This window comes from Amblyomma americanum, chromosome 9, assembly GCF_052857255.1.
Source record: "Amblyomma americanum isolate KBUSLIRL-KWMA chromosome 9, ASM5285725v1, whole genome shotgun sequence".
Taxonomy (NCBI): Eukaryota; Metazoa; Arthropoda; class Arachnida; order Ixodida; family Ixodidae; genus Amblyomma; species Amblyomma americanum.
The window spans coordinates 40,495,893-40,567,981 of record NC_135505.1 but is presented as its reverse complement, the minus strand read 5'-3'; the positions used below and the strand labels follow the sequence as shown (position 1 = coordinate 40,567,981).

The 72,089-nt window shown below is 46.7% G+C and overlaps 1 pseudogene; it reads left to right on the top strand.

Moving 5' to 3' along the window:
• Nucleotides 1–31,233: 31,233 nt before the first annotated feature.
• LOC144103304 (allatostatin-A receptor pseudogene) lies at nt 31,234–59,445 on the top strand (annotated as a pseudogene).
• Nucleotides 59,446–72,089: the final 12,644 nt, after the last annotated feature.

Genomic DNA, 72,089 nt, shown 5'->3' with positions numbered 1-72,089 from the left:
CAGGGTGGCACCTGTGTTAGCCGACATATTTTTAAGCACGGTTGATAGGAAAATTTAAAAGGCATTGGATGGGGTAGTTGTGACAATTTTTCGATATGTCGACGATTACTTGGTGCTCACCCGAACAGGCAGTTTGCCTAGTAGTCTGGTCGACGTTCTGAAGACTTTTAAGGAATGCGGACATGGGCTGGAGTTCACAACTGAGGAGGAAGAGGAAGACGCAGACGTTGTTCGATCGCCTGCCGCCTCAGCCCTGTTTATTTAGGTAATGTTTCCTAAATTACTTAGTTTTATTTGAATATTCGAGGACGGCAGCCTCTTCAAAGCGGTACTGTCCCTACGGGAAGAGTACGGCTGCTCCGGCGCCGGCAAGCCTAAAGGGACCACGCCATTCAAAGGAGGCTGGCCCGGAAGAGGCGGCCATGGCTTCCCAGGCTGTGGAGCGACCAGAACATGGACTCGACCACCCGTCCAGCGAGACCTCATCGCTTAGTGTGGCTGAGTCAACGATCGTGGACGGTGACGAGTCAGTGGCCGATATGGCTGATGTGGACAACGAGGGCTTCAAGTTGGTGAGTCATCGCAAGCAACGAACGGTAGGAATCCCGGTAGTGGTTGAGCCCACCGAAAAGGGGGTTGATTTAAGAGAGAAGAATCACATCTTACTTTTCGCGGCCATTAAATCACTGCTGGGATCAGCTCTGATTCGAAGTCGGTTCACCATGCACGGGGCTCTTCAGCTGGATGTCTCGACGGAAGAGCTGGTGGACAAGCTACTGCAGAGCTCTCAGATTTTTGGCATCAAAGTTAACGTGCGGTTACCTCATTCCTAAATGAAGAACATCTGTGTTATTAAGGGTGTACCAATGTGGTATCCAGAACGCGACCTACTTGATTATCTGAAACCACAAGGTGTGCTGCACGTGAAACGACTTGTGCGTCGTGTGGAGTCTCCAGGAAAAGGATGGGCTGCAAAACCTACCAACTCTATCGTGTTGACATTCGCTCCGAACTCAGAGCGCCACGAAATAATTGATCTGGGATTCACAAAACACGCAGTTGCAGATTTCATTGAAGCTCCTCCACGGTGTTTTAGATGCCAACGGTTTGAGCACGTGGCCAAATTTTGCGCAAAGAATCGACGCTGTAAGCGGTGCGGAGGCGACCACGACTTTAAAACCTGCAGGGCAGATTTTGCTTGCGCCAATTGCGGTGGCGATCATCCAGCGAGCTTCGGAGGCTGCCCCTTCCGTGTGAGCGCTCTGCACCGTCAGATGTCCTTTATTGCTGGTCCAAAAACCCCACCGACTGAGACGCCTGTCCCAGGATTAGACGTGTTCCCAGTATTGGAATCTGATGTTGCGTTGCCCAACAATGTCCCTAAGAGACCTGAGTCCAGCAACACGCCAAGGCCCAGTGCGCGCGAGTCGACTGTTCGACCTCCAGCAAAAAGTGTCCATGTTCCTGAGCGGCCGGATCACGGCCAGACTCCAAGGCAAGGGGGACCCTCATTAGCACAAGTGACAAAAAACCAGCTACTGCAGCCAAGAGTGTGTCGCCGTCGGCATCTTTTGTCGATGTAGTAAGTGAGTGCGTTGCCCAAAATAAAGAGCTCAAAAATCAAGGTATATCTGACCTTCTTCATGTTTTGTTTAGTGCCCTGCGTTCACATGTTCCAGCGATGGCGCCTGGTAACCTGAAGAACTTCCCACAGCTGGTGCTTTCTTTTGAGTCCCTAATTTCCTCCTTCGCAGCATACTTCGTTGCGAACTAAAATGGATGGGGCTAAACCTCGTGGATCTCATATGCACCGAAAAGTGCCGTTTATATTGCAGTGGAACTGCGCTGGGATTTTAAGTCGGTTAGCTGAACTAAAACTATTCTTGAAAGAGACTTGTGTTCCAGTATTGGCACTGTCAGAAGCTGGCCTGCCAAGCGGGAGATGTTTGACAGGATATGTCGCCCATAAAAACTGCAGCATAAAGTCATTTCTTGCAGGAAGTGTTGTGCTTTACATAAGAAGAGAAATTCCACATGTCTCTTTAAGCGTTGCCGATCTTTGCACGGATGACATTGAGGTAGCGGCTGTGAGAATAGAGCTCGGCTCTCGAACCCTTTCTATTGCATCCGTGTACGTGTCTCCGCGGAAGAAGGTAGCATTGGATTTGATTCTACAGCAGCTCTGCGACCGCTGCCCAGCAACTAGAATCATCTGCGGTGATTCAATGCCCATCATGCCGTTTGGCGTGAAAGGAACATCGATTCCCGTGGACGCAAACTTGTAGATGTTATTGACAGTTTGGACCGGTGTGTTGCCAATGACGGAAGCCCCACTTTTTTCCGGCCTCCAGCCTCAGCGACAGCTATAGACCTGACACTGAATTCACCTGACGTCCGCATGAGTTGGTCAACAGCGCCTGACCGCATGGGAAGTGATCACTATCCGATTTTTGTGTTTGCTGCGGACTTTCGTATGCATGGTCCTAAAATAAGCAACGTGGTCAACTGGGACAACTACAGAGAGCACCTAGAACGTGTTTCTGGGGATGTTGTTGACAAAATGATTTCTATTAGGCTAGCAGCAACTACGGCGGTCAAGTTACCTTATCATTTTCCGGCCCCGGATTTAAAACTCAGGAACCTTTGCGCAGTGAGAAGAAGGGCGGAGCGCCAACTCGTGCGGAAGAAGGACGACAGGCAACTGAAGACGACCTTCAATAGGCTGAATTCTGCTTTTAGACGGCACACGAACAAGCTGTACAGTTCGCAATGAGCCTCATTCTGTGCTAATTTGACTGTGTTCTCACCGATAACGAGAATATGGCGAGTTATTGGCAGCCTTGCTGGAGAATCTCGCCCTTCGAAGCCTTTTGAAGCTCTTGCAATACGCAAGGAAAAACCTATTGCGTGCTTGGCAGAGGCATTTGCAGACGCACTCGTACGCGCTGATTCTGGAATAGATATATATACACCACCTGCTTCCTCCAGGTCTATCTCTGTACCACGGTGGACCCTCGCCTTTCTCAATGCTCATACATAGGGCAAACAAATCTGGAGCTGGACGCCACCTTCAATCTCCATGATTTGAAGGAGGCCCTAGCCAAAATGAAACGTGGTACTGCACCAGGCCGGGACAGGGTTGCCGTCAAACTTCTGGCGAACCTTCCGGATGCAGCCTACCGTACCCTCCTCGAATTCATCAAACATATCTGGCTTTGAGAGATTCCTCTCCGCCCGGATTGGAAAACAGCCTTAGTGACGTTTATTCCCAAGGCAGGCAAGCCAATTGATGTGGAGCACCTGCGCCCTATCTCCCTCACATCTTGTGTCGGCAAACTGATGGAGACTATGGTGCGAGACAGGTTGTCCACTTACCTGGAAACACATCACACTTTTGCAGACACTATGTTTGGTATGCGATCACAGAAATCCGCACAAGACATCTTTCTACTACTCCATCATGACATATTAGAGCCCAAAGAACTCCCTCACAATGACAAAGTTGTCCTGGCCTTGGATTTGAAAGGAGCCTTTGATAATGTAAAACATGAAGTAATACTTAACCACCTCCAAGATACCAACTGTGGTCAGAATACATACCGATACATCTGGCAATTTCTCACGAATCGACAGGCCTACATTCGAATTCAAGACAAGGAGCACGGACCCTATACCATCGGATCTCGGGGTACACCACAGGGTGCGGTTTTATCTCCCCCCTCTTCAACCTCGCAATGAAAGGCCTTCCCGCAAAATTAAGCTCTATGCCTGGCATCCGATATGCCCTATATGCATATGATATCTCTATCTGGGCAGCAGAAGGCAATCTCGGGCACATGGCGACCTGCCTACAACAGGCAGCGGAGGCAGTGGACACTAACGCTGCATACTGTGGTCTCCAGTGTGCTCCCACCAAATCTGAATTTGTCCATATTCGATCCTCTCCTCGGGACGACACTTCAATTCACCTCACACTGCCCTGGGGGTCCGATTAGAGAGGCGAAGGAGATCCGCATCCTCGGTCTCTTTATTCACCAACAACGCAGGCCGGACACAACGCTCGCAAAACTGCGCATGTATGGTGATCAGGTGGGCCGTATGGTACGCCGAGTCCCCAACAAGCGTGAGGGGTTACGAAGCAAAGATGCCTTGCGGCTGGCACATGCCTTTCTAACGAGCACAATTCTTTACTAAACCCCCTACCTTCACATGCGCAAACACGACGAGGACCAACTCGAGGTCATGCACCGCAAAGTCATCAAACGGGTTCTTGACCTTCCCATTACCACATCCAACCAGCGTTTGTTGGACCTTGGGGTGGTCAACACTTATCGGGAATTTCGAGACGCCCATCTCGTCAACAAATATACGCGCCTATCACAAACGCCATCCGGTCGCCGCATTCTTGACCGACTCCCCATCTAATGCACCATCACCTTTGAGGAACGGGTACGAGCGCCAGACCCTGGAGACTCGCCCTCAGGGTCCGACCCATTCCCCGCAACATGTCACACTCTGACCACAATGGCCGTCGCCAGGCGCGTGCGGAAGCACTGGAGCGACATTATGGTCGACAACAACACGTGTACTACGTGGACATTGCCGGTCCCAACCGTGGGGGGTGGCTCACCGCAGCAGTGGTCCACGGCAACACCACAGTGGCAGGACTCACTTTCCGCACCTGCAGCGCAACACACGCAGAGGAAATCGCGAGTGCGCTTGCACTCTCTCTCCCACAAGTGAAACACATCATTACCGACTCAAAGGGGGCCTGTCGGAACAATGAGCTGGGTTGGATACCTCCTCTCGCCTGACGCCTCCTACAAAATTGCTGTCGGTCCAGCGACCCTCCAAACTGTAACCTCATCTGGGCTCCCAGCCACCAGGGACTCCAGGGCAATGAGCCGATCAGGCGGCCCGCGCGCTCTCTAACCGGGCACTCACACTTGCTCAGGAAGCCTACTACGAGCCTACCCAATATCTAATTACATTCAAAGACATCACTACATATTATAAGGACAGTCATCGTCGCTTTCTGGAACCCTGTAAGGGTCTACGAAGAGCAGAAAAACGGCTTCTTCTCAAAATTTTTACAAATACAATGCTGTCCCCGGCAGTATTGAAACACTTCAATTCAGAATTTGATGGTGGCTGCAGGCTGTGCGGAGCGACGTTTTCGGACGTTTTCCATATGGTCTGGGCCCGCCCTTCCAATCCCCATCCTTCCCAATCCTTCATCTCCCACCCTTCTAGGGAGGCCTGGGAGGCGGCGCTGCTCAACTGCCATGACCTGCAGTCCCAACGCACCTTGGTTGCCAGGGCGCGAGCGGCGCTAGACGCCATTGGGGCTCCGGAATAGGGGCTCCACCTAGATTTGTGAGGAGCTGAGCCATAGGGCCTGGGCCCAAACACCTCCTTGTAAATAATAAATGTTTACCACCACCACCACCATCAGGTCTATCATGGACATCCCGTTCACGCTTCGTGAGCTTCAGACTGCGCTCAGTGGCCTGCGGCGCCGGTGTTCACCAGGTCCCGACCGCATCACCAATCAAATGCTGAATAATCTGCCCTTGCAACTCAGAAAGGAGCTCCTCAACTTCATCAATCGAGTTTGGGAGACTGGCGATGTTCCTTCGTCATGGAAGGTGGCACATGTAGTTCCAGTACTGAAGCCTGGAAAAGACATGACAGACCTTGCTTCGTATCGCCCTGTGTTATTGACCTCGTGTGTAGCTAAGTTGATGGAGAAGCTGGTAAATGAACGCTTATCATGGTGGCTTGAGGACAGTAAGGCACTGCCATCATGCATGAGAGGATTCCGACGAGGTCTTAGTGCCCAAGATAGCATCTTAGACTTGATAAGTCACATTGAACACCAGAGAGCTTACGGCCTTTCCACCTTAGCCATTTTTCTTGATGTTGCGAAAGCTTACGACAGCGTGCTTCAGAGCTCAATTCTAAACAGTTTGCAAGGCATGGGCATACAGGGCCATATGTTAAGATTCATTTACAAGTTTATAAGTGATCGCGCGGTTCGTGTACGGTTAGGGAGTACGTTAAGCACCGAAAGGGTTCTATCACGAGGTGTGCCTCAAGGAAGTGTTCTTTCCCCCACGCTCTTTAACGCCGTAATGGCTGGCCTACCCGATTCGTTTAAAAGTTGCAGGCAAGTGCGTATTTCACTTTATGCTGACGACATCTGTATTTGGATTACTGGCTACCAAAACAAGCGATTAGCCCTGATAGCTCGACAGGCTATACTTTCGGCACAAGCTTACCTTCAAGGTGTGGGGTTGTCTCTGTCAGTGGACAAATCCGGCTTTATTCTGTTTCCAGGCGTAGGAAGACGTCAAGCGCGGTTGAAGATATACCTCGGTCACTCTTGCATCCGTCAATTCAACCATGCGCGTTTCCTGGGCGTCGATATTGACTCCCGTCTATAGTTGCGAAAAGCTGTAGACGCGACTGTTTCATCTTTATCTTCTCGTCTCAATGTTATCCGTAGAATTGCACGTGAGCAATGGGGAAACCATCCTTCTTCAATGGTCAAACTTCATGAAGCGCCGGTGGTCAGCCGGATAATGTATCAATTACCTTTAATTTCCCCCTCGGCATCACAACTTGAGCGTCTCGAAGTTGTCCACAGAAAGGGCCTAAGAAGAGCCATTGGAGTTCCCCAGGCGGCTGCTAATAAGGCAGCAGTACTTCATGAGTCCCTATCGAAACCTCTTAGCTTTATCGCTTCTCATAGACTATTAATGCATCTTGACCGCTTAGGAGAGACGGTAGCTGGGCGATCCCTTCTCCAGTGGCTCAGGAAGAGATATGAGTCGAAGGCTTACTTGGCACTCAATACTCTTAGTTCTTTAGGCATTAATGTCCGAAGGCAAAGAAAACGGTTGAAACTCCCTGGCATTTTTTGACCCTCGACTGTAAGGTCAATTCCCCATGAGAGCGCAAAGCGCAGCTCTCCTTCGGCAGCAACGCGTTCGCTTGTACTGGAATGCTTTGAAACAGAGTATGCCTGCCATCTTCACATTTTCACGGATGGTTCTGTGGACAAGGTCAAACAAGCTGGCGCAGCGGCTTTTTACATTCCTTCTTTTAACTGTAAGTGGTCCGTACGCTGTACTGCTGTCGTATCCTCCACAATGGCTGAAAGAGTTGCTATTGAGGCGGCTTTACGAAGTTAGGGTCTTGTCCGGCTCAACCTCTTGTCATCCTAACTGATTCAAAATCTGCCCATCAGAGGTTAGAGCGCGGATTCCCTACTGACGCCTTGTCTCTAAGCTCTCTGCGCTTGGTGCAGAATCTGCACAGCAGAGGCTTTACTCTACATTTCCAGTGGGTGCCCTCTCACATAGGAGTCAACGGTAATGAGGTGGCAGACAGTCTCGAAAATAAAGCTCTTTCAAGGATTCCACCAAAAAAAGTACATCAAGATGGGAAACGTCTCTGCAGGAAAACGGTGCTCGATCATTTCAGTACCCTGTGGAGTGCTTCGTACAAGCCATGTGTGACCAAGGACTGAGAATACCTCAGGCGACACTTCTACATCGAATTCGCACGGCCTGTGCTCGCACTCCTACATGGATGCATAAGACCGGCATAGCATCGTCTTCGCTCTGCTCTTTATGTGGTGTGTGCGGGGATATTGAACATCGTATTATGTACTGCCCAGAGTACGACGCGGAAAGGCATGTGATGTTCGCTTCCTCCAAGAAGATAGGAACTCATCACAGCACAGTGCAGAACATTGTCTACCCCAGTGGAAACCAGACATGCAGAAGGGAGGCTGCACGCCTTCTTTTAACATTTCTGCAGAACACGGATCTTGTTTTTAAATGATGACAGCAGGAAGGGACTATGGCCTACTGTGTTTGAATGTGTGCGTAGATGGTGTCTTCCGGAGTGGACTACTTTATACTGTGAGTGAATGTGTGTATGGAGTGTGGCGCTACAATGGCCTATGTTCTACTGTGACTGACTATGTGCATAGATAGCAACTTCTGGAGTGGACTGTGATGTGAACTGTGTGGATTGATTGTGTGCATAGATGGTGACTGCGGGAGAGAATGTGTGCTATTATAAGAAAGTGTGCGCTTAGCGCAGTAGATGCGGCATTGTTAATATCGAAGGGACGCTGCGGTGGAGCAATTGCCGGCAGATAAAGCAAGGCTAACCCCACCTGTAGCATTGAACACCTCAACCTCAACCTTAACTTCACAACTGAGGTTCCCAGCAAAAAAGTACTGCAGTTTTTGGATTTGGCACTGTGTGGGGGGAAAAACACTTGTGTTGGTGGTAGCGCCCGAGGACTGCCAATCCATTGCTAAACTTCCGGTCTGGACATTCTAAGCTCATAAAGGAGGGCTTTGCCGCATCTTGCCTGCAATCAGCTCTCAGGAAATCTTGCCATGAAAGGACGCGAGAGAGCATTTTTTCACAAACAGGCAGGTTACGTGTGAACGGGTACCCAGATCAACTCATTTCCAGGGCAGCGGAGAAACTTCTTAGGCAGCTCAAGAATGGGGCTCAGCCGAAAGAAGCCAAACAGAAGAAAAAGCCGGCTGTGGTCCCGTATGCACACTGCTTGTCATATGGGCTGAAAAAAGTTGCGGGCAGATACGACGTTGATGTCGCCTTTTCTGCACCTAGAAAACTTAGCGCAATGTGCAAACAGGTCAATCAGAGGCACTACGGCAAAAGCAAGCGGGATGCTTGTCAGGTGCGTCATGTGTCGCCATTTATACCTTGCGAGGTAGGGGTGGTACTCAAGGTGCCCTTCTCCTGCGGTGCCATGTACATTGGCCAGCCTGGCAGGTGCGTTAACAAACGCTTGATGGAGCATGAAAACACCAGAAAAAATGACCCCCTGTCTCCCACAGGCTCCCACAGCAGGCAATGCCAATGCAGGCATGAAAAGGATCATGCAGAAAGGAGAGCAAAAGGGGACCCCCTTGAGAGGCGACTTTTCAGTGCAAAAAGTGCCAATGTGTTCCCGATTACAGGAACACGCGCATCCTGTTCCGACATAACAAATTAACACGCGAGGTAATGGACGCTTTGTATATTTATCACAACGGCGCAAAATGTATCAGCAGACCTTCCATAACGTTATCCTAGAGGGAATTGAGCTATCTGACCCCCCCACGTGCCTTCCAGATAACTTCTGTTGATTTATAACTAGTTCACTGTTTGTATTTATACGCTTTTCGTTCTTCAATAAAAAAAACCAGTTGATTGTCAGCGCCTGTTTGTGCTAGTCATTCCTCTTGTGTCCCGTTCGTGTTGCGCTGAGAGCGAAAATGAACTGCTCAATATCCCCACTCCGACCCGCAACAGCTTTCCTTGTCCGTCACTAGGAAAGCTAGGCGATGCAGTTTCTCGAGGTGAAACCGCACTTTGTGAACTCACTAAATGTCCTCCAGACTTCCCGTTCAATATGATTTCTGTGCCACCATGTGCAGTTTGCCGTGCTCTCACCTTGTGCGCATCTGATTATTTTTGGAGCATCGGTTGCTTAGGAGCGGCCAGGATGGCGCTTCCGACCCCCGGAGTAGATTGTGTGAACCTTCCAGGGACCTTCTTTCACTTGTACATACCATCATTATCCAGCGGCTCCGCCTATGGCACGCGCCTCGGATCCACAATTAGAATAAGCGCCAGGAACGGCCTACCCTTCTTCCACAAACGCCCTGCCGTCTCGGCCTGACCTTCCTTCACAATATTGCCGCATGCAAGAAGACGCCAAAGATGAAGACTTGGTCTACGATGTAAACATTTATGGTATCCTTCCTGCGCTTCGGAATGGGCCCAATATCCACATTGTTTTCGACGACATATTTCCAAAAAATGCAAAACTTTTGCCACCGAGTATTCTAAACGGCCTTCTAGAAGATCATCTCAGGACCCTACCAACCGATATAGCAATAGCCACTGATGCATCGCAATGCAATGAAAAAGCAGGTGTGGGAATATTTTGCTCCCATTTACACTGGTCCTTTTCTCTGCGCCTTCCAGATTTCACCCCTATTTTTCAAGCAGAGTTTCTAGCAGTTGTACTTGCTCTACGCAAGCTAGACCCCTCTATTATAGCAGTTGCAGTAATTACTTATTCTTTATCTTTGTGTTCGTCCCTCGCTGCACAGGTTGACGGTCTCATTTTATCAACTTTCTTATCCCTACTTCCTCCGCATTTGAGCCTTGTTCATTTAGTATGGGTTCCCGGCCACAGCAGTGTGACAGTAAATGAGATTGCTGATAATCTCGCAAAGGCTTCCCTCAGCGGCCCCGTGTTGCCAATCATCCCGGCTACAGCCTACATTACAGCATCTAGATTTCGGCGACGTGCGTTTTTAAGCGCGCAAGACACATCACTTTTAACATCGGCGGATTATGAGCACCTTAAATATTATTGGAACAGGAATATTTTTTGCTCTCGGCAGCTTGAAGTATCACTGACGAGGCTACGCTGCCGCATCCCCCCTCTAAATTTCTATTTACCCAAGTCGGGTTTGGCGCTCTCTCCCCTTTGTGCATTTTGCCGTGAGCCACAATCCATTGAACATTTTTGGCTCTATTGTCGCCGATTCAATTCACTGAGAAAAAGGTTGCTGGAGGAGCCCTTGCAGCATCTTGGCCTTAGTTTGAGCAGCCCGCTCTTGCTATCATTTGGCGCCACCACATTTGGGTTCAGCCACAGATCTGTTTGCACCGCTGTTCAAAATTTCCTGATAGAATCTCACCGACTGCCTTGCTAAGTGTTTCAACCTTTTCTTTTTACTAATTATTGCATTTTGACTAAATCATTAATATTTAATCACTCTCTTTATCATTATTCTTAAAATTTTAAAATCAAAACACTCATCCCTTTTCTGTTCATGACGAAAAATTCGCCGGTGTTATGCTCCCACGTGCTTTTCCTTTTTGTTAACTGAGTTCAGTTGAATAGCCACCCGATTCTTGGCCGATCCCCCAGTGTGGGTATGTGCCATCTTTTGATAGGCTAACAACAACAAGCTTAAGTGCGCAGGGACTTTTTCTGGCTAACCAGTAAACCTTGTTACCTTCATCTCCGCGGGGTTCTACCGAGTGCTGACACTGGTGGATGTACTGGGTATGCACAGGACTCCTTCCGGCAGTCCACAGCGAGTCCCGGACATCGACACGTCTGTCCATCGCGCTAGCCTCCGACGTCTAGGCCTTTCCCCGGAGTACAACCATCTACCGGGCGACTCTTCAAACGTCAGTTCGCCGGCTCTTCCAAGCCATGGCATCTTCCACCCCTATGTCGGTGACTCTTCACAACACAAAGGTACCGGAGTGCTGCCGCGGGAACGTGTTTGAAGATGTGGAAGACTGGCTCGACCAGTTTGAATGAGTGGCCAAGTTCAACCAGTGGAGCGTGGACCAGAAACTTTGCAATGTTTATTTTGCACTTCAGGATACTGCTAGAACTTGGTATGAAAACCACGAGGCCTGCTTGTCCACATGGAATGACTTCCGCCGCCAGCTGGTGGACACTTTTGCCACTACTGATCGACAAGAGAATGCGCTGCGCCTGCTTGAAGTGCGCGTCCAGAAGCCAAATAAAAGCGTAGCTATGTCTGCGGTAGACATGGCTCGACTTTTTCGCCGTGCCGACCCCGATATGACTGACCAAAGGAAATTACGACATCTCATGAATGGCTTCAAGGAGCAGGTGTGTGCCGGCTTGGTGCGCAACCCACCTCAAACCGTCAGTGAGCTCGTCAAGGATGCTAGAGCTTTAGAGCGAGCCCTCCAAGAACGGTGCCGCCAGTACGACCGACCCTTCACCGGTGTTCCACCGACTGCGGCGGCACTCACTGCTATCGATGGGAACACTCTTCGAGACCTCATTCGAGACATTTTCCTTGAGGAGCTGCAGCGAATTACTGCTACGAGCGTTCAGTCAGCGGAGGCCGTCGCAGCAGCCGTTAGGAAAGAGCTCCGGCATGCTCTGTCACCGTCTGCACCATACCACGAGTCTCATCCAGTTGACAGCGCGGCAGCCGTTTGCGAACCATACCACGTGCCCCAACCCAACAGCAACATGGCCGTCAACACGGCGCCTTACTATGAGCCGGAGCCGCAACCCGCAAGCTATGCTGAAGTCCTTCGTCCTCCGCCGCCAGACCACGCCCCACCGAGCTTAGCTAGCCGTCAGCAGACGCGGTTCTTCCAGGCGCCTCAGCGGGCACGTTCCGGCCGCCCTCAGCCGCGCCGAACTGACCTGTGGCGCTCTTATGACAGCCGACCACTCTGCTTCTTCTGCGAACAACCTGGCCATGCGTATCAGTACTGCCGCTACCGCCACAAGGGCAGGCCTTTCCGCCTGGTTCTGCTCTACGCCATTTCAACGATGGCCGTGCCCAACTCGAGGACCCGCCGCTCAGCAGGGAAGCCGACTCACCGGGATTCCGCCGCCGCTCCCCATCTCCACGGCGTTATTTTTCACCGACGCTCGTAGCGATGCTGACGTTAGCGGACGGCGTTCCCCGAGCCCTCGCTGGGGAAACTAACCGCCGCAAAGACGCGAGAGGAGGTTGCAACCAGTCTAAAAGTTTCAAAGCCCTCACTACCGCCGCAACTGCCGACCGCAACCCATGACTGTGACGCCTCTGTTCACATTGACGCTGCCGCATTACCACAGAAAATGCCGCCTACATTAGCACCGAACATGCCGAACCAGATAAGTAGCCCCTACAACGAAAATAACAGCGCCGACTGTACCGCACTTCCGCCGCAAATGCCGAGAGACACGAGCAACCCAGGCCACGTTGTTAGCGCTGACCTCGCCGTTTGCATTGATGGGCTGGAGGTACACGCTCTGGTGGATACCGGGGCGGATTTTTCAATCATTAGTCAAAAACTGGCTGACAAGCTGCGCAAAGTAAAAACCGAATGGACTGGGCCAGTAATAAGAAGTGCTGGGGGTCAGCTACTGGCACCGACTAGGAAGTGCACTGCCCGCATAGGAATTGGAAACTCAGTGTTCGTTGGCAGCTTCGTTATCCTCTCAGACTGTTGCAAAGACCTCATCTTCGGCATGGACTTTCTGCGCCTTTATAGGGCTGTGATCAGCTTTCGGGACAACGTCATTGCCTTCACCAAAAATCATGGAGACCTTGGTTACGCGCAAGTACCACTGATGCCCTTACGAGTTGCCAATGAGGGGGTGACATTACCTCCGCGATCGTGCTCTCTTGTTGAAATGCAGTGCGACGTGGCGCATACCGGCGATGGCGTCGCCGAACGGGCCGTAACCCTGATTCTCAGCCGAGGTGTTTCTATAGCTCGAGGACTAGTCAGTTTGGCCAATGGGCACGCCAAAGTGCTGCTGAGAAACTTCAGCGACGAGCGTCGGCAAATTCCGAAAGGCGCAACTGTGGCCTTCTTCGATAGCTTCCCAAGTGACCAAGACTATTTCGTGCTGCAACTGGAAGGATCAGTGAGCAAGGCGCCCGCACCCATAGTCGATGTGAGCCCAAATCTGTCGTCTTCAGAAAGGGAACGTATCTTGGATCTCATAGATCACTTGCGAGATTGTTTTGCTGCAGAATCGCGGGTCGGCCAAACACCTTAGACCAAACATCGAAATAAAACGGATGATGCGATTCGCCCGATTCACAAAATCCTTACCGGGTGGCTCCGAAAGAACGCGAATCAATTCAGCGTCAGGTGGCTGAAATGTTTCGAGACGACGTTATCCAGCCGTCACAGAGTCCCTGGGCTTCCCTCGTGGTGCTTGTTAAAAAAAAGGACGGCAGCTTACGATTTTGCATTGACTACTGCAAGCTCAATCAAGTGACAAAAAAAGACGTGTACCCCCTCCCTCGCATCGATGATTCCCTTGATCGACTACGAAATGCACGTTACTTCTCTTCAATGGATTTGAAAAGTGGATATTGGCAAATTGAAGTAGATGAGAGGGATCGGGAGAAGACAGCGTTCATCACTCCTGACGGATTGTATGAGTTTGATTCTTCCATTCTGTTTATGCTCAGCACCAGCAACATTTCAGAAGCTGATGGACACTGTGCTCTCAGAACTCAAGTGGCAAACATGCCTGGCGTATCTTGACGACGTGATCGTGTTTTCGGCAACCATCGAGGAGCATCTGCGCCGTTTGGAAGCCGTTTTTCAGGCCATTCGATCTGCGGGCCTCACACTAAAACCCGAGTAGTGCCACTTTGGTTACGAGGAGCTGCAATTCTTAAGACAAGTTGTTAGCCAAGAAGGTGCCAGGCCTGACCCCGATAAGCTCTCCGCAGTCGCCAAGTTCCCAACACCTATGGACAAAAAGACGCTTAGGCGCTTACTGGGGCTTTGCGCCTATTACCGTCGATTTATGGCTGGCTTCACACGAGTTGCCTGGCCATTAACTTCACTGACACGCGACAACGCTGTCTTTCGCTGGGGTGAAGAAGAGCACCAAGCTTTTAATGAACTCCGGAGACGCCTACAGACGCCACCTGTTCTGGCGCACTTTGATGACGACGCCCCTACCCTGCTTTATACCGATGCAAGCAATGTGGGTTTAGGTGCTGTATTGGTGCAGCAACAGGATGGTGTGGAAAAAGTGATTGCTTATGCCAGCAGGACTCTGTCTAAAGCTGAAGCGAACTCGGAAACTCGGAAACAGAAAAGGAATGCCTTGCGGTTTTGAAATTCCGCCCTTACTTGTACGCTCGCCCCTTTCAAGTCGTTAGCGACCATCACTCTCTCTGTTGGCTGACGAACTTAAAGGACCCTTCAGGGAGACTCGCGCGTTGGAGCCTTCGGTTATAACAGTTCGACATGACGGTTATTTACAAATCCGGAAAGAAATATGCGGATACTGACTGCCTTTCGCGAGCACCAGTCGGACCCTAAACAATGACCGATGAAGACACTGCTTTTTTAGCAGTCATAGATGACGCAACTCTTGCCCAACAGCAGAGAGAGGACCAGGAATTGCTCCCTCTTATTGGTTTCTTAGAGAAGCGAACTACGGAAGTGCCTAAGATTTTCGCCCGCAGCCTCTCGTCATTCTTTCTTCGCAACGACGTAATTTACAAGAACTTCCGTCCTGGGGGGAACAGTCATCTACTCGTCGTCCCAACAGCTCTTCGCACGGAAATCTTGCAAGCGTGTCACGACGAGCCAACCGCCGGTTACCTAGGCTACACCCGCACGTTGGCTAGAGTACAGCGCGGATACTACTGGCCGAAACTACCGGCGACAGTGAAGCACAATGTACGGACGTGCGTAGACTGCCAACGACGTAAATCACCCCCTGAAAAACCAGCCGGTCTACTCCACCCTCTTCAAGTGCCAAAGACACCTTTCAAGCAAATTGGCATGGATTCCTGGGACCATTTTCGACGTCTACTGCCGGGAATAAATGAATAATTGTTGCCACCGATTATCTAAGTCGCTACGCGGAGACAAAGGCTCTGCCCAGGGGTACCGCCGCCGAAGCAGCTCGGTTCTTCGTCGAGAACATTTTCCTTAGGCATGGCGCTCCGGCACTCATTATACCTGACCGAGGAACTGCCTTTACGGCCGAGCTTTTGAAAACCGTTCTCCGCCTCAGCGGTACCAGTCATCGTAAAGCGACGGCCTATCACCCCCAAACCAATGGATTGACGGAACGCCTCAATAAGACAATCGCCGACATGCTCTGTATGTACGTGGACGTAGACCACAAGAATTGGGACAAAATTCTTCCCTACGTCACGTTCGCCTACAATACGGCGCAACAAGACACCACTCGCATGACGCCGTTCAGCCTTCTTCATGGCCGACCAGTGACAACTATGCTAGATGCCATGCTGCTCCCGAATGCCGACGGCGACGATGTCAATCAGGACGCTGAGGAATTCGCACAGCGCGCAGAGGAAGCTCGCCAACTAGCGCGTGTGCGCATCAGAACTCAGCAGGAGGCTGACACACGACGCTACAATCTTCGCAACATACATGTCATGTATGAACCTGGTGAAAAAGTGTGGGTCTGGAGGCCTATTCGCCGTCGTGGACTCCCCGAAAAATTATTACGGCGGTACTTCGGGCCCTATGTTGTGCTGCGACGTTTAACCGACGTCACGTATGAGGTGGTGCCGGACGGGTTATCGACATCCAAGCGACGCCAGCAACAAGTCGACGTCGTCCATGTTGTACATATGAAGCCGTACTCCTCGGGTCAATCTTGACCTCCTACTTCCTTTTGTTACCATCGAGACGATGCTTCCATAGGAGGGGGGCAAATGCCGCATGCAAGAAAACGCCAAAGATGAAGACTTAGTCTACGAGCGCGAGGCAAGAAGAAGAAGCTGAAGTGAGCAGGGACTTTTATCTGGTTAACCAGTAAACCGTTTTACCTTCAGCTCTACTCGGGGTCCCACCGAGTCCCGACAATATTATTATTTTATACTGAGCATTTGTGATGGCAATGGGAATAATCAATGGGGACAAGTTTTAACTTCCTTGTAGATATTAGCGTTTTCGCTTTAGACAAAAGCGTTGCGTCTGTATGTCTCTACTTCACGTATATTTGTCCGATCTTTATTATTAGATGAAGAAGATAATTTTTTCTCCTGCAAACTATTACTGTCTTTTGCCTTGTACCTTTGTGACTTCAAAACTCTGAAACTTGTGGTCTTGTATGCACTGTTTAAGTTGTGAAGTCTTTAAACTTTTCTGCAATCTTGTAACGTTACATATGCAAGCTGTTACTGTTGCCTTTGAGAGGATGGACCGCTGTCATGCTGTATTAAAGTGATTTTTTCTCCACACCAACTTTTCAGTTTTTGTGTGAAATAAAATATTCTCTTCAGATAGCTCGCCCGGTTTTCTGTCGTCAGTTGCGGGGATGGACACTATATTGCCCATTTTTTAGTTTTATCGCAGTCCTCGCTTTATTTCCCGGTAGTGAGCTTGTAACGGAGACGTAATGGCGACCATTTCAGAGGAGGAGGAAATAGTTTTGATTCTTCCCTTCAAATCTGAATTTTAAATGCTGAAAGAGTTGCGAAAGGCAGATGAAAGATCAGTACGGACCGGAGGTGGTAGTAGATGCGCCTATCTTTAAAGTAACGCGCCCATTTGGGCCAAGGCTGCAACCTCCTGCGGCTGCTTCGGGACCAGGACGTGGAGTATTGCAGAGAATAAGTTCAAGTGACTTCGTCGTGACTTTAATATGCTAAACGCTATCACCTCAAGGGCTTGTTTTTTTTTTTCTGCAGCTACCTGTGTATGTCACCCAAACCCTTGTCGAGGTTCTTGAGCCCCGAATCCAGAAAAAAAGACGCGAGATTCCGTAAGGCGATATCAGTAGATCATCGCCTGGCGCAGGTTATCAGGTGAGGTGAAAATTTTACATTACTCTGTGGACGAGATTATGTACGGATGGTTAATTCTTTATTTTGATTGCCATTTCTGAGACAGAAGTTCGTAAAATGCACAACACTTTTGGAGTGCTAGCATTAAAATTTGATTTTGGCCAGTTTAATTTTCCGTTCGTTCGTCAATTTTGCCGTCCGCCCGTGAGCTCCTTTATTCTGGGAGCTCAACTTTCTACGTTTGTGCCACTCCGCCCCGCGGTAGCATAATCGGTTAATAGGGCTAAAATGTTTTGTGCTTCAGAAATTCAGCAAAGAAATTTGCCTTCAGGCGTTGTTAGGGACTTCGGTAGTATCGGCAATAGTTTCCAAAACAACCTTCCGTCCTATCTGAAGCTGAATCCGCGAAACGTACTGTTCTGGCACTGGAAAACAAAAACAGCGGCACGAGTCAAAATTATCAGTGCGCTGGCTTCGCAGCCTGTAATACATGCGTCGTACACGACCGCGCGAGGTCCGCATGTGTGAGATAAAAGCCAGCAGTGGCGCCCGAACGACGCAAAACGTTATGTACTGGCATCCGGAAAAACGGTCTTCGCGAGCATCGCGTGAAGCAAGATACGAAAGCCATTGTACTTACCGGTCTATCCCAGTTGGTTGGCAATTTTTTCCCACAGCTCCTACTTGTGGGTAACGTAATTGAAATTTAAATGGCGTTTGTCGTATAGTATTGGGTGCTCCTTTATGGCATCAGGTAGCAGCTCCACAAAGAGAGCCGGTCCATTCTGATGCCATGCTTGCCACCATACTGAATTTTGGCCGTGTGTGATGTCAACGGTCTTTCGTGGCTTCCGCGGCGAAGGCGGGAAAATGGGCTCCACACCAATCGCCCTCGCGGAGCCCCTTTCCACCTTCGTCGGCGTCAAAAGCGACCGAATCTGGGCAAATCCGCTTCGCTGACCGCAAATCTGGTGTAGTGTGTATGCGCCTGAAGATCAACGTTTCACAGCCGACCGCTATTGTGATCGTTGGTCGCACATTCGCAGGCCACCATCACCTGCGCTGTGCTATGCAGCGCTGTGACTGCTGGCTCCTGCCGCTGTTCTCGTCTTCGATGTGGTTGTCTCCTCTGGACTCCCTCTCCAATCTTCTACGGCGACGCCGTTCCAAGTGTTGTGGCTTTGGACAAGTGTCGTGTTTTTTTTTCATTGCTGAAGCGATAGTTAGGTTTTTGTACCCTTAAGCTTAGAGCTATGTGTCTAGCTTCCCCGGGTAGGGGTCCGGCTTCCTGGTTAGCCAGCCTGCCGGCCCATAGTTTGCGCCTGGTTTCATTAGGACCTAATTGAGTCAGTGACATTCCAGTGGCGCTTGTACTCATTGAAGATGGAGCCCCAAAATTAAAAAAAAAATCTAAGATGATCAAGCAGCAGCTGAAGTGTGTTAACAGCTGGCACTTGCAAATCTCTGGGGTTCGCTCTTTCGGCCGTAGGGACATTCTGTGCCGATCCTCGTATGTGCAATGGGTTTTAGAGTTGCTGCATAGCACATCATTCGCGTCGTTTCCAGTTAAGCCCTTCATACCACAGCAACTCGAGTGCTCAAAAGGAATAGCCCGCGGCGTGTACACATTGCTCTTTTAGGAATTACTGTAGGACTTTCAAGACGATAGTATTGGTGTGTTATCAGTATACCGCTGTCCCAGAGATGCAAGTGGCTAATGTGTGCCGACAGAGTACGTGATTACTACGTCTGCAGGATCATCGTGCCCATCTGAGCTGATGGTTTGGCCCATAGCATACCGAGTCGACCAGCTACAACCTCGTCCTTGCTGCCACTTTGGTCACAGAAGTAAAGCTTGCCAAGTTGCGCCGCGTTGCCGACTTTGCGGGGCAACCATTCCGCAGACCATTGCACACTTTAGGGGCCCAGTTGCGGACTGCGGCGGCGCTCAGCCGGCTGATGATGCTGGCTGCCTTAAACATCACAATGAGCTGAATGTTCTCGAAATTATCTACCAGAGAAGGTGGTCTAGAGCTGAGGCCTATGCACAATTAGACAGCAAAAGGCATTGTTATGCGGGACATGCTAGGCCATCTGGTTGTGAGGTAGAAGCCGTTGCTGACTAAGTCTGTAGTCCCAGCTTTCGAAAAGGCGCTTGCAAGTGTTGCGGATCGTATGCTGTCTACCTTCGGTGAAGCCCTCTCCCAGATTATTTCCAGTAAGTGTGCTCCTTCAACTGTTGTTTTTTTCCGCTCCATCAACTAGTCCTTCACATAGCATCTCTGGTGGCTCTCCGCTTAATGCTATTCCTGCTGCGTCCTCGTTTGTGCATATATATGATGCCGGGGATAACAAGTTGTCTACCGTTTCCTCTGCGGACGCCTAGATGGCGAAGCCTTCCCCGAAGAGTTGAAGCCCTTCGTCTCCGTTGAAGCCTGCCCTTCCAAACAACAAAAGCGAGAATGGTTACCCCAGTAACCCACATAAAACCGATGTGTTACATGAGGCTGTCACAGCCTCTCTGATTTTACAGTCACCATGACAGGGTAAAAATTATTACTGTGGAATTGCCGTTGAGTTATATTTTCTTTACACGATTAAAAGAAGCGTGTCTCATAATTCGACCTACACATCATTTTACTTCAAGAAAGCTGGCTTACTCGTATCAGGTAATTGTATCTCAAACATTTTCGGGTATTTCGAGCCGACCGCAATAGCGGTAGGGGTGGTGTCTTGTTAACCTTATTTTATTCTAAAATATTTCATCTGGCGAAAGTGTAACACTACATTTTATGTCCTGACTGCAAATTTTTGGCTGCTGACAACGCAATTCCACAGTGTGCTCCCCTTACCGTTGCTACGTTCTATCAGGTGTCCACAGTACAGATCAATAAATAACATTTTCTTTTGGGTTATAACTACGGAGTGGTGATTGCGGGTGAATTCAATTCTCATTAAGTAATTTGGGGTTTTCTCACAGATGCATGGCGCCAGTTTAATTGGTCATGGATGCCGGCAAGAAACGCGCGTTGCTGCAACAGTTCAGGGGTAACTTACATGCGTGCCGATTCTCGGTCTGTCATTGACTGAACGTTGGCTGCAAACGGGGTGAAGGTTTCATTGTTGTCAACAGTGGATTGTGGTAAGTGCTGTGATAGGTTTCCGATTACATTCACTACAGCAGCTTGTCCCTTTAGGCGACTGTTGCTCCGCAAAAGTTCGTCAACTACACACTTTTCAAAAAAAATATGTGCATTCCTTTATCTCCTTTTCTCCTCCGTTGCATCATCTGATAAGGTGGATCAAGCTCAACAGGTTCTCTGTTCCATGTTAGGTGCCTCTGAGTGTTCCACGTTCACACTGCAATCTATGGTCGAAAAAACAAACAACCCTCCCTGTGGTGGAACGATGAGAGTGATAGAGCATATCGGTTCAAAAAAATCTTCCTGGAAGAGCCTCTCTCATAGTCACTGTCCGTGGATTTGGACAAATTACACATTTTCGAGGCTTTTTTCAAAAGAACCATTGATAAGGAGGAAGAGGAGTACGATGAAAATTTGAACAGTCATCTGTCAACCCAAATAGTCGCTAAGCTTTCTACCTGTTCATTGAACGCGACCATAATTCGCCATCTGCACATGTTACAGCGTCTGTAGTTCTCAAATGGAGATATTATAAGCATAGGCACTGATATAATTGTGAGGGGGAAGTCCACTCACCAGTACATTCAATGCCACATTAAATAAGGTTGGGCTGAAAACTCCTACCTGAGGAACTCCAGGGCAAACCTGATTACTGCTTGTCTGTCCATCAGGTGAAGACATATAAACGGACCGGCCGTTGGGGTTGCTTACAATCCACGAGTACATCCGGCCGCCAACGCCTATGTCGTCAAGGGCATCAAGGATGGCGTCATAAAGTACCTTAGCGTAGGCCCCTTTGATGTCTAAGAAGACAGCAGCGACGAGTCGACGACTACGTTTCCCATGTTCCACTGTCGATACCAGGTCGATTACGCTGTCAGTCGAGCAACGTCCTCGCCGGAACCCGGTCGTCATATCCGGATAAAGAGCATTCTGCTCTAAAACCATTCGAGCCGCGCCAGCACCATTCGCTCCATACCCTTACCTACGCAGCTTGCTAGTGCAGCTGGCCGGTATGAAATAAGCTGATAAAGAGGCTTTCAGCCTTTAAAAGAGCAACCAGGCGGCTGATCTTCCAGTGTTCTGGAACGAATCCGGAAGCCCATGTATCATTCTAGTCGCTGAGCAGCACAGTTCGGCCTTCCATGCCAAGGTGAGAGAGAGACGCGTACGAAATCTTGTCAGGCCAAGTGTAGATGCACGCCTACACGAGGAAAGAGCAGCTTCTAGTTCAAGCATCGTGAATACCATGTCGTAGTGGTCATGTGGTGAAAATGGCACAAAAGCCTCCAAACTGTTTAATGCTACCGGGCTGGTGCCCTCAACCATTTTGCAGAATTGTTCTGCTACCTCTACAATATTACGGTGTTTGTAAATGGACAGGGTATGGAACGGATACCTTTCTTGTGGGGGTGAACGCAAGCTCCTGGCTATGTGCCATATACGCGATAGCGGTTTGCGAGGGTCCATCGATGAACAGAACTGCCTCCAACGTTGTCTTCGTAAACTCGCGAGGTGGTGCTTTATTTTTCGTTGAGCTCAGCGACAAAGGGCGAGATCATACGTGGATTTAGTTCTGTATTTCCTTTCGGCGCGCCGACGGACTGCGCGTAGTCGTTCGAACTTCATGCCAATAATAGATCCTGGCGTAGGCGCGCATATATACCGCGTGTTCTCACCAAGAGTGGAGGTAATCAGGTTTGCTATATTAGACGGTGACGTGAGATCCACACAGTAAGTCTCCACGGACGTCTTAAAGGCAGGCCAGTCTGTATATCGCACGCGAGACGAAGTGCTAGGTGCGTACCACTTGACGCATACAGACTTTGGAATGTGATCACTCCCATGTGTTTCCACGTCACTGTACCAGCTGTCGTAAGAATGCAGACTTACGGAAAAAAACGACAGGTCCAAGCTGCTGTTGTACGACGTGCCACGCGGAAACGTAGGTGAACCATCGTTGATATTGACAAAATACTGTGATTCCATAAAGTCAAAAGGTTTCCTGCCTCGGTTGTACATAACAGCACCTCCCCACTGAGGATGATGAGCATCAAAATCGCCCACTATAATATGAAGAGCTGTGCAAGTCTGGATACCTGTATATAGGTACAAAGTATCAATGTCACCTCTATGTGGAATGTAAGCACCGATTATCGAGAAAACCTGTCCTTTTAGCGTCACTCTCAAGCAGATGTAAGAAAGAAGTCGTGGCTTTAGTCACTTTGTATATCGCCAAAGAATATTACAGCGCAGAACAGTCGACACTCATGAACGAGCTGGACAAAATTTGGCCGCCTTTTTACATTCTTGCATTGGTGCATAAATTCCAAAAAGTGAGACGTTTCGTCGGTTCCAAAGTTTCCTTTCCTTCCGAAAGTTGTTCTCAGACTAGAGGTGTGCCTCAGGTATCGCTCCTGTCACCTTCTCTTTTTATCATACTAATGCGGGACATATCTATTCAGGGTGAGATCAAAGTGTAAGTTTAGGCAGATTACATAGCCATTTTCGCTCCTTCTAGAGACTTTAATTCACTGTACCAACTATTGTAAGCCTACCTCAAGGCCTTCGAATTTTGCCTGTGTAAGTTACATTTAATTATCAAAGCGAAAAAATCTTCCGTTCTCGTTTTCCCTCCAGCATCTCCTCTGTATATCTGTATACTGTATCGTGGCGTCCAAATCTCGGCGCTTGAGTCCTTAAAATACCTCGGTGTAAGATACGACCCTCATCTAGACGGGTGACCTCATAACAAAAGTGTAGTGTTTAATGGTGAGCGAGCTCTTGGTCTCCTGACACGAGTCCGCAATAAGGAATTTGGCATGCGCAGCGAATCCCTCTTACTTCTCTATAAGACTTACGTAAGACCAATTTTGGAGTTCCGTTGTGTTGTTCTCCAGTTGTACTAGATAGAAAATTCAACCACTGGTATTTTAGAGACGTTCTCTCTACGGCTTTGCTTGGGATTGCCAAAATCAGTGGCAAATCGTGTCCTCTTGAGGGAATCCCACGTACAGGGCTTGAACTCTCGCTTCCAGCTTCTCACAGTGCGCACTTTCTTCCGGGGACATGATCGTTTGCCTAAAGTTACTCCTCCAATTTTTTTCACAAACCCAGCTTTGTTTCTAGACAAACATTGGCCGCGCTATAAACTGCCGCAATTTAGGTTTGTTAAATACCGCTTGTCTAGAATTGCTGTCTCGCTTTGGACAGTGCAATGCGGTAGCAATGGGCAGGCTGCGTCAACTGTTTTCTTCGACCATGCGCAGCCGTTATAAGCATAGAACTTATCGGCCAATGCGCTGACTTGTCTCCTGGAAGAATATCTGTTTCAGTATCGGAGCCACGTAGGGGTTTTCACAGACGCATCTCGACATGGCGAACAATCAGCAGTAGGTGTTTATTCCCACACACTAGGTTGGTGCTATTCTATTCGCGCCCTTGACTATACACCAATTTTTGTTCCTGATTTTCTTGTTATTAGTTTGGCCCCACAAAAAGTTCCTTGCAACAGTTCACATGCAATAATTCTCTCTGACGGTCTCTCAGGCTTGACAGTGCTTGAAACTTCGAGGGCTGGTCTCTTGTACCGCTCTCTATTGTACGTTTTACCATTGCATGTCCAAGAGGTGTGTTTTCAGTGAGTTCCAGGGCACTTTGGCGCTACTTCAAATCCGATGGCTAATTTCTTAAATAAATCAGATATTAATGGCCCTGTTGCCCTAGTTATTCCGAACCTTACCTTGCTTACCGCGACCCGTTTTGAAAGTTTCCAACAGCGCCGGAGCGTGAGGCATGAGAGCATCCTTGCTACGGCGGATTTCGAGCATTTATAATTCCCATGAAACTAACGTTCTTGCGCATCAATGCATATTGAGCTTTTCATGACGCTGTTTCGTCGCTGGATTCTTCGCCTTAATCTATATATTTATGTTGTCCTGGGATCGTGCCGTAGATTCTATGTTGGTCATGCGGGGACGTTGAAACGATAGATCATTTTATTCTCTACTACCGGCTGTTTGCACGACAGAGAAATAAAATTTTGCAAACTCTTCTACCTCAAAAAGGGCTATCGTTTACTGTTCCCGTCCTCCTCTCCTTCGATGCAACCGTCAAAGAGCATGTCATTAAGCAGCTGTGTGAGCTTCTTCACAGGTATAATATTGAAACCGTGAGATTTTTGTGCTAACTTCTCGATGCCTTTACTTTTCTCTCAAAATTATTTTATTTCTGATTATTCTTTTAAAATGTGATTATTCAGCCAACACGGCTTTTTTTTCTGATTTTCATTCTGAAATCCTCAAGATCTCTTAAAATTCGTGATTTTAGTTTTTATTTTATATATTTATATTTATTTATTCTTTTTGTCGCAGAATCCTCTCTTTCTAATTACGAGCCGCTTGAGATGAACCTGGATGTGTATTTTTACTTTTTGGAGCTGCACCAAACCGTGGCCAATCCCAACTGTAGGTATGTGCTATCGTTTTTGAGGCAACAACAACAACCACCGATTCACGTCGCGCCTTTGAGGCCAGGCAGTGCGCTTGTCCCCGCCTGGAATCCTCAGAAGTCATACAGTCATTACGCAATCAGGGTGTAGAAGACGCTTATGTCAAAATATAGATGACATATTTGGACATATATGGAAGATACACCTCACCTGAAAAATAATATTAATAAGAAGCATGAACTTTATCACAAATTTATCAAATAAAAATATCAGTGAACTGAAGACTTTCAAAATATACCGAAGCCGCCTGAACAAAGAACTTGAGCGAGCAAAAAACACTTACTACGCGAACTAGTTTGGTTCTGCTGGAGGTAGGACGGAGATAATGTGGAAAAAATTGAGCAATCTTTTCTCAATTAGTGATACTCGCAATGAGGTTAATGTTATCAAGCAAAATGGGGTTGCGATATCGGAACAACAATAAGTAAACAAGTTCAACCAGCACTTCGTGAATCTTTCCATCTCGCCATATCTGCATAACTACTTCCGCAGCATCCTTTTGAGCAATGAAACAATATTTCTCGACGCTGTAGAGGAACATGAGAGGACCATGAATACTACAGGTACAGGCATTGACGGGATGCAATTAAAACCTATGAAATTTGTCCTTGATGTCCTGCTTCCATGCCTCACACATATTTTGAATTTGTGCATTGCTAATGCTATCTTTCCATCCAATATGCAGATTGCAACTGTGCCTGTCATATATAAAAAAGGCGACAAAAATGACTTCGGCAATTATAAACCCATCTCTGTTCTACCAGTATTTTCTAAACCGCTTGAAAAACTAATTCAGCAACGTTTCCCAAAGTTCGAGGAGAAACAAAATATAATAACTGAGTCACGGTATGGATTTCTTAAGCACCGTTCTACAAGACACGCATTACTGGGTCAAAAAGAGTATATATAAAACACCTTGATCAAAATAAAATAGCCATCGGCTTTTTCATAGACTTTACAAAAGGGTTTGATTTGTTGAACCATACATTACTAGTTCGCAAACTTGACCGCTACGGTTTCAGAGGTCACGCAGCATCTCTTGTACAGTCTTACTTGAGTAATCGCAGACAAGCGGTCGGTAGTAATGGGTGTATATCGGAAATAGAATCACTTCTCCGCGGTGTTCCTCAGGGAAGCATACTGTGTCCTTTTTTCTAACATTTTTGGTAAGGATACTGTGCACATGCCCCTGCAAAATACATAATATATGCTGACAATACGAGTATATTTTTTTCAGCAACTAAAGCAGATTCTTCAGTCGATACAGTGAATTCTGCCCTCTCTATTTTATATGAATGAACACAAAAAATGGTTTACAGGTAAATATCGCGAAAACAAAACCAGTTATTTTTAGAGCAAAAAATAAGAAAGTTACGCTTGTAACAGACATTTCCTTCAATAATGCTCATTTAGATATAGTACCTACATTTGAAACAGGGGCGTTGTATTCAATGAAAAAATGACTTGGGATGACGATGTCTATTTTATTGCCTACAAACTGTCGCAAATTATTGGTTTAATTTGCAGATATCGCCAACTACTGCCAACAAGAGCTTTGCTGGCCGTATATCATTCACTCGATAGTTCTCGCCTCAATTACAGCAAGTTAGTTTTGAAAAAAAAAAACGTTCGATGCAAAAAAAAAATACTTCGATGCAAAAAACGGCAGTGGAACATTTTCTGCAATGGTCTTAACATGGCTGTCGTCGCAGGATATCTCCATCACTGCGAGCTTCACAAAAGAACTGATGCCGCCATGAAGCACATAGCATATCGGAGGGACGTCGCCATGTCCTTGCTGCACCTCAAGCAGAGAATCACTGTGCGGCCTAGACCTCGGGTTAATCCGAGACGGGAGGATAGGAAAACTGATGGCCACTACATCTCCGCAACTCAAGGGAAGTGTGAAGAGCGCAAGAAAAACACAAAGAACCAATGACAGCACTGCAAAAAGCGGCTGCGCAAGAAATGCTTGGAAACACGCACCATGGCTTCTGAAGGGTTACCAACCTACGGCATGTAGGATGAAAAAAAGAAATTTTCGCAAGCTTTGTTATTAAAATTTATACTTTTGAAAGCCTTGTATGACGCTAATAATTATTCCTCTGTTAACATGAGTAAGCAATCACCATTTAACAGTCAATAAAAGTTGTTGTAGACGACATTTATGTTTTTCATATCAGGAACGCCAATGTTCCAAAAATGGAAGATGCAATAAAAACCAATAATAAATCTTTGTGAACGCGGCTGCATTTTACCATAGTTAACTTTAAAGAGTAATGAAAATTAGCAACATCAATTTTCGTTTTTTGACTACTGCTTCATTTTGCGACGCTTAAAAGGTTAACAGAGACGGTAGCCAAAGAGTTTTATGAAGCTTATCATAATAAATCGCTCGGAGTTATATCGTTGCAGCAGTGAACAGTGGTTTAGAAATAAACGGAAAATATTTCTCCAGCATTTGATAAAATTCTAAGTTCATAAATAGACTACTGTGTTCATTTTGAGCACCAATGGCGAATAAAACGCATTCCCACATAATGCCGCACTCAACAAAGTAGAGCTGAAACGTTGTGAATTTAAACTGCAAAGGAATAAATCTAGTGCAGTGATTTCCCTGTTTTGTCGGCAGACCCACATATTGGTATGGTTTGAGGTCCGTTTGTTTGGATACATTTGGATAGGCTAGATTGCACGATTGGAATAGGGATGGCTCAGAGAGGCGAATATGCCTGATTGGTGTGCGAAGCAGGGCGCATTGCTGACGGATAGAATAGTAACTCTTGTGCAGTGGGAGACAAAATTCTCCGGACCGGGTGATTCGCATACGAAGCCGATTGTTTAAATATTAGCGCTGGTTTGGATACCGCACTTGTGGAGATGAAAGTCACTACTTTGGCCTCCTCAAGTGTGGAGTCTCTCCGGTGGTTAATATTATACGTATCGGCATCGTCTGTGTCCCCGACCGCATATCTCCTACCGCAGTCCGTCTCCAGAGGTGGCCAACCCAAATAGCAGAGCTGCGCTCAAGCATTCAGTGCGAGCGTTTTCTTCAGCTTCGACACTTCGAACGCCCTGTTCACTTTTCCCCGTTTAAGGCATAGATGGATTCTGGCCGTAATCATTGAGATTTTGCAATTCCACTCCATTTTGTGCTATCCGTGCAAATCACTGGCGTACCAAACGGCGCCAATCGAGATGCTTCCTTTTGGTTTCTGTCCATCATTTGACTGTTTTTGGAGAGAGAGAGAGCTAGAGAGTGTTTATTGACGGGAAAGGCAGAGAGGTTGGCCGGAAAAATGAACATCTGGCCTTCTACTCTGCAATTCGGAAAGGGTAGAGGGAAAAAATAGAGACAAGATTGGGGTGATGTTGATGAGAGGAGGCGGATGAAAAAAGACACGGCACACTTTCTAACATTGCAAATGCGAGTCAAGGCCCATGTCGCTTAAAAAGCGTGAGGCCGCTCGCGTTGCCTGCAGTGTTTTCGATCTATCTGGCCAAGCGGTGAGGATCAAATTTTCCGAGGAGGGCTTGGTGTCAAAAGACTTGATAGTAGATGCTAGCTTGAGTCTTTCTCGAGCATACATGGGGCACTCCACTAAAACATGCTCCACAGCCTCTAGCACGCCACATGTGGAACAGTCCGGGGAGTCCGCTTGTCCAATTAAGTGCAATTACTTGCACGTGAAAGTGACGTTCACACGTAAGCTATGTATTATGCACAGAATATGGTGTAATATTCGGCGAGGAACAAAGAAAGGCCATCGCCGCATCTTGCCGGTTAAGGTGGATGTCTCGGGTGTCTGGCAGGGCCCAATATCTAGCCGTCGCACTCCTCATAGACCACGACAGGAGACAAGTGGTGTCCGGTCAGGAGAATGGCACAGCTTTGCGCAGGCCACTGCTGAAGACGCTTCTTGCATCAGCGTTGGCGTGTTGAGGTATAGGCGTAATCTGCTAAAATGCATAAACGCAGTTCCTGCAGTAAAATATTTAGAATTTTATATTATAGGCAATAGAGCATCAGCAACAGTAAACAGCATAGCAATCTCTACTGCAGTGTATGTAATATTAATGGTAGATTGCTTATGCATAGTGCTGCGCATCATCGTATTTGGTTAATGATGTACACCCAACTATCCTCTCTGGAGTAGCATGCCAGACCGGCTACCAGGGAGAACTCTCCTGTTTCATTAAAGTCCCTCCTCCTCCTCCTCCTGTTTATCCTCAAGAATGGACTAATTGCCACTTCAGTGAAAACCACACGAATTTGCAATTCTTTATTCACTTTTATTTTTATTCTAAATGCGTGCCCCATGCGAGACAATAAAGAAGGGGTGCGAATAACAACGGCAAAAACATACGTTATATATGAATTACATTGTTGGACAATAGTTTTCGCAGGTTAATGTGCTTCGTGGATGGCGGATTTGACAAGTAGAAGACGGGTAATTGTCGCCATTTTACTCGGAAGGCTATTCCAGCCATGGACAGTCTGCATGAAAACGATTGCCGGCTTGATGTATTATGGACACATGTGTAACCAGCGTTCGGTTGGTTATGCGGGAAATGCCCAGAGAGCGCATGCAGAATTTGATCAGGCGCGTGAATGTTTTGCGAAAACCTTGAAATAAACAGACATGCCATGTTACTAAGCAGCATAAGTGCAATTAAATTTAATGATTGCTTTAACCTGGTATAATAGAAATATAATGGGGAGATTAGATGAATCAGGCAGTACAATTCTCATCTGGCTTAATGGTACTGAGCAGGTTAGTCTAATGGGGATCGCTAGCGGAGTTGGCATGTAAGATTTATGGTCAGACGAACGTCTTTTTGACCAGTTGTTTAATAGAACTCGGTGCTACAGCGCGACCCATGTAAACGTATCCAAGCTCATTGCTTGCACAGTTATGTGGCAGCCATGGTCGCTAAAAGGTCGCGGGAATCATAGACGCGTACAATGATGTTTACATTCACATTCCATATTTGAAAAGACAGCAGCAACGAACAATGAAAATGGTTGATTTGCTTCTCCTCACAAAGGCTTTTTGGTAGGAAAAGCCGCAGTCTCTGTGTGTTAACGGCAAACGATGACACTCAGTGGAAATGTCATGTGATCATAGCTTTAACGCTAGTTTACGACATGCATAGTTTGAGGCTCATGGAGCGTAACCGGAGAAGCTTTTGCGAAGCGTGTTTCAGTTCTCAACAGTGGGATGGCCACCACGGTATCTGCTTGCTATCTGCTTGCTGACCGCTTAGTATTTGCAGGTAGCTTTCATAAGCCCTCTCGAGGTAATGTCGGGTCTCCTGGACCAACTCTATAAACAGGTAACAGAATGGTGCGTTGTTTCTCTGCAAAAAGCTAATTTCAGCCACCAATCTGCTTATAAGCTATCCATTAGCATTTTAAATATAGAATTATTGATTTATCGAAATATTTTGTGATTACCCAAGTTTTCGTTACATTCGCGTTCGACTTTGTTAAGTGTTGATTTTTATTTTACCCACTCGAGGTGATTGTTGTCCTGTTCGGAATGTTGGAAAATCCTTGTTTCTGTGCAATCATATATGCATTCTTAAACGTAATCAGTAGATTACACTCTGTTACATGCATAATCCACAGATTACGTTTAAACGTCACCTTCACGCGCAAATACCAGCACTTAATAGGACAAGTGGACTCACCGGACTGTAACACATGTGGCGTGCTAGAGAATATAGAACGTGTTTTAGTGGCATGTCCAGCATATGCACGTGAAAGAATCATGCTCGCATGTGTTTTGAAGTCTATGGACACAAGGCCCCTCTCGGAGGATTTGATCCTTGACGCTTAGCCATATAGTTCAAAAACTGTACAGACTACGCGAGCGAACTCACACTTTTTAAGCGTCACGAACCTGGCATCGCGTTTGTGATCTTAGAAAGTGTGCCTGTTTTTTAGTGTTTTTATCACGTGCCTCCTTCCGTCATCATCATCCTTCATCGTGACCCTCTTATTTCGCCTCTTCCCGTTCGCCAGTGCAGTGTAGCAGGCCAGATATTTGTTTTAAAGGCCAACCTCTCTGCCTTTCCAGTCGATAAACTCTCTCTCCCTCTAGAACAAAGGACCCTTTCGCACATATTGTCTTCCACTATCCTCGCGACGATTTGCGCCTTGCGCACGTGCGCTGGTTTCTTCGGTGAGATCTCACTGCATTTCTATTTTTGCATTTTACAGATCACGCTGCTCAGGTAACCCAAAGTGTTGCTGAGGACCATGCAAATCGCACAGGCGCAGAACACGACCACCGGTACAGAACAGATGGCAAGTTGCAACAGCACCGGGGACCACTGCAAGACTTGGGGGGACTCGAGCACATCCGTTGAACTGTTGGTGAACCAAGAAAACCTGGGGATAGAGTACGACTACCGCGGCAACCCTGTGGTGGGAACTGTTGGCGCTGTTCTTTTCGGCATCATTGTCATCGTGGGATTAGTTGGTAACGCCGTCGTTGTCTTCGTCGTGATTTGCAACCGTCAAAAGCGTTCCACCACCGACATTCTCATCATGAACCTCGCCGTGGCCGACCTTCTGTTCATCTTCTCCGTCCCTTTCAAAGCATGTTACCACACGCTCGGCTACTGGCCCTTCGGAGACGCCTGGTGTCGGATCGAAAAGTACGTTGTCATCGTGTGCTCCTCCGCCAGCATCTACACATTGGTCCTCATGTCTGTGGACAGGTTTCTGGCGGTCGTCTACCCACTCTGGTCCATTTCTATACGGACGCCGGCGAACGCCTTTCGATGCATACTGCTGACGTGGATCACCATATTTGTGGCCTGCGTTCCGGTACTTGATGCCTACGGCGTCGTGATCGTCGACGACCTCCACTCCTTGTGCAGGTTCCGTGTCGGCGCTGGTTATAACAAAGCCGCATTCTTTGTGTCCGTCTTCGTGATTTGCTTTGTGGTACCACTGGGTTTGATTTTTACCTTATACGCATTCATGCTGAAGCGATTGTGGCTCGGAATCCCCCAGGCAGGTATGGTGAGCGCAGTGAATACCTGTGCAAAGAGGCGTGCCACAAGACTCGTCTTGGTCGTCGTGATGGTCTTCGTCGTCTCGTGGTGCCCCTTGGGCGTGGTGATGGTCCTTAAAAGTGTCGGCCTTTACGGAAAACGCATGGACACTCCGCGCATTGTATTGCAAATCGTTTCGGAAGTTCTTGCGTACGCAAACTCTTGCGTGAACCCGTTTTTGTACGCGTTTCTTTTAGACAGCTTCCGCAAGGATATTTGTAAAGCGTTCTCTTGCTTCAGCAGGCGCTCCGCTAACATCTCGCCTGCCTGTAATGTAATCCGCGCAACCTCACGAGTGCTGGATGACGTTAATTGCACGCAGCTTGTGAACGAAGAGAGAGTGTAGGGAATAGATTCAATTTCAGGTATTTCTTTCATGAATACAGAGTGAAGGAAAATAGTGAGTTAAAGAAGGATAAGTCAGCCGACTGAAGGCCGGAGATGCTCTCAGTGTCATAACAAAGCGCAAAAGACGAGCAATTGTCGCGTATGAATTTTTTTATATAGAATTTGCGAAATACCTTTGCTCGTGAATGGAAATAAAAAGTAATCTATGAATTCAAATCAACAAAGAAGAGTTACTGACCGTGGAAATAACTGCCAGCACTCTTAAACGACTCTGTTGCAGTCTTATATTTTCTGTCGATTACCACTGCAACAGGATTTCAATAAACGTACTGCCTTGTAAATATAATAACTCATCCCGCCCGGAACTGGGCAGAAAGTTTCATTGCAGGCTTGCCCTGGACCTTAATTCATATGAGGTTATTTCGTAACTTTTACTAATGCAGGTATTTATTTGGTTCTGCGAATATTGACACTGTCAGCAAAGGCATCTCTCATTCAAAATAACATGCGTCAGGGTGCAGTCAGAGTGCGCATGTGCTGAAATACGGCTCTCCATCGACATCAGCTATAAAAGTTGCACATGTTTTTCTAATAAGGCAACATTGGTGCGGCGTACTTTCGTACGCTCTTGCTACAAAGTCTGAGAAATGCTACTTGTCGGCACAGTGGCCACTTATATCAAGCAGTGGTTTCATGTTGAGACACCCTTTCTCGGGCATATGCGGCGCAGCACCGCAGCGTCACTGAAAGGCATTCAACACACACCGCTTATCACGGAGGCTGTATCGAGCTCTACAAGGCTGGTGATCAGATTTCTTCCCGACGGATCTTTGAACCCAGCGTGAAATGTGCAGTACAGAAGCTTCTGTGTCTATTCAGGGCGCAGCGAAACGGAAACAGCATTGTAAAGAGAAATATATTGCGCTAAATTAATTTTAAACCGAGCGCTATTTTGCCACCCTGTTTTGCGGCCATCGTTTATTTAGAATTTTTCTTAACTTATACAAATGATCCACTCATTATGTGTTAATCTTGTAATGCTCAGAAATTGAAAGTGCGGCATGGAAGTTACAAACTTCCATGTTGTCTAAGAACTGATGGTCCTAACATTGCGGAAATGTTAACTTACATATTTGTTAAAGAACCAAACACAATTTGATTTCAAACACATGAGAGTTTCTTAATTTCTAAGGAATATAAAACTGCACATAAAAACGCAAGCGCGCAGGCACTCTAGTTAAATAGAAAGCAAAATTCATAACTGCTGCATTACTTACCAGTGCATAATTTACGATCGCATAAATTTTAGGTAGTTTTGTGATTAGGATTACCTGTTGAATGCATTTCTTCTTGTGAGCAAGCCTCCTGCATCTATGGCACACGACACTGACCTTGCTTCGATAAATACTTTGGAAAACACAGTTTCAGCAATTGCGCAAACAATTTGTGAGGTTCTGCGAGCCGAAGTGAAAATTATTCGTATTTTTGAACTCTGTAAAAAAGGTGATACGCTGCGCTTTATAGGGTCCACTACAAAGTGGAGGCCCTTTAATAAATGTTAGGCAGCGTAACTTGAATCAGGCTGCGCCACCATGCTGCAAATAAGAAAGCACAGTGCAAGACCCATACCAGACGGTTACCAAGTCGCCCTAAACATTTCACGTATCCTAAAAGGATTTACTTGCAGAAGGTGTTTTTTTCCATATCAGCGCCTTAATACCGTATACGCGATTCTCCACGTTAAAAACGAATGTATAGAACAAATTCAAAGCACCAGAACCAACGTTGAATCCCATCGTGATTGGCTTGTAAGCTCATAAACGGAATTTGTTAGGGGCACAAGCGCACTTTTGGTGCTGTGTGCACTGTCACAGACAATTACTAGAGTGAACGCATGTTCACGTTTGAATGCAGGACCAATTTTGTATTATAGGAATCCGAACATTTCAAAACATCAAATCGCCTTCCCCTTTATCTTTTACCCCCCCCCCCCCCCCCCCCTGCTTTAAAACTCAGGCGGGAGACGAAGAATTTGCTGTACGTCGAGTCACGCATTGTAGGTTAGCCGATTTGCCGGGCACTTCCTTTAGTACACGCCCGTCGACAGGCGCTGCACTGCGCGCAACTAACGGGCATGATCTATCTTCGCGATGATGATCAGAGGCCGCGCTTAGGCATATAATTACCGCGGTCAGGAAGCGATGATGATGGTGGATGAGAGCAATAATCTAATTGTAAACGAATCGAATTGACTGGACATGAGGAGGGATAAAAAAAAATGGCGGTGGATTAGCTATCGTTAAACCTGGAGTGACGCGATAGCTACAAAAGGCCGAATGGAACTTGCTCATCTGAATTGCAAAGTAAGTCTCTCCCGCTCTATTTCGCTGGGCGTTCCTTCTTCATCCTCGGCCTACTTGACACGGCGCATGCGCACAGCTGTGACAGCTCGTTTTTGTCAGCGGCGCGGCTCCGCACTGTGTGGCTGGTGACGTGAACAAACCAGGTGAATAACCACGTGATCAGCCACGCCGCCGCGCCACTGGAAGCTGCTGCGCACCACGTGACCAACCACGTGACAGCGTGGCGGCGCAGCCACAGGGTAGCGCCGCCGCCGCGCTGAAGGCTCGAAATGCTACCGTAATGTAACACTCGCTACAAAAGCTTGACCATGAGAAGACTGCGATTCGGCAGACGTGTGATTCGGAAAATCGATAGATCGAAACGTACACGTTTGAACTGGAGAAGCAACAATGGGGAGAGGTATGCGACAGTATAGGCGGACAACCGGGAAGCAATAAAACATGGCTGCTGCTCCGACACATGCTAGATCCCACGCAGACAGACTCCACCCAACGTGATCATCTTGCGCAGCTCATCAAAAAAATACGAGGGTACAAACGCATAGCTGCTTGCACACCTGCGCAACCGATACCTTAACACGTGGCACACACACCCGCTTCCCGCGTACGAGGGACTTCCCTACGAGACCATAGTCGCGAACCTCACAGACGCTGAAGTGTGGTTCGCACTCGGCCGACTCCACACCATTGCAGCGGCTGGGCCGGATGGAGTAACCGATAAGAAACAGAAACCTACACAGACGTCGGCGACGGCACTGACAGGCTTGACGAACTTGTCGAATTCGTACTGCAGGGAAGGCGAGATCCCGCAGGTACGCAGAAATGCTAGGGTCACATTCCTCCCGTAAGCAGGCAAAAAGCTCTCCATAGAAATCCTCTGCCCCATATCCTTAACGTCGTGTGTTGGAAAGCTCATGAAGCAGCTTATTCTCAAGAGGCTACAAAGCAACGCAGAAGACCGCGACCTCACCCCACACACGATGGTCGGACTCAGAGCGAACATATCAACGGTAGAAGTCATGCTCCAACTCTCGTGGGTCGTCCTAGTCCTCGCCTACATGAAAGGCACGAGGGCCATCTTCGGTTTAGACCTAAAAATGCCTTCGACAACGTCTCGAACGCAAGCATTCTCACAAACCTCGCGCTAATTGACCAAGGGTAGAGAACGTTACATTACGTTCCCTCTTTCCACTCGGAGAAAGCGGCAGCTCTATCAATCAGAGGTCCATCCCCCTGGGAAGCAGGGGCAGGCCGCATGGATCGGTGCTCTCGCCCTTCGTATTCAACCTCTTCCTAACCACGTTAGCCCCGAAATTGGCCGCAATCGAGGATCTACACCACAGCTTATACGCGCGCGACATCACCCTGTAGATGTCCACGGGGAATGTCGGCCAAGTAGAGGAGACGCAGCAAGTGGCAATGAACATAATTGAGTCGTGTGCTTCGGGCGTGGAGCTCGAATGCTCGCATCCCAAATTGCAATTCCTGGTGCTCAGAGACAGACTGAGAGGCAGCTTCCTAGAACAGGCACCCCCTCCTCCACTACACATAACTGCAGGAGGACAGCCTATCTAGAAAGTACCCACCATAAGATTTCTCGGGATGCTCATTGAGAGCGACCTCAAGAATAACGAATCCGACACAGTGAATCAAATCCCCCGGCTCATACGACGAATAGTCAATAGAAAACGGGGCATGAAGGAGAACGACCTCTGCCGACTGATTCACGCATGCGTCTTGAGTAGATTCTTGTGCACTTTAATAGACCAGCACCTGTAACGAGCAGAGAAGATTAATATAGAGTGCATCATCCGTCAAGATTACAATACAGTGCGCAGTCGTCCTCACAGCGCGCCCACCGACATTTTGCTAGCTCTTGGCATACACAACACACTACCCGAATTGTGCGAGGCAAACCTCACCTTCCAGTACGAAAGCCTCACGCGATCCAAGGCAGGTAGGGCCCTACTCCTCCGTATAAAGATCAACGCCGAACACCCCGACGAAGACGGGAAATAACTCGCACCCGAAATGCAGAGAATGCTCACTGGCAAGCCTCTACCCAAGAACATGCACCACGAGGGAATGCGCAAAGAGAAAGCTCGTGCCTTACACGCTCGTTACAAGGACTTCTCTGTGGGCGCTGACGTAGACGCGGTGGAATATATAAAACCGCAATAAGCGTACGCGATTGGCGCAGTGATCAGGACCGGTTCGCACCTAGCAGCCGCCACGATATACTCCACCTTCTCCCTGACTGCTGAGGAATTGGAAGTTGCATTAGCCATAGCCAACACCTCGGCAGATATTATATTCAGCGATTCAACAGCAGCTTTACGCAACTTTGCGAGGAACCGAGTCTCCTCCATCTCCCTCGAAATCCTCAAAAGCAGCCACCACACCCCCGCAAGGGAGATCGTGCTGTTCTGGGTTCCGGGCCGCTCGAAGAGCCCGAGGAATGAGGCAGCCCACGAATACGCCCGAAGTTATGTCGGTCAGCCGGATAGTGGGCTCTTCCAACCCGAGTCTCTCGAAGGGTGGCCCGAACTCGTTTCATGAAATAACACATCACTTTCGTCTCGAAAGAGGCGCCTTCCCCCCGCCGCATTCTTCTCTCACAAAGACTCTTAGGACCACTTAGCGTCGCTTGCAAACCCATTCCCATCACAACCCGACGGTACTTTCGCTCATGTACTCCGAGCAGTACTCCTCCAATGTAACTAGTGCGGCGACAGAGCCACACTAGACCATATCTTGTGGAACTGTCCGGAGGATACGCCTCACTCTGACCTAATTCATCTCCTAACTTCCGAACAGTGGGAGGCCGTGCTGGTCAGCTCCGACCCGAAAACCTAACTCCGGACAATGGAGGGAGCCAACGAGGTCGCCGTAAGTTTCGGGCTGACGTTATTCTAACGCTACCAAGACCTCACCGTGAACCACTTTCTGTCGGCCAATAAATGTTTTCCAATCCAATTTCAGCCTGCAATTGTTAACATCATTGGGCTGAAACTAAAGACAGTCAGGCTTCATAGCGATGATGTGTGCAATTGTTTTCAAAGGTTGTTTTTAGGTTAAACCTGTGTGCGGTCGAAAACCACTGAATTTGATTACAAGGAATTCAGTTTGCAATATTATAAATCACTTATCGTTTTTGGTTGACAAGGAGCTCTATTTCGAGCGCACAAGTATTCCGAAAAAAGCAACAACACTGCTTTCGAAAACTTTGCTTGCTTGCCTTCATCAATACCGGTATTTCTACGTTACAGTGTATATTTGAAATTTAGTAGAGTTTGAAACAAAATTTTTCTTCAACTTATTGGTATTATATTATGCACAATTTGCCTAATTCCACTGTTCTCTAGATGGGTCAGACAGGCTCTGTCGGGTACGGTCCCCTTCTCAGGCGATAATTAGTGAGAGACCTCTTTAAAATTACCAAAATGTATTGAGTGCGCTCAAAATTTTATTCCCGCAATGACTGCTCGCCTCGAAAATGCGACATCAGCTGAATGTGTATGGCCACAAAAACACTGAACTGGATTCAAATTCAGAAAAATTATTACGCGCTTTTAAAAGGCTTCATTTTCGAGCAAAGGGGCGCGTACGATTAGAGATCTCGAAGACGCACGCGAAGAAAATCTAACGATTCTGGATCCCCTGCCGAGCACTTGCGGAACCGTTTGCCTCTATCTCATGACGTCACGGTAGCGGCACGACGGCCTTGTATACTGGTGGGGTTGGTAGAAAATTTTGGCGGTTTTAGCATGCCGTTGTACTCAGACGAGTTGACACTGCAGCTGGTGCAGCACCACTATCACGCGCATACGTGCTTCATGAAGTCGAGTACACGATGCAGATTCACGGTATGCTGCATGATTCGAAGTTCGCGATTCACATAGCTTTGCGTAAACAGTGCGTATTTTTTATGAAGAGCAAATACTACAAATCTAAGTGGCAACGCAATTCTTTTGAATGCCATATAAGACCCATGAAGCTTTTATTTTGTGAACTCGCCGACACACGATATAACGTGCACATTAGAATCGTTTTTTTTCTGTAACTTTTCTTTCAGTACAATGTTAGAGCAGATATATGAAGAATATTTGTCGGTGACTGATTATGCCGTACGTAATAGTCTGCCGTGAGGTAAACATGGTAAAGAAATAAATAATTTTGCCAACAGGAATGCAGAAATGGAATGGATTGCCATATCCTTGTGTGATGGAAAGCGGCCCTCTCAAATGCAAAGAGGGTTACTGTCTGTCTCTGAATATTAATATTGTTTAAATTTCTTTTCTCATCCTTAGTTGGATGTACTTGAACAACTAGTTTATAATTTCCTTTCTCTACTCGATTGCGATATTTTTGTAACTGTTTTAACTGGGTTCTCACTTGATTTTACTGATCGTATTCGTTGTGCTCATTGATTTCATTGTACGTTATTATATTTCTGTTTAACTACTAGATTTGTTAGATTATTTCAAACTTTTTGGCTTTCTTCAGGTATTGTTCTATGTACGTTGTTCTCCTCCTCCCCTCCATGTAATACGCTGTGAAGGGTCCTTAATGGTTCAATAAATCATGATAATGATGATAAGGACGCGGCCATTCAAAAGAAAAATTTCTCGGCTTTTTTGGTCACTTATATGTACAGGCTTAATTATTTCCAGAGAAACAGTGTCTTTCAACAAAGTTAACTATTCCAGTCCATGCACATCTATGTAAAAAAGCGAACTGGGCTCTTCTTGCGGAAGTACTCCAGTACAACGCCACAAATCTTACATCCGAACAGACAGCATTACGAGTGACTTTCCGCTATGTACTGTCCTTGAAGGCAGTTCTGTGAGATGGTTTTTACAAGCATCTAGGCTGTTAGCCCTCTTCAAATATGCGTCAGGGACAAGTACTCGAGGTGCCACTATGCTACTTTAGCTTGGACCGACTGTTGAGAGGAAGACCTGCAGTGCACCTGAACCTTCTGTTCAACATATGTAATAAACTTGCCCATAATTACTCATCTTAGCCTAAGTACATATGTTCAAGATACATTTCTACAACTGTGCATTTTCTAAATGCGCATTTATTCACCTTCAAACGTCGATATGATGTCTATCTTTGCCGCCCTCTTACTTTTGTTGCCTTCTCTCAATTTGGCGGAGCTCAGGAACCAGTTAAGATATTTGTTAATAGTCTGTACATTGCCCATTCTGTACATACACAACCTCGTGTAGTAAATACCATATTCGAAAAAAGGTCGTAGCGGTCGTTGTGGTGGTCGTGGAAATATTTCTTTCGCGAGCAATGCGTTTCGAGCGGGGAGCATAAGCGTCCCTGAGAGAGAGCCGTCTGGCTGGCTCCCCTATCTGGATGCATGTGTGTGCCTCCCAAACTTTTGGTAGTTTGGAAGGTAGGGTTGTGCAAGCGTATCGTAGCCTGGTGCTTTTTAGCGTAAGCATGCTAGATATCTCTTTTCGGCACTATTTCTATGCAATAAAGAAAAAGAAAGGCTGTGGCGGATGGGCGGCATCCCCGTCTCTCCCGCTGGCAGCCCGGGTTCGATTTGCACCTGTCCCTCAGTTTTGTTTATTTGATTTTATTTTAATGTCTGATGACTTCCATGGCTAATGACGTCATATGAACAATAGTGTCACATGCATTGCGATGTCACAGAGGACCAACTTCCGGCGATAGATTTTGCTCACACTTCGGCGTCATCTTAGCCATCTAATGCCTTTGCATTATTATTGATCAAAATATTAATTACTGCCGCCTGAACTTGAGATACCAATGACTGCGTCAATGTAAACAATGCTTATTTTGCAAACTCTATGTAAATATAAAGGTTTCTTACCGACGCAGATGCATACAATCCGCGCAAGTAATACACGTACGAAAATGACGTTTCATGAGCGGCCCACCGCATATGTTGATGTGTCGATTAAGCCGATGAAGAAAAGAAGAAAAAAACGACCTAAACGGCATGCCCTTAAGGAGGTGTGTGAGCTTCTTTCTAGGCATAATATAGAAACTGGGAGTTTTTTGTGTTAACTTCTCGTTGTCTTTACTTTTATCTCAGTTATATTATTTCTGACTATTGCTTTAAAATTAGTTATACAAGTCTCGCCGCTTTGTTTCCTCGATATGCAATCCGATTTCCTCAAGACTTCTCAAAATTCGTTATTTTTGCTCACATATTCCTCAGTTTCTATTTCTGAACCACTTGACGAAAATTTAGATGAGTTTTCTCTTGTTTGAATCGGCACCAAACCCTGGCCAATCCCCCACCTTGGTTTGTGCCATTGAAGTTGAGGAAAAAACAACAACAAAAGCTTAACAGAAAAGAACAGAACCTCTAGGTTAATATCGCCCGTCGGAGGAAATTAAAAACTGCAAGATGATACACTGTACCGAGTGGTTGCCAAACAGCGGAAGGCTGAAATCCATACGTGTTTCAGCCAATGAAAAGCCGACAAACTCCCACAACAGTTCCTGGTTTGCGACAAAACTTCATTACAGAAAAATCCTTATTGTTGATGCAGCCTCATTGTGCTGAAGAAGGAAGAAATCATGAATACTAACCTCCTCTGCCAGGAACACCATCACACTACAAACACTCAAAATGTGTCGGCATCTATTCACTATATAATATTTTCGCAATAAATGTTTAGTCATTCGAGTAGGAAAACGCTTTGAGCTCAAGGCTGGAAATATGGATGCTGGCAGAGTGGTCGCCCTCCCTCTAACACGACGTATCTCACGAGCACCAGCTCTTCTCTTCAACCAATTCAAGAATTGCACTCGCATATGATATATGACCACACCCTGGCCAGCTCACAATGAAAAAATAAATACAAAATGTGTGTCAAGTTATTCTCGGGTATTTTTGGGAATAAGTGTGCCAACGTATATTTCAAGAAAGAATGGCGCAGTGGAAAAGCACTTGACATTTAACTAAATGTTTAAAGAAATCACAAAAACTAAGCATTTAGGATCACCTAAGATCTCTGAGGCCGACTATATAACCGCTTGCCAAAGAATAGGCGTGCGCATTCAACATGGAAGGTGAAGAGTGTGATACTACCGATACAGTAGAGCTACGACGGGAGTTGGCTGAAAAAGAGCGAAGAAATGAGACTGAAAGCTCAACGAGCGTCCGAGACACCCGAAAAACGAGAACGTCTCGCTAAACGACGCAGCAAACCCGAGTCTAAAACGGCAGAAGTACGACAGGCACGTGTCGCGAAACGTCGTGAATAGCAAGCTGAGCAGCATATCCATATATGAAAAGCAGATCCATAGGCTAAATCATAAAGAATAACCATAAGCTAAACCATAAGCATAACCATAGGCTAAATCATAAAGCATAACCATAAGCTAAACCATAAGCATCTCCGAACCTTTTCGCTTCGAGATCTCTAGTCTTAACCTTAGCTAAGCCCCAGTCAATATTTTTCTAGCAGAATCTTCCCTCCGTCTTTCAACAGATCTTCTGTTACCTGATCCTTACAAGCTGCCTTTAACCTTTGCATTGCTCCTAAATCTTTACTTATTTCTTCTTTAGTTACTGGTGGGATGACGCATTGCTGTGCGCTACTGTCTTCATCAATAAATGTCTGATAGCATTGGCTATGTATAGATGTGTGTAGAGCTCTTCGGCTACTTTATCTTATTCATTTTGCTAGTGAGATTGCCCTCATTGTCTCTTAACGCATGAATGTGGTTTTTACCTATGCCTAGTTTACTGTTCACCGCTTTTAGGCTACTTCCGTTCTTTAGAGCATGCTCGATTCTCTCCATATTAAACTTCCTTCTGTCGGCTACCTTGCGCTTGTTTATGAACTTCGATATTTCTGCTATTTCCATTCTATCTATAGGGTAAGACGCCATCGTGCTTTAACGTTTCTTAATTAGATCTTTCGTCTCCTGAGATAGCTTGCCGGTATCATGTCAACCCGTCCTACCGCGTACTTCGACTGCGCAATCCGTAATGATAGCTGTCAGAATATCGTTCATTGTATTAACATTAAGATCGTCTTCCTCAGTTAAAGCTGAGTATGTGTTTTACAGCAATAGCCTTAATTCCTCTTTTTCCTCTCTTACCCCTAGCTCGTTAATAGACTTCCTCTTTACTATCTTCTTCCGTTCCTTCTTCAAGTATAAGCTAATTCGATACCTTACCATTCTGTAGTCGCTACAAAGCACCTTTCCGAGGCTACCTTCCGAGGACCTCCACATCCTGCACGATATCAGGGTGAGCGCCTAGTATGAAGTCAATTTCATTTCTAGCCTCACTATTAGGGCTCTTCCACGTCCACTTCCTTTCCTTGCGTTTGCGAAAGAAGGTATTCTTGACGCCTAAATTATTTCTATCTGCGAACTCTACTCGGGTAACTTGCCATGCTCAATTCTTCTCCTGTGCATCTTCAGAAGATGAGGTCATAGTGCGGACCTTCCTCTATAGCTAGCACAAATATATTGATGTATGGAAAGGCAAGGAATCCGTCGCCGAGACGAAAAGCCATAAGAAACGGGGTCGAAAATATTAGAGATGAGTTCTTCCCCTTTCTCGCAGCAAAATCTGTTCGCAGCCGCAATGAGAACAGCGGCTTCATTTTACTGCTCGAGGCTAGCGTCTTTTTGAGTTTTTTTTTCTAATGGAAGGCTCGGTGTCAAAAGCCTGCTGATTAGGAGAAATGGTAAAAGCGTACAAGAAGCAATTTCCTGCCTTCAATACGTCGAGCTATGAAGCATATCTAAATTGCTTTTCAGCGGCTTATGCGAGCAATGAAATTAGAATAAAATGAGGAAAAGGAAAACTTTCGTGTGCAAAACACTGCACGTTCACAAAAGAATACGCGTAACACCTTCCATTTCTAATTTGATTCTGCCAGCTAAAGTTGCCAGAAATGAAGGTGCACTAAAGAGTACCCGTTCGCCAGTAGCTTTCGTGCACTGTGACCTATGTTTCATCACTCAGACGGCAACAACACAGCCTGCACAGCGCATTAGCCACAAAAATGTTATGAAAACAGTCACGCGCCTACCTACTGCCACGAAGCAAAACAGCGCGCATGTGGCTGGCTCCGAAAAGCGATTTTTTTTCTATTTCAGTCCGAGCAAAGTACTTACGTCGTCAATGATATCAAAGAATTTCTGTACTTCCAAGAAACATAAATCACAGTGAGCACAAAAGTATGTTAAGTCTGGATATCTCGAAGAGAAATGGTTCGGAGATGCTTATGGTTTAGCTTATGGTTATGCTTTATGATGTAGCCTATGGATATGTTATTCAAGAACAGATATTCTGTTCAGTAGTTGTAAACTGATGTACGAGTTGGTCACCCAACACACTGCTCGTTGTCAAATGTGGAAAAGCGAAGCACTACACAGTGAAAGATGTGCACTTAGCATCGCATGCCTCCTTGTAGATAAGCGCGCCCGTCAATGCAGCTTCCTTTTCACGCTCTTTAGCGAGACGTGCCTGTCGTAGTTCTGGCGTATCAGACTCGGCTTTGCTGTGTCGTTTAGCGAGACGTTATCGTTTTTTGGGTGTCTCGGACGCTCGTTGAGCTTTCAGTCTTTCATTTCTTCGCTCCTTTTCAGCCAACTCCCGTGGTAGCTCTACTGTATCGGTAGTATCAATCCCTCCTCCTTCCATGTTGAATGCGCACGCCTATCCTCTGGCAAGCGGTTATATATTCGGCCTCAGCGATAAACACGCGCTTGCGGCGAACGTTAAACGATGACGCATAGCGCGCGGCAGTGGCCACCTGTGTCGCGCATGACGTCAGGCGCGGAAGCGAATAAAGGCCAGGCGACGGAGTCGGCGGCGGCTACCTGCACCATGCGTGACGTCACTCGTGCGCCGACATACGCCAGCTCGCGCGAAGCGCGGTGTTGACTAGCGCAGTGAAGGTTTTCCGCTTCAAAATTGAAATAGAAACAGCGAGGAGAAATTTGTTGTTGTTTCAGGCGCTTAAGTTACGAGTTCTGCCTAAAATACAACGACAACAATCTATGAAGATGAACTATGACAGCATTGAGTTAATGTGCTTTTTAAAGCGGTGATCACCTGCACCACACAAGAAACTAAATTTTGGCAGCCAAAACTTTTTTTTTTTACAGCCGTGGCATGGCAGATCTCTCACTTCCGAACGGTGCTCTCAACTGCCATTAGATTGGCATCGAGACCAAAAACTGGTGGTGGCTGTTTTTGACACGGAACCTCAACTTTGTTAATGTGGAAGCCTGAATAATCTAACAAATTGCTAGAGACGAGCATGATCACCATTATCGCTTTCGTAAGAAGGGTTACTCATTTCCTGCATCTCGACATGCAGCAACCAGCCATTCGCAGGCACTGTGACTCAATTGCTTATGATGCTTCTTTAATAAAAGCGGAAACTTTGTGCTCAAGATAGAGAAGAACGGTGTACATTCGGGCTAATTGGTGCTTCTCGTTCATGATTAAACAGTGCGATAGAATGGGGAAAGAGACCGGAAACACGTGTGCGCACGCACGCGTGTACTCACACAGAGCGGGTATGTATACACACGCTCTGTTTGTGCACGAGTTTCCTTTCTCTGTCTTCGTTCTATCGCGGAATTTAATCATTAACGAATTAGAGAAACAACTGTGGTGCCAGTACGGCCAGAAAACATTAATGAGGGCCTGCTAGAAGTGTTACATGACCATGTGCAAATATCGCCGATATTTTAGCAAAATTGAACCGCGAATCAAGAGTGGAACGAAGTTGCCACTTGTGTTACAGGGAGGACCCAGTGCACTAAACAAGTACACCTGTGTAACTTCAAATGTATTAAACAAATCTTGACGATATATCAGGAATATGTTTTGCGTTATAAAACAGCTTCATTTGCAATAAGGGGGGAAAATACGATGGATCTATATTAGCGTAAAAAAGAACAACAAAATTGAACGAGTGCAGAAAAGGGACTTTTATGTCAAACGAAGCTATGATGAGGAGAGTATCCTTGCTGGTTTCTTTCCCAACAGGTGCATCTGCTAACACACTTTGCGCACGGAGGCGAAGACTTGTCATTGGGACGAAAGCTTGATCTGAACCAAAGCATGCATATGCATACAGAGTCAGATTTTGTCCACTGCAGTGGGTTTGTGGGGAGAGTAAGCGCAATCTTGGGGTCATTTCTTCTAGTCATAGGATACTTCAAGGTTCCAACTCGAGAATTCGCGTGATGAAGATAAACATCAAGAAAACAAGACGAAGTTGCAGTGCTACTCTATCTTAGGCATGTGCGATCGATTTTTAGGCAACAACAACAGCAACAACCGCATATTGCAGTGTTCCCATCCTACGACTCGTAAGGAGGACACTGAGTGTGTTCAGAAATTGCAAACACAAAGCATTACATACCACCTTAGGGTACGTCCGCACAGCGCAAACTTGAGTGGCATGAACGTTTTCAAGAAAATTTTTTCAGCACTGAGTAAGTGAAGCAAACATTCTGATGAGCATTTTAGTGTTTTTTTTTTAATATTGCCGTCGAATCAGTAAGCGAATGCTTTAAATTTGGATTAATCACAAACCGTTCAATGGCTTTTTTTTTAGCTCAGTTTCTCAGAACGCCGGAATAATTAAGTCCTAGGTATGCCAACACGAATAGATATTTCACCGCAATTTTGTGAGATTTTTTGGGGGGCCTGAATTGGATTCAATAGGCTCTAAACCATACCGGCCCTATCTCCTGTCGTGTGCTTGCAGTCATCCCGCCAATCAAACAATAAAGTTTGAATGGCGCAAAGGAACAAAAAACACGAAGAAAAGCAAACAGAAAGAGCGCTTACTACCATCTATTTATTGAGAAACCACCACCTTTTTATATCAGTACATTATCACTATCATTTCATTGTCACAGCCATAACAAGCAAACAGGAGAAGTGCGCAGAATAAAGGTCATATCTATGCATAAAGGCCATTGTATAACTGCTACGGCAACAAGGTATGGAAAAATTAGAAAATACGACAAAACCAGGTCACTTTATTTACGCAATACGATACAAAAAACCCAGGTCCCGGCCGCTTAGTTTAACGGACGAAGTGCTTATTCACGTGAGCCCACCTTTCTATGTGCGAAGTGCGTCGATAATTTCTCTTCTTATTCGTTCATAGCCTTTGCCGAAAAACTTTGCCCCTTGCAGCATCGTGTCGGAATCCTCACGATCTGTGGAGGGATTAGAGACGTTAATTCTTCACTGAATTTTGTTTTTTTCTTGCGTTCATTTGAGCTCATTCGCTTTCTCCCTGCAACAACAGGCGGTCACGCCAATGTTGACACGCCCTCACTTGAACAGTATCTCGTATACTACTTCAGACTTACATTCCATATATCGCAGCCTGTGCTTGATAGCGCACCTTGGGGGACGCTTGTTATAAGGGAGCAAATCTTTGCAAGCCTAGATGGCGCTGAAAACACAACATTCACTCTATAACTACCGCCTCTCTTATTGGTGTAGTGCGCTATTTTATGCATGCATGGAATTACTGCCACAGGCCTCTTATCTCGTTGCTTGCTCACTAGAAAACCACTGGAAGCGAGTTCCATCTTCCGCAGATTTGCTTCGCAAACAGCGGCTGTCAAAAGGCACGGATAGCCAGCGTTGTTCAATCTCTGAAGCTGCTCGTCAAGGCCAGCTTGCACAGAGGGATCCCTTGATTTTATGACAGCGGCGTGTAAGCATGATATGGCGAGGCCTAGTTTCACCTGCTTGGAAGGGACGCTGCTGAATGGCATGAGGCTTTTCTGAGACCAGAGGTTGTACACACAAAACATGTAGCCCACGCCAGTGAAGTCAAACTGAATGTCTAGAATCTGAAATTTGACCCCTTTCAGCAGTTCCCAAGATAAGGTGAGGCCTTTGAAATAGTCTCTAAATATGCTAAGAACTTTAGCAACAGCTTCGTCAAAGTTAACATAGGCAGGCTAGTCAAACAAACTTAAGTAATCATCAACAAAGCGGAAAACCTCGCAGATTTGTCCAGCTCACTGATGCGCAGTTACGCCGGTCACCTGTTAGAGGGTTTTATGATTTTTGATGATTAATTTATTTTATTTCACGATCCTCCAGTTCGTGCGCCTGATATATGTAAGTAAAACTGCTAAATAATAACGCAATATTCTTTAATACCAGAAGAGAACGTAAGAAAAAAAACATCATTCAAATTATTTACGTTATCCGTATTTTCCGTTATTTGCCGTAAACGAAATATTTACGTTTTGTCGAATCGGAACATTATTCAGATCTAAAGCCGCTGAGCAATGAGATTCCCCACGTCGGTCAGGTCAATGAGGGCCTGAAAAAGCGGGTGTTTCTTAGGCTGAAGATTTAGACGGTACTTTCAAGGACTGCACAAAACTCTTGTCAGTTCACTTGCGCCATGCATAAGCTGCCCGAAATTATGCCTCTTTTCCCTGATTATTACCCAAATAATTTCTTTCTGAAGCAGCCCACAGTGTTCTCCCTATGCGGGCATTCTGATCATGCGACTCTGTAGACTCGCTGTGGCAGTGGAGTTTTGAAGCGTCTACGATCGAGAAGACCCTTGGCATCAGGGCTCGGCAATACGACCGAACACTACCAGTCTTCCCTGAGGGCCTTGCGAACACCTATACATCCTCCATTGACAGCCTACGTGACATCATTCGTGAGATTGTCCGCGAAGAGCTACGGTGAGTGCTGCCACCCTCCTCACATCCGCTAGCAGCGACTCTCATGGACCTGGTACGCGAATGAGTGAACCAGGCACTCCGACGACGACCTAACCACAGGGTATGACATGCGCCACCGCCTTACGCAATCGTGCGCCTCGACGAGACACCCTAAGCCCTCTTCGATGGGAACCAGCTCTAGAAGAATGACACCCCCCAGCTCCCGCGTGTCACTGTACGAGCAACGCAGCGGCTTCAGTAAATGCGAAGAGTGGAAGACTCCCAACAACTGTCCACTGGGCTTCCATTGTGGCTACGCTGGCCACATACTTCGTCACTGCCCGTAGTGAAGCATCATGCTGCGCTATTTCGCGATTTACGCCCCGCGAACGCCCCGAGGCCAGCAACCATGAACAATTGACATCCTCCTCCGCATGATGTCGACAAACTGCCATTCCGGCTGCGCTTCGCCGTCCACTTCACGGTTTGCGTCGCCGAGCCGCAGCTACTCAGTGGCTGTTCGCGGAACGTTTCCCAGCACTCTCAGGGGAAACTACACAAAACAATACTTGGAAGGTGAGGTTGCTCACCAGCGAAACGCAGAAGATCCTCCACCGACCACGCCGCATGAAAACGCCTCACCCGCCGCACCGACGCTGCACGCAGGGATAACCTCGGCCACGACGCGAACCGCGTTCGAAACGACGCCTCCACCCAGAAAGCTTCGACGGCCCTCCCCACCCACAGTTCATATACGCGACGAAGCGGTGGTCTTGCGCCGAGGGCGACATGCAACGCAAGAGCCGGGACATCCGACTTAGAGATGACTATCAATTGCCGGAAAGTTACCGCTCTAGTCCACACGGCGCCGGTTATTCTTTGATGAATGAAATATTCGACGCGCAATTGAAAAAAGTCACGACCGCCTGGGAGGGCCCAAAGGTTCGCACCGCCGGGGGAACCTAGTTACGTTATCGGGAAGATCAAAAGCGCGAGTCACCGTCAAAAGGGCATAGCTATCCTGCGGCCTTCGTAGTACTGCAGCCACTCTCCGCGACGTGATTCTCGGCATTATTTCCTTAATGAACATAAGGCGATTATCGACCTGCGTTCCAAGCTTATCACGCTTTCGACGGGCGAGGCCATCCCTGCAATGACGACCATATAGCAGCATGTTGCCCTTACTATCCTGGCTGAACCAGTGAGCGTACCACTCCGTTCAAGTGTCATGGTCACAGTTTTTGCCACGGTTGCCAAGAACATGGAAGCTCCCATGAAGGGGAACCCGCCGTTTCATCTAGAGCGAGGAATCGGCATCGCAAGAGGCATTGCACATTTCCGCAATGGACGCGCTGAAGTGCGGCTGACGGATTTCAGCGAAGAGTACCGGCACGTACCGGCATGAAGTTTGCTTTCCCCGACAAACTCTCTGACGTTCGCGATGCCTTGTCTCTCTCTGTTCCAGTCCCAGAAGATTCACCTAACGGAGATCGCAAACACGTTTTCGACATAAACCCGGCCCTCCTTCGAGTGCTTCTCGTACACTCGTGCTCTCGTTCTTCTCGTAGCGAGTGTTTCTCGTCATCGCCGAAAGTCCGACAAACGACAATTACCAAGCATCGCGTTATAACCGACAAGCACGCCCGACCTCTCTTTCAAAGCTCATACCTTGTGCCGCCTCAAGATCAACCAGTCATCCGGAACTAAGTAGAAGAAACGCTTCGCGACAATGTTATCCAGCCTTCAAACAGACCATGGGCGGCATCAGTTGTTCTAGTGAGAAAGAAAAACGGCGCCCTTCGATTCTGCTTCCATTAGCGGCGCTTAAACAACGTAACGAAGAGGATGTCTACCCCCTTCTTCTCATCATCGTCACACTAGACCGACTTTGTAACGTCAAATATTTCTCATCGATAGACCTCAAGAGCGGCAACTGCCAAATTGAGCTTGAAGAAAGACATAGCGAGAAAAACGCCTTCATCACTCCGGATGGCCTCATCGATTTCGAGGTGATGCCATTTGGTCTGTATTCCGCACCAGCGACGCCTCAGAGGCAAACTTGTGTATTACATTTAGATGACGACATTTTCTTAGCCAAAAGCATTGAAGACCATCTAAAAACGTTACCAACAGTACTCTAAGCAATCAAATTGGCCGGCCTAGCCTTGAAAGCAGAGAAGGTCCACTTTGCTTATGAAGAGCATCCGTCGAACGGTGCGCGCATTACCGACGATTTGTCAAGGACTTTTCGGGGAAGCGCCGAGCCTCTGACCTAATTGACAAAGGCAGACATGCCGTTTATTGGGAAGCACCGCAAGCAGAATCCTTCAAAGAACTTCAGCGTCGTTTACAGTCCCCACTTATCCTCGCGCATTTTGATGAAAGCGCCGATACTGAAGTTCGTACCGACTCAAGCCGGCGTGGGCCTAGTCGCCATCCTCGTCCAAAAAAGCGACCGGCTGGGGAACATCATCGCATACGCTAGCCGTCCCCACTTCCAGGCCGAGGCTAGCTATTCGACAACTAAGAAGGAGTGCCTTGTCATCGTCTGCGCCACGTCCGAATTCTGCCCATACCTGTACGGACGACCGTTCAAGGAGGTCAGCTATCACCACGCGCTGTGCTGGCTTGCCAGTGCTTAGGTCCTCTTCGGCCGACACGCTTGATGGCGCCTCCGCGTCGAGGAGTTGGCCGTCACCGTCGTTCAGATGTCCGAACGCAAGCACTCTGACGCCCATTGCCTGACACGAGCCTCTGCAGAAGCACCACCGCCGGATAATAATGAGGACACCTTCCTTGGACTCATCACCTCCAGCTCTTTTACACGGCAGCAAAGCTCGAACCCCGACCTAAAAGGCCTCATCGTGTACTTGGAATTGAAGGTTTCTTCACCCCCAACCTCATTCAAGTGTGGACCGTCTATCTTGAGTGTGCAGAATAATGTCCGCATGAATAACTTTGCAGCGAAAAAAACAGCCTACCTCCTTGTTGTACCTGCAAGTCTCAGCGAAGAAGCTCTACAGGCTTCACACGACGAGCCGACTGCTGGAAACCTGGGGTTTCCTCGCACCCTCCGCCGCATTCCAGACAAGTATTACTGACCCCGATTGTGTGCCAATGTCGCACATTGTGTGAAAACCTGCCTAGATTGTCAGCCACGAAAGACCCCTAAAACATTTCTAGCATGATTTCTGCACCCTATTAAACCGCCTCAAAACGCTTCCAGTAGATCAGCATGGACATGCTGAAAAATTATTTAATGCATCCTTCTACATGACCACATATCCAAACGCATTTAAAATAGCGCAAGTCACACCAATATACAAGTCCGGTAGTAAGGATGACATCCAGAACTACCGACCAATATCAATACTTAGTGCCCTTAACACAGTATTTGCGAGGTTATTGATGAAACGTTTTACCCATTTTCTAGATAAATATAACGTATTTGTAGACAACCAGCACGGTTTTAGGAAAAACAGATCTACTTCCACGGCTGTACAGTGTTTAGGTGAATTCATCAACAAAGCATTAAATAACAAAGAATATGTAATTGGCATTTTTGTTGATATTAAAAAAGCGTTTGACACAGTGAAACATGATATACTGCTATCAAAATTATATCGGTATGGATTCAGAGGTCAAGCGAAGCAGTTTTTCGAAAGCTATCTTTTTGGTCGCAAGCAATGTGTTAAAATCGACCAATCCGTATCAAGCGTTCATTCCATCCTTTGTGGCGTGCCTCAGGGCTCGGTATTGGGACCATTACTCTTTTCCTTGTACATAAAGGATCTGCAAGATGCTTTGAATTCTGCCCAAACTATTATGTATGCTGATGACACAGCCATTCTCTTCTCTAGTCATGACCTTAATATGCTCGAAAGGCACGCTAATAGTGATCTTTCTCAGATGTACCAATGGTTTTTACAAAATAAACTAACAATACACACCTCAAAGACTAAATACATTGTGTTCTCTAGTCCATATAAAAATCATATAGCTTAAATCAGTTACGAATAGGCGCAAACCCCCTCGAACTAGACGATCAACAGGTTTATCCTGGTGTAACTCTAGAGTAAGGTTTCAATTTTAATCCTCACATAATTCGAGTAAGTAGCAAATTGAGACGGGCTTGCTTTGTCCTAATAAAAGCTAGAAAGTTCTTCTCGCTTCGCACATTAAAAATTTTGTATTATTGCCTTTCAAACAATATGTCTTACTGTGCGGAGTCCTGTGGACTTACGTATAACACGTACTTAAATCAAATAGTAATTTTACAAAAAAGACCACTTCGAATAATAACACATAGTAAACACACAGTATAATCCGCTCTGCTCTTTCGTCACTTAGACATTACACCTTTCTCTGCTATGCGGGATTTCAAACTAGCTTGTGTGGTTATACATGTACTAAACCATAACATCCCACTATCATCATCTGTTTTCATATATCCATCTCGTCCAACTAGAAATTTTTTCAGTTGTCGTTTTAACCTTCCAGCTGTTAATAATGTGTACGGTAAAAGAACTATCGCCTATGCCACTGCTAAAATTTGGAACCAACTTCCTGGTCACTTAAAAGTAGATCAATTCTCAATCGCCGATGTAAAAATGTTTTTCCGGAGCCAGCAATATTCGACTCCATTATAAGTCTGTGTTTTTCTTCGATGCATTCCTCCTTTTTTTTTGTCCTCCGAACTATTGTATAATTTCTTGAGCATTTCTCCTTTCTTTGTGTATAACTGTCGCATAACTGCTGTTGCATGAATTCTGTGTAAAATACCGAGTTGCCTCGCTATAATTATTTTTCTCTCTTCCTGCATGGGTCCAAGTCTAGCCGAGAAGGCTAAGGGCGCAGATGATTCACATGTACTTCCTACTAGTCGTTCGAATAAAACTGATTTTGATTTTGATTTGAAACCCCCCCCCCCTTTTTTTGTCTTCTGAGACACGGTGCACCCCTCCCCCCCTCAGACGTGCTCAAAATGAACAAAAAGTATTGTGGGGCAACCTGAAAAAAATGTAAACAATTAAGCCCCTGCCTGTGCCACTGCGCATAACAGGCTTGCTCATAATGGGCAAAAAGTATGGTGGGAAAGCCAAAAAAGAATGTAAACCAATAGGCCCCAGCCTGTTCATAATGGACAGAGGAAGAACATTCGCTGCGGACTGACAGGAGCCGTCCTGCGTCACCGCGAAACAAGCCACTGCAGGGCAAGAGCATACCATCCGCGGACCAACAGACTGACCGACCGCCTCAAAAAAAAGATCCCTGACATGCGCGCCATATATGGCAATACCGAACACAGCACCTGGGACATCATCCTGTCTTTAATCGTCTTCGCCTAAAAAACCGCATTACAAGATGCCACCCAAACGACGCATTTTAGGCTGATCCATGTCATGGAAGCTACGACCACGATAGACGCTCTGCGGCGCAGCGTTATCGAAGAAGGTAACGTCGACGTCCCCAGCTACCCTAAGCGTGCAGAAGAAGCAGGAAGACTTGCCCGATTACGGATCAAGGACTAGCAGCGAACCGACGTAAGATGCTAAAACCTGCGAAGACGCACAGCGGAAGACAAGCCAGGAAATCGAGTCCGGGTTTGGACGTCCATTCGCAGCCGCGGATAGAGTGAATAGATTTTGCGCCGCTGTTTTGGCATCTACAATGTTATTAGTCGGCTAGGTGAACTGGACTAAGAATTCGTCCCAAGCGAAATGACTGCATCACAGCGACACCACGTACGATCATGAGTGTCCATGTCGGCAGTCTAAACCCCTACTGTTCGTACTAAATGGCGTTGTGCTCCCACTCTCGGTGTTTATTTTTGCTGCATTTGTTTCTAGCCGCCTTGTTTGAAAGCATCGGGTCGGCGCTTCTTTGAGCGGGGAGTAATGCCGCTAATTTTTGTAGAGTTGCAACATCCTTCACGGCTGCCGGCACGCCGATTTATTGAAGACGCGACCAAATTTATCTCGATTGATCGCATTCAGGTGGAGCCGATTCGACGTTGTTCCAGAATGCCGCAATTTTTCACGCCGTGTCTGAAAAGTTTGCTATCAGCTTTGAATTGCGCACGGCCTAGAGCGCCGGCACTCTGTTCGACGGCCGCCGTGCAGGATTGTTACTTTCACCGCCGCTGAGTCATTCAGTTCCATCTGGACGCAGGTGAGCCCAAAAAACAGTTCTCTTTTAGAGCTTTTGGTTGTCTTCTTTCCATCTACTGCCGTCATCACTACGCGGCAATATGAACATTTAATCATGATCTTTGTATCACTACACTTCACTTCATGGGTTAGGTGCAAGGCAAATCTTGTTAGGAGACTTTATCAGGCAAGACTTAAACTGGAAAACCCAAATTTCATAGCCTTTGTTGTATAAAGTTATTGTGTATGAAGTGCTGCAAATTAACACGTGCCAAGTAATAGGCGAGGAGACACGAGAACAGGGATAAGCAGTCCATGTTTTTCACTGACAATTTTTAATGACCATGTTCCAGTAGACGTACAGGGAAGAACTAGAAATGATATAACAGCCCATAAAGTAAAAACAAATCCTGATTACGGTTATGCTCGTGCCAATGATTTGGATACACTTGAACACTTTATTCACTAATTGGTTGCATTCTAGCCCATGCCAAAAGAGCTGTCCGAACATATTGTGTTCCTGTGGTACAGGTTTCAACACATCGCAAGATTTCGCATTATTTAATGACAAGCGGCTTGGACAAGTGCTGAATCTAAAGCCCAAATTCTAATCAATACGCCTCTGGAAATACCAAAAATTTGTTGGCATCAAATATAAAGATAGCTAACTTTAACTTTAACAGGCAAGATTTAAAACCGGCAAACCCAAATTTTATTTCCTTTGCTGTATAAAGCTACAGTGAATGAAGTGCTGTCATATAACACGTGCCAAGTAGTAGGTGAGGAGACACGAGAGCAGGGACTGTCTAATTGACTAAAAGTCCGCGCAAAAAATTCTGTACATTTCTCTACTAATATAAACAATGTAACAGAATAAGTTCTGAATATCAATATTTTAAGTTTGGATATCATTATTTTAATGATGCCTATGCCATGAATATTTACTTCATATGAGTCTTTGCACTCGCTAATTGTAAAATCCAGCCAATAAGTTTGCGAATAGTATCGCCTAGGCGTCCTTAGGTTTAAGTGATAACGCTGCCCGCAACCTTATTCTTACCTTACACACTAAAGTAAGCTCCAGGCGCTGAAAGCATACCTAATATATTTCTCAAATACATTGCCGAATGTATTCCTAAAACAAGCAACCAAAAAAAGAAAAATATACAAAGCAACTCCTCTGCTGATATCTGCAGACAGAAACAAAGCCTGAAACTACGAATTCTCCTCCTCAACATGTACAGTGAGTAATCTTGAACACCTCACGGTCAAACATATAACGGCATTATTTTAACGAGCACGCATCTACTCTCCATTACAGCATGGCTGCTATCAACACCGTAGTACTAAGACAGACAAGTAGATAATTTTTTTTTACTTTTTGAAGGCGTTCGGCCACGTATCGCACAAGAAACTAATTACAAAATGAGAAAATGAGACACCTTTCAGTAAACTTGGCTGGCCATTATAGCTCCGCACCATGAGACAAGTATTTAGAGCAAAAATTTGCTAACGGCAATTCACTTGCGTCTTGTAAAAGAACCACAAATAAAATGTAGCCGCATTTAAACGAACTAAGCATGTTTTTTTCCCATATTCCATTTTTGCAACCTTGGTATTTCTCATATCCAGAACGGTAAAGCAATCTTTAACAGCTTTTGAAGAAACCATGTTGCGCATAAAAAGACAACCACAGCTTTTATGCTCTTTGCTATTGCAATGTCTTTTTTTTGTTACTTTAAGAGATCCTCACAGCTGACTGCAATGCTTTGGCAAATCATAGAAAAAACCACTATACATGACTAGTGTATTCTTAGAGCTTGGCAGCTTCAGAAGCCCAAGTGGGACGTGAAAGCATTTTTAGGGCAACGGCTTTTACAGCATCGTTATGTTACGAACGTCTCACGACGACTCACGCGTGGCTCCCTTCCATGCTTACCTGACTTCTGTGTGCACGTGCATCATGTCGCCTTCGCCCTGTTAAGGTGGGTTGCATGCTAAGGAAGTGCGTGGGGGGGGGGGGGGGGGCTATATCTTGCATGCATACAGCTACCGCTTCGTGGAACCTTAGCCGTTATCACATGATATGCGTGGTCATCGGACGCTCCAAACCATAGCCGGTCTGGCGCGTGTGTCTAACATACTCAACAAGTGCTTGGGATGCTGCCCAAGAACGTGCTATCTAGTAAAATCCGTAGGTTTGTACACATGAGTTCGATAGACCTAATGGAACAGCGTTTACGGGAGCTATGCTATAAAAGGAGACAATTTTTTTTATTATAGATACCTCAAGGGCCTTGGGGTCAGGGCTTTAAAAGAGTGGAGTATCAGGGCGGGAGTATTGCGAGCCAAATTTTTGCTATTGCTAAACGAATATTTTCTAAAAAGCAACTTCTGCATTAACTTTAATGCCATGGAAGACCCACAGGCTTATTTAGGCCTTATTTTTTCTTTCACGGCCACCAATATGTTGCCATTTTCTTCAGTTTTGAAAATAGGAACCTTTTTTCCCGCTACTGAGCTCCACAAACAATTAGATTCGACAAGGGCTAAAATATATCCGTTTAAATTATTCGATTATAAGCTGTCCTTCCATGCTTTTTGGTTATCTTCATGAAGTATGCGAAAATAAACCTGGCGAAGAAGGCTGTAGTTCAATGCGATATAAAATTAATGTGTGATATGTTCTCGTCTTAGAAAATTGGCAAGTGCCAGTGTAAAGACTACTTGTCATATCCCATCATATATGTTGAGATTAACCATGGGTGTTCCACAAACGTAACTCAGAAGGGGACTGTGTAGGATTGTGTGCACCGGAATGCACAACACAGGTAGTTGGGACACCTGAGGTCGACACAGCGCTCTTGACATCGGCCGGGCTCCGGTGCCCGCCAGTGGCATGGTCGGCGCCCAGGTGTTCGGAGGCGTCGGATGAAATGGAAGAGTCCGAGTCGACGTGGGATGCCTTGGGCGGGGGGCATCACTGGAGGCAGTGGTAGAGGAGGCACTTGAAGGGGCGGGTGGAGCAAGCTTGGGAGAGACCACGGTGTAGTAGGAGGCAGCTGATTGGCAAGCTTGGCCGCGCATCTCGCGCGCCATCTCTTGGCCCTGTGGCGTACTCCATGTGCTCCGTGGGTGCTGCCGCCACATGTCGCCGCTGCTATGGCAGGGCAAGTAGTCACTGGAAAAAAAGGCTGGGGTTTAACTCAGTTACACCTAATGAGACGAGCGGAAGAACCGGCCTGGATCGCTCCGCAGAGTTTCGCCCCCAATGGCTCCGACTGAAGCGAGCACTGCGAGGCGCGCGCAATATCAGCTAATCACGCGGTCACCTCACGTGGTACGGAGGAGGCTCAGCGCAGCAGAGAGGCGAGCGGCGCAGACGGAGCTCGGCACCAACTGTTGCTAGTTAGTTGGATGACGTCAGGCGTGTGAAGCCTGCCCCAAGGTTAAAGCGAAACCTTCTTGACCTTGACAGACGCAGCTTCGAGAGTAAGGTTTTAACTTGTAAAATTCTTAGTGCTACGTTCTTTTCAAGCACACCACTTAGATTGAAGGAATTCTGGGATGCACGGGTACCTTTAGAAGTGTAGTGTGAACCCCCGGTGGTGGCTCATTGGTTATGGCGCTCGGCTGCTGACCCGAAAGACGCGGGTGTGATCTCAGCTGTGGCGGTTGAATTTCCATGCAGGAGAAATTCTAACGGCCCGTGGGCTGTGCAACGTCAGTGCACGTTTAAGAACCCCAGGTTGGCGAAATTTCCGGAGCCCTTCACTACGGCGTCTCTCATGGCCTGAGTCGCTTTGGGACGCTAAACACCATGAACCAGAAGTGAAGTGTGACAGCCTGCCCTAACAATGTGGTGTGAGGTGGTCACACAGAAAAAGTACTTCAGAGGCCAAGGGTTAGCACGGCTGGCACACCATTCAAGGTGCAGCGATTTGTCTTGTCTCCAGCGCTTTTATTAAACCGACTTGTTTTTTGTAGGGATAGCTACATGACGGTAGCATTTCGAGCCTTCAGCGTGGCGGCGTACGTCGCAACCTTGTGGCTGCGCTGCCCCACTGTGGCTGCGCTGCAATCCTGTGGCTGCGCCGCCACGCTGTCAAGTGGTCGTTCACGTGGCGGATGATCATGTGTTTCGTCACGTGATTGGTCACGTGACCAAGTTCGACTCGGGCAGTTATATCTATCGCGTCACTCCCGCTTTGCCCGAAGCTAAACCACCGCCACTTTTTTCTTCTAACGCACTAACTAATGGTAGTGGAAGGACGTCACAGTCAAGTTGACTGATGATGTATTTTATAGTGGCAATTTTGGCGCTATAAAATCATTATTTTTTTATGATCATTCTAGGATGTTTTAATTACCCGCGCGTGGTGACGTGGTTCTGAAGTTTAGACGTTGTCGACAAATTGCGGAATTTTGTTTTGCCAGGCTCGACGAATGGGCTGTGGGCAATTGTATCGCAGTCGGATTTGTAATATTTATCAATTGAAAAGTTCTATTTGCGCAATGAAGATTTAAATTCTTTTCGTATTAGAAAGTTGTTAAATTCACTTTATTGAACATTTTACATTGAGTGTTAAAATCGTCACCGCTGAGAGCACGAAGTCTTGCTGCTGGTGTATTTAGCATATTTCTACTATATTCATACAGACTTTTTCTGCATTCTTAGAATCAATTATTATCTTAAAATGTATGTAATCAAAGTTCAGGACTGGCTCTTCCGAAGTACATAATTACGGTTACTCGGTAAATGATGTGTTTGCTCTGTTTTGCAGGTGGGGTGCTGAAACCAAGAAAGCGCCTGCCACTACGTGATGGCTGTACCGGGCATCGCCGAGCATTTCAAGTTTGAACGCAAGCACGACACCCTCTGCTGCTCCAAGTGCTCAGCCTCCGTTCTTTTCGGAGAGATGATAGCGCATCTGAAATCGGGCGCCTGCAATACGCTGAAGCCTCCCGCATCCGATTGCCGAGAAGAATCTGTAGGCAACGAACCTGCTTTCATTACTCACTTTCGAGAAGAGCTTGCCGTACAGCCTCGTGAGGTCAAGGAATGCATGATCCGAATGTTGATGATGTAAAAGCAGATGGTGAGAGACTAGATGAAATATCTCACGCTATTAACACTTTGAAAGACCGTCGAGAGAGCACGCAGCAAGTGGAGCCGGCCAACACCCTGAAATCTTGGCACAGACCGTTTGCGAGATCAGCGCTTCTATTGAGAACTTCAGTTTTTCACTGCAAGCATTGGTGAAGTCTACCTTTCCCGAAGCATAAGAAGCTTTGGGAAGACAGTAAAGTGCGAAGTGGTGAAACTTTGGAGGGAAACTGGAAGCAACATAACCCGAATTGAACGTGCAGTACAAGGAGTGCAAGTTGCCACAGAAGAAAACTGTAAGAACGCACTGGACGTTATCGCAAACACTTTGAGACTAAAGGAAACAGGCCTAGTGCGACGCAAGTTTTTTGTAGGAAATGTGAGCTCAGTTGAGTCAATAGCCACATCCAGCGGCCGGGCTTGCTTCGAGAGTGAGAAGGTATACTTGTGTGGCTGCTGCTTGTCACCAAGCGTGAAGCTCAGGAGCATCTCTGAGACTGCATGCACGGTGGCGCATACAGCAAGGGGACGTGGACGATTCTGCTCAGTGGCCATTCGAACACAGGATCAGGATCAGCGTTATGCATCCGAAAAAAAAGGCCAAGAACGGGGCTTTCAAAGCCGCAGCTTTCAAGGGGCGACGAAACGGAGCAATCAGCTTGTTGTGCTTGTCGATGAGCCGTTTAGCCTAAAAAATGCTATTTCGCATAAAACGATGATTTGTTTAATCATTAGTACTATGGAAGAGACAAGGTTTCTGTCAAAAAAGATTTTTGAAGCAGCAGTTCCATCTGGAGGAGGAGGAGGACCAAAGACAGGGAAGTTGTGTGAGCGGTTCGCATAACCGCCGCAAGGCGCTCCTTGTCGTAAACTTGTCTCCTCCTGTTAATCGTGTATGAATGGTTTCTATGACAAAGCTTCACGTGCTATACTTTCTCAGAACTCTGTGTTGACAGGGATTCCAGGTGTCAAACAAAAATATTTGGTATTGCTCAAATTAGGCTTTGTTGGTTTTTCTGGAAAACGCAGCAGAATGCTGAAGACAGCACAAGAATTTCCTGAGACATGTCTTTTTCTGGCTTCACGATTATAAGTGTGTGCATTCCACTCATTGCTCCAAAGGTTAGTTCTTAAGGACAACCTGATGATATAATAAACAGCAGGCAGGTAAGATCGCGTGTGGGCGTTGCGGAGTTGCAATAAGCGACTGCGTTTGCGTTCCCAAGACCAGGTAAGGAAATTCAATGAAAAGCGTGAAGTGTCCCTAAGGCGCCTGAATATGCGCTCGGAACAGAAGTCAAACGTACCCCTGTCCCCCAGAAAAACAAAAAAATATATATTTATGATTTGTGGGGGATTAAATTCCCAAAGCGACTCAGGCTATGAAGGACCCAGCAGTAAAGGGCTAAAAATGTCAGTAGAAAACAATCAGAAAAAAGTGTAAGCGAGTGTGTGCATGCACAAAGACATATGTAGGGGTACCAGAAAAAGAGAATGATGCCAGGCATAGAACTAACTACAGAAGGGAGTGAATTGTTGTCAGCGCTATAGAATAAGGCAACTCTGAAAATTCGGCCATCTACGGCATGCAAAATCATCGAGGCTGCCAGCCGCATTGATTCAAACACGACTCACATTATCTCTAATAAAGGGTGAGAATCTTGGTAAGTAGTCTCCACCTTTGCACAACCACTAAGACCCGACCTTGGGTGTTTGTGACTAATTAAAGTGTAATGTGTTGGGTGCACGTTAAATCTCTATGTGGCACAAGCGTGGCTGTGAGAGTGGGCTTGGGCAGCTCACGGATGGAACGTGCAAGAAGGAGCTTGACATAACTGAAAGGGGCCATTTTTCACGCCAAAACATTCTGAACGATTGTCGAGTTTGTAATTCGAATGGTAAAGTGTTAGTGGTAGCGTGAAATTAAAGCGCCAGAGGATTCATAGTGCAGGCCATCGCATACGGCGCTCTCAAAAAATAAAAACCTGGGCGAGGCGTTACTAGCGATTAGCACGCCGCCAAGGTCACTTTGCTGCTGCAGGCGGTCTGAGCTGCGGACGCACCTTGAGGAGATTCAAGAAAGAAGTAGAGCTAACGCTCTAAAAATTAGTGGCCTAGACATTGGAGCGGCACTAGTACCACATCGCAAGAATGCATATGTAGAGGGTGCGTTTTAGAGACACACTCATACTTCCAGCGCAGTCAGTTAACAAATAATCACGCACCTGTTTCGATGTGCGTGTCTATTGTACGGGGACCAGGAGACTATCGTGAACATAAAGTTAAAGCTCCTCGCAGGTAAAACTTCGTGGCCACTGAGCGTTCAAGATGTCGTGAATGCCCGGGTGCAATGTACGCTGGAGACGCCACTGTAGACCTAAATGCTCTTGCTGTCTCTTTTCTCACCAGCTGGTTGCGAAAACAATCTTCTTGTAGCTTCGCTGCGCTTCTTATTTTTGAGCGTCGCTTGTCCACCATGAATGCGTTGTTATGTACGTTATGCGGCATGCAATTAATGACAGCTAGCAGAGTGCATGCGCAGTCTGTCATGTTAGGGATAGCCTCCGTATTACATTAAGTGCTTGTATGCCCAAGACACTTCGCACATGCTAAATTTGAAGTAATTTTCAAAAGTAGGATTTCTGGGGTAAACATTAGTGTTTTGCGTCATAATATTACCAGTGTCGGCGGACACCGGAAATCTGGTGGATTGTCTTAGGTTCTAAGTTGAACTAATTATTGGCCGCCGAATGCGACAAGCTTCAGTTGTCCATGACAATTTCTTTTGCAGCTCAGAGCTGCCTGCCAGACTCAAAGTGGATGATTTCCTTTTTTGGTGTCATTGCAAAAGAGTCGTAATTTGTTAGTTCTCGATATATCAATGCGTTCGATTTAAAAAAAAAAGAGTCATTTGACCTCATTTTAAGCAGCCCTGAACTTCTATGGGGACTGCCTAAGTGTGATTTACGCATAATGATATCCTCACACTGTCATTAACAGACACGTTTTATTCTTCTCAAAACTTCACACTTCCCGTTTACTCTGGCATCTGAAATAAAATGTCCCGTGTTATAAATCTCATGTTGGTAACATTTCAATTTCACGTCTATATTATGTTAAGCCATATTTGGCACATGCTAATCTGCCAGCGACACGCAAATACTATGAGCAAGGTTTTACTTAAATGCCGTACTAATATTAAGAAAGGCACAATTCCTAGAAATAAGGTGGGCCCTTAATCTGTATATGCAGTGAAAACTATTCTATTAAAAAAAAGAAATTCATTCCACTTATGAGCACATTGAGATAATTACTCGTAACTTTGGTCGTTTTTTAATATTTGTATGTTCCAAGCCAGATATCCTTCACTCCTCTCTTTATCATTGTAAAGTTCACTGCTCGAATAGAAGGCTTCTGTGTACTGAATGCTGTACCTTTTGCGTTTTGCAATTACGTCTTTGTCTTCTTATGTTGTTCAGTGCGCAATTGTTTAGCTATGATTTTCGCTTGCCGTTCAGATTTTATGATTACAATGACTTGAGTTCATTTGTGGAATATATATAAAATTAGGCCTAATATACTGTCGCTATTGGACCAACAATATATTTTGTGGAGCCAGCTGGAATGCGCTGCTGGCTTACGCTACGGTAGCAACTAAAGGGGGATCATGAAAATTCTGGAACCATGTAAGCTGGCTGTCTAAAGTGAATCAGAGAAAGTAGGAACAGATTCACGATGCCGAAGGAAAATGTTTAGAGCAAGATGACGCTGTGAAGTACATTGCGTCAATTATTGATGAGTCATTTAGGAAAGACGATAGGGCAATCGCTCCAAATGAGGGAGCAACGCATTATAGCACAATAGAAGACAGCTTAGAACTGACCAATCTTGACTGGCAAAAGGCGGAAGCAAATATTGTAAAATGCACATCCGCAGGAATAGACGAAATTCCAATCTAGTTAATTAATGACCTTGGCCCAAGAGTCAAGGAAATGCTGATAAAAGCACTAGAGGCAGTCATAACAAATAAGCAAGTCCGCACAGCTGGAAACAGAGTAAAATGAATTTCATCTAAACAGGGAAAGGCGATAAGACGAACATAACTTCCCCCGACGGATTACGGTAACATCACTTATATACAGGCTGGCGATAGTCATGTAAATATATCTTCGGTGGAAATTAGCAAAAAGTGATTGGAAGATTGGAGGCTCCAAAGCAGAAAGGTGACATAAGGCTAAACGTGTAGAAAGACGTATTTAAACAAAATGGCCAATTTTAATACATTACGTCAAAGCTAAACAAAAATAAAGGAAAAAAAAAGCTGAGAATCAGAATCAGAATCAGAATATATTTATTTAACATCATGGCGATGTTGGGTGCACCGGCAAAAAGCCAGTGGCAAGGCTTGACGAGGCCGGCGCACCCTACAGAAGCTTGGCAGTGATATACTTGTTCACGTTAATAAAACAAACGAAAGAAACAATACGAGGGCACTTTCAACAAAAAAATGTACAAACATACAGGACATATAACAGTTTTTGGCATTATTTAGCTATATATTTATAAGGATTTCTTATTTAATAAATGTGGGAGAGTGAAGTTCAACATTTGATACCCGTAATTTGTGCGGGTCTTAGGTACAAACCAATTCAAAACTATTCGAGTAGAGTATTTAGACTCTTTGTATTTCAGTCCAGACAGCTGTAACATAAAGCAATTGTTTTTAACAACACTTGTTTCATACCGTCTTAAGAGCAACGTTTCATACAACTGGGGAAGGGGGGTGATGCCGAGTGCCTGAAATATCGGGCCACTATGCTCTAGTCGCGGAGCATTCACAATGCTACGAACAGCTTTTTTTTGAAGAAGGTGCAAACGATTAATGTTGGTAAAAGACGTAGTGCCCCAGACCAAAAAGCAATAGTTAAGAACAGAAGAAAAAAGTGCGTTATACAGCATTTGCTTAATACGCTTCGGCATAAAGTACCTTAGTCGACATAAAATACCGACAACCTTGGACTGTTTGTTTATTACCATTTCGACATGATCATTCCATAATAAGTTCTCATGAAATGGTGGCAACCGAAATCGACCTGTTTCTAAGAGGACGCTCCTACCTTCCATTCAGACATCCAGGATGAAAGCGGCTTTTTCCTTACTCGCTTATCGCCAAGGAGGGGCGTATCGCTGAGTACGCTGTCTGAGTCCACCGCTCTCAGTCCACAGATTGGCAAATCCCCCGCAATTACCACGCGGTGTTGCTGTGTACCAAGGTTCAGGTCAAGTACGAGAAAGAAGGACCCAGGTATATCAATGCACGAGGTGCTGGTTAACTTTCCCATGCTGATTGGTTTCCGATGCTGGTTGCGAGATGCTGGTTGGTTGCTCTTTCCGAGCAGACAGACTTTGATTGAACTGGAACCTTCCACGGTGGGCAGTTTGCTCACTATTCGGAGGGCAAGTTGCGATGACATCGCAAGCTCACGTGACTTAGGTGGTCCATCTAACCCATAGGCTGCTCTCTGGGGACCACAAGCGGCAGCAACGCCCATGGTTTTTCGCTCACAACGCCAACGGTAACGGAGCAATTAATGCTTTAAAGCAATTTTCGAACATTATTCACGGTTGCAGAAAATTTATTCTATTCCTTCGCTCTGACAAAATTTCATAAATATCGGATAGAGAGCGTGTATTTTTGTGAACAGAGCAGGACAAACCGCTGAAAGCATAGCGAATATCTCGTGCGTAGTTCACAGCAATGTTCCATAAACTGGTGGCCGCACACTTATGAGATGCTCGTTATTCATGATTTGGCTTACCTTGTGGACATGTTCGAAAATTAAGTTTTAGAAACCAGAAGCCAAAATACAGCCATAGATAAGAATTTCTCTGAGTGGAAGCTGTTCGACGTGTCCACTGTTCTCGGTTTCTCTCTGTTCGCGGCGTGTGCTCCCAGTAACTCCACCCCTTTTTTCGTGTCGGATAGAAGCTATCTTAGATAGGACGAAAAATACGCTCACATTTCTCAGATCCTCAGCGAATTGAATGCTGATGCAGGCTGCAGCGGCTGCGGGCTCAACCGCAACATGGTGAATGCCGCGCCGGCCAATAGCACCCTTGGCGGCTGACATGCAGTGATGATGATGATAAGGCCCGCGCGCCAGCTGCACCGCCTGCTGTTGCTATGGCGACGCTGAGACGGGGTTTGTGCGGCTACCTTGAGTTTTTTCTCTAGCTTGTTGCTGCTGTCTGCTGGCCTGTTCTGCTGCTGTCTGCTGCCTTTGAAAGGGGCTCTAATAAACTTGCGGTATCCTTGGAATGCTAAAGCACGCCGCTAAATGAATATCTTCAAGCGAGAATGTTTTGTACGCTGAGTAGAATTTGAGTTATCCCTAGTCAAAATGTGAATTTCAGCGTCTTCGCGGAGTTCCCTCTCCACTCATAACTTTTTGGAGGCTGGTAGGTCGGCGCTGCTCCGCCGGCACCACCCCCTGGAGCGGTGCTTCCTGACGAGCCGTAACTGCGCTGATTAACGGCCGCGGCTATGGTAACTGCCTGACGTCAGGAAGAACCTAACCAATAGCCACCTCTCAAATTGTTTGCGCAGCTGCGAGCGACGGGAGTGGGTGCGATCAGGAAAAAGTCGCCGGGAAGGTCTCGTTAAATTTTGCCTATATGGACCCTCTGCTGCGCAGAGAAGTGAATTATGTGGACAAGATTTTCACGTCAACACATTGTAGTCATTGAGCGAGTTGATGGGCTTTTCTTGGAAGTTGATTCAGATCTCCTTTAAGCGCCTCCGACAGAAACTCTACACAACTGCATGGCTAACATATGCAGGCTTTAAGAAATCATGTAATAATCGGACAAGCGTGCTATTAATCTCAACGTGGGTATAGCCTTTGAAATCAGTTTTTCCTCCAGTGGAGTTAAGCAGCGCTGCTTTGTTTGCGACGCGAATCGCAACAGAGGCGTGGGTAAACATCATGAAAAAAAAAAACAGTTCCAGGAATGGGATCAATTTTGGCCTATCCCTGCCTTGGTTAGCTTCTACTCATGAACTACGTGTACTGTGTAGATATTTTGCACAACTAATTGTGAAATACAATCGTATAACAATCCTAATTTTTTGCGGTGGATCATGTGAATTGTCTATGTTTTATGCTGGCCATTTCACTCTCTCATGTGCTGTGCCTTGGCATGTTTTAATTCTGGCTCATTCCTGTGCGTTCCATCAAAGTGCTACTTTACCTTTACAACATGCGAATGCCCTTTCTATTTCCATAACATGCGGTTCACTAGTACACCTGTGAACGGAGCTGCGTATTGTACATGACGCTACTCCGCGGCTCAAAAGGTCAGTTTACTGATGCATGAAATCTCATAGCGCACTAATCTATTTGCTTGGAGAACTTTTGACTGAAGATTACCGATCGTACACTCAAAGTATATTAATCCCGTTTGTTTTCTTCAGTGATATTTTTTGTTTTTTAGCGCGGTAGGAGTGGTGTAGATATATGTGAGGTGTAACATCCAAAGATCAATTGTGCACTTGAATGATGCGTAGCGGAGAGATCCAAATTAAGTTCCTCCACCTGAAGTTCTTTAAGGTGCACTGACTGTGCAACCGTTGAAAAGCTTTTGAGTTCCAACTCCGCGGAAACTAGGAATCCGCCGTCAGGATTTGATCCTGACACTTGTCGATAGGAAGCCCCGAGTGAGCAGGCGCACAATAGGTGTAGACGTTTTATGGGCTCTCCATGCCCCGACCGGTTCAACTGGGAACGCTGCAAGGCTCTGTTTATGTGCTCTTGCGGTTTATTGCTGTGATGCCAATTGTGAGCAGAGGCCATTCGACCTCAAAAAACTGTACCTCACCTCAACTTTAAAAAAAGTTTGCCGACCTCACTCAACCTCAACCTTATCAGTTGAGGTTGAAGTGTCCTTAGACGCCCTAACCTCACTTTTCCTGAGGCCACTGCTGACCTCTGTAAAAATGGGGATCGGTGTCGCTTCTCGACGCAACTTCAGTCAAGATAACGCCCACTCTTACCCGGACAGAAGTACTGCTTAGTGAAGGGGTTCATTAGTGGAGAGAGAAGTCTTGGTTTTAATTATATATTTACAAGCATGTGAGTTCAGAAGTGAGCTGCTTCAACTGCACTCGCCGTCCAGTTTTATACACTTCTTATTCCCTAAACTCTACAGGTTGAGAACGCCCTCGCCGTGGTAGGAGTGGCCGAGAACTCGCACGCACAAACGGACAAATCCGCACACATGGACAGGCCCTTGGCATAAGTTGAGCCTGAGAGAGGGGGGGACGCTGATGGAGTCCGACCGGGCCGCGGAAAGTGATGTTAGCCGGCCCGGCAAACTCCCATGGCCGGCGACTCCTTTTCTTCATTTTATAAGCCGGCGCGTAAAGCCGGAGCGCCAGATCGGGAGGTGATTTCCACGCTAGAGCTCCCACTCGTTCGTAACCCGGGAAGCCAGATTGGTTTTGTCATTAGCGAGCCCGGATAAATTTTGAAAATTGCCCCGGCCGCTTGCTGGCGGCGTCCTCGTCGCGGACTCCTGAAAGGGGATTTTCTGAGAATCTTGCTCCCCGTTTGGTCCCACTCCACGAGCGAGCAAAGAGCGATAATGGCACCACGTAGGCACATGGCCAGAGTTGCTGTCTCGGTGGCAAATCTCGAAACCTGGTGGTGCCAATACGAATACCTCACTCAACCTCACCTCAACCTAAAATTTTGAGGTTGAGGTCGGCTGCTCGGCCGCAGAAAACAAACGAAAAAGAAAACAAAAAGCGATTAAAAAGTTTTTCAGTTAAAAACGATTCTAAGAATCCTGTGAGACAGGAAAGCAAAAATGATGATGGTAATAATTATTAGGCAGTGTAAATACGCAACTGATGTGCACGCAAAAGGAGAAACTTAAAATCTGGGATGAACCCCCAGAGAGTATATGGCCTGCGGGCAGTGGTGTAACATACGCGGTTACCACCAGTACGTCGGTGAGTACTTTCTATACGTCAATATTTGGCAACGTGCTTCATGTAAACTTGCTCTTATTGGAAGCCTCTCACTCGTTCACGTACGAAACAGCAGTTGACAAACACAGACCTTCTACATCACCTAGCAGAAATTGAGAGGAGGGGGAGGTATTCACGATACCCTTTTCAGCCTGAGTATAGTTACCGAATATAAAGAAACTGGTCGTCAGTGTACTTTTCAATGAGCGGTTATGCAGACTCATATATATATTTCAATTTTCTAGCTCTGTCCGGCATAGCGAGAAAGCTCTTTTCAGTCCTCTCTATTTTGCCTTCGAAAACACTTAACAAGCTGCGGCCATAGTACACCAACAGAGGCACGTTGTAATTAGGTCTGGGCAGAATCGAGCGGCTTCTTTTATTAAGGCGAAATTATTAGTTAGCTCACTTCCAAGGTCATATCCCCAAAAAAGTGTCTGCAAGAAACGGTGCCATTTCACATCACGAGCCAAAAAATCACGCGACGAAGGTGATGGCGTCACATAATTAATTAATGAGAATTATGATAATTATGTAACGTCAAGTCTAATCAGTATAATTATTGATGACATCATGTGAGTGTGACGTCATACCATGTCATGTGACCGCGATGTAACGTGCCATAAAAACTATTCACGTGACGACGCTGTATTTTGATATCACACCTACTCACTTGACAACGATGTAATTTCTCGTCATACCAGGCCCCAACCACCCCTCTTACACCCCATTTCAAAATCCAGATTGATCGCACATTACTACACTTGCGCGAATGACGCATTACAAAGAGTGTGCACAACCCGGCCCACAATAATAACATTCGGATTGCCCAGCAGGTAAACGCACCAGTTCTCTTGTATGACGTACTGCAAAAATCATGTAATGACACATGTGTTTGACTCTCGAGATGATGGCTATGATGATAATGCTAAGAGTGTATCCTTATGAGCCGGGGAAGCCTGATATACCGCGATCACCTTAAATGTTTGAGAATATTGAATAAATATTGTGCATTACCCAGCAACCGAAAATATTACGAAGAAGAAAACGAAGACCTAGTGGGTGGCTACGTATCTGCTTCTAGGTCTGTGTTTTCGCTTTTCGCTGACTTCTCGCGTGTGGCGTGGATCGGACAGTGCCCTTTGTGAGACCGAATGCTGACGACGCCCCTGCGGAGAAATTCCCGGCAAGGTGGGCGCATTCTCAAGTGAGAAAACTCAACCGGAACCCTCAGGGACAAGCTAGGCTTAGCTCGCCGCTGCCGAGCGAGGTCGCGCTATGCGTCTACATGGATTCTGCGTTGACGAAGACAGCTACGCGGATGCCCGCTGTGTTGCCACCTGACGCAGCCTCCACGTTCACGCAATCGTCATCGCCTCTGGGCCTCCAGCCTGTGCCGTCTTCCGATGCTACGACTTTGGCCTGTGACATGGACTGCTCCACCGCCTCCGTGCCCGTGGCACTCCCGCAAGAAACTGTGCCCGTCGCGCCAGTTCAGTATTCCCACCAAGGGCCGTCACCAGCGTCTGAGCCTCCTCCACAGATGCCTCCCGTGAGTCAAGGCTCTCTTCCGCCTGCTGCGAACTCGTTCCGGGGTTACCATCAAGCCTACATTGCGCTTTGATATGACTGCCATCCCTGCCCGGAATGTTCAAGCCACAATTGACCACGCTCTCGGCTCTTCGAACTACTGCGGGTTTGTCGTCCATCGCCCATCGAACACCATCACGGTAAACTTGTCATCCTTGATGGACGCCCAGAAACTTTGCGCAGTTACGCGGATCCCCCCGGATGCAAGCAAGCATGTCCCGGTGCAAATATATTTTGCATCTAATCCTGACACACTCCGCTGCATGGTTTATCATGTCGACAGCACGAGTCCTCCCGAGGAGGTGCGCGCAAATATTCGCTGCTCAACTCACGTTGTACTGCAAGCACGGCCTATGGGTCACCGGGGCTCATACCTGCTCATCCTCCAAGGCCCGTTGACGCACACGAAGTACCTTGCCTACTACGGTGCGATCGTCAAACGACAGCCCTTCCGACCTCGTCGTTTTTTTGTTATCACTGCCACAAAAAAGGACATATGCAAAATACCTGCCCTAATCCAGCAGCTGTGGCTGACATGAATGAACCAACAGTTCCTTGGGCCCTGTGCAAATCGGCGGACCATGACATTCACTCCCCCGCTTGCCCAAAGAAGAAGCAAGCGAAGAAGTTTCACAAGTCACGTGCAAAAATGCATGTTCCTACAAGTAATCGCTTTCGAGCTCTCGCATGTGAAGACGACTTCCCTGAACTTTCTTTATCTGAGCCCGCTGCTCACCATACGTCTCCTCACCAGAGTACACATGCACAAGCGGCTCACCTTCCCGGATCAAATGGTACGCCAAAACGTCCAGTGCATCCATCACATGTGGATACCACAGATGAAGAAACAGCTTTAGACAATGCAATCGCGGAGGCTCGCCGCCGACTAGACGAACTCACCCAGCGCCGGAAACAGCGTCGTTCTCAATCCTCTCGAAGAATTCTAATAACTCGGGAGCAATCATCAGAGGAATCACCTAGGGTAAGCACTGGGCCACAATCAGGTGCCGACCACCTGTTAGCCGTGACTGCCCCGACAGTGGATAAGATATTAGCGCTGATGAAGCAGGTGACATTCCTCATCGTGGAAGCTCTTCGGCCTCGTCATGGATAGATTATCATCATCGGTGGTGGTGCATTGGAACTGTCGAGGATTCGCTAATAAGGCCTCTGAAGTGAACATCCGCCTTCGCGACGGAAAGCTGATGGCTTGGGCGTTCCTACTGCAAGAGCATAATGCACTCCCACGCCTTTCAGGTTTCTGCGCATACCATTCACCCTCTATCCCTGATCGCCGTTGCACCGCCTCCTCCCTCAGCCCAGGTAAATCTGCAATTTATATTCACAGTTCAGATCCGCTCACACCGCTCCACCTTTCACGGTGGTGCAACACACGTCAAGAGGTTTTCGCCCTTCTCGTAAAACCTGCACGCACACCCCTTGTCCTAGTTTCTTTTTATAGTCGTCCTGGTTCCGCATCTCCCAATGTGGGATAGGTTCGTTTTCTACGTTCTACCAACTCGGGAATCTCTATTCTAGTTGGTGGTGACTTCAACGGCGCACACACTGCATGGGGTTGCCCATCGGATTCCTCAAGGGGTGCACACATCCAAGAGAGCTTTTCGGATCATTTCTTTCAACTTCTAAACCACCCGAATACTTCTACCCGCCCACGAGGTGGCCCGTATTCACCTGATTTGACTTGGTGGTTAGGCCCCGGTAACCCTCGTTGGGCTGTTG